The sequence below is a fragment of the Enhydra lutris genome, unplaced genomic scaffold (assembly GCF_002288905.1).
Source record: "Enhydra lutris kenyoni isolate GAN:26980312 unplaced genomic scaffold, ASM228890v2 scaffoldscaffold37, whole genome shotgun sequence".
NCBI lineage: Eukaryota > Metazoa > Chordata > Mammalia > Carnivora > Mustelidae > Enhydra > Enhydra lutris.
Window position 1 is genome coordinate 25,832,395 of NW_019154121.1, and position 52,907 is coordinate 25,885,301.

The 52,907-nt window shown below is 43.3% G+C and overlaps 2 protein-coding genes across 3 annotated transcripts; both read right to left on the minus strand.

Annotated features, from left to right (window-relative positions):
• Window positions 1–7,190: 7,190 nt before the first annotated feature.
• On the minus strand, window positions 7,191–34,775 carry LOC111154342 (zinc finger protein 786). 2 transcript variants are annotated; one of them, XM_022513892.1, is made up of 4 exons: window positions 34,723–34,775; window positions 15,829–15,955; window positions 11,995–12,147; window positions 7,191–9,654 (listed from the first exon to the last, which is right to left on the minus strand). In XM_022513892.1, the coding sequence occupies exons 1-4, from the start codon at window positions 34,765–34,767 to the stop codon at window positions 7,658–7,660; spliced, it is 2,322 nt and encodes a 773-aa protein (XP_022369600.1). In that variant the 5' UTR covers window positions 34,768–34,775; the 3' UTR covers window positions 7,191–7,657. The 2 variants fall into 2 exon arrangements, with proteins under 2 accessions (XP_022369600.1, XP_022369601.1); XM_022513893.1 differs by lacking the exon at window positions 34,723–34,775 and adding an exon at window positions 22,367–22,409.
• Window positions 27,133–37,610, minus strand: LOC111154343 (zinc finger protein 425). Its single transcript, XM_022513894.1, has 4 exons — window positions 37,530–37,610; window positions 36,417–36,543; window positions 34,723–34,878; window positions 27,133–32,495 (listed from the first exon to the last, which is right to left on the minus strand). Exons 1-4 carry the CDS (start codon window positions 37,545–37,547, stop codon window positions 30,541–30,543), a joined length of 2,256 nt encoding a protein of 751 aa, XP_022369602.1. The 5' UTR covers window positions 37,548–37,610; the 3' UTR covers window positions 27,133–30,540.
• Window positions 37,611–52,907: the final 15,297 nt, after the last annotated feature.

A 52,907-nucleotide genomic window follows, 5' to 3' on the forward strand; every position in this document is an offset into this window, starting at 1 on the left:
CAGTCCCCATCAGAAATGTTTAGAAACCTTCTACCACTGTTCCTATCAGATAAGGGGTTCTGATACGGATCTTGAGAAGCCAGACTTTTCAATATGTAAGACAGGTGAGGCTTTGATGCCATAATTCCAGGAAGAACTTATGACTCTCCTGGTCTTCCTTCTACAAGTTAACAGACACTTCACACAAACAAGACATTCACCCAGGCAGAGGTGGAATGCTGAATATGTAGGTTCTCATTTCATAAGAAGAATGTGTGTGTCTTGGGGGGACTCATAAGGGAGTTAGGCAGTGGAACGGCCAGACACTCGTTTCTAACTGGAGGAACACAACCTGAAATGGATAGTTTGATTCAATTAAATAAACATTTGGGTACATACCATAGGACACCACCACATCCTATAGGATGTAGTCATATCAACGAGGTATATAGTATTGAGGGATAAAGGATGCATAGAATTGTCTTCAACACTTTCCAGGAGATATCTTTAAAACACCTGTGTTTACGAAAAAGAAATACGGAAAGTTATGTCTGCAGAGACTTCTACCTTTGTACTGTTTCATTCCACTAAAAATGAAATTTAAATTGAAAACTGTCCCAAGAACACATTACAATTGTCAGAAAGAAATGACAGAATGTCAATTATCTTTGGCTCCAGAAAATCAAAATATCACTTTCCCTAGAAGATGACGAAGAGGAATAAGGAGAATTTCCTGTAGCTTCCCGATAACTTGAAAAATAGGGAACAGGAGCTTGATAAAACATGCGCAACCCAAGAGAAGCAATATTATGAATGTTAATAATAATTGTGAAAGGAAAAGAGTCCCAACAGATATTTGTTGGAGAGGAAGGAAAGCATAGAACTGGAATTCAAGGAACCGAAGTTGTATTATGAGACACTTGGAGCAAGTCACTTCAACCTCTCCATAAGTCACTTTCCTCACCCATAAAAGGAGGGCGTTAGATTGTGATTATGGTCACCAAGGATTCTATTTTTAATATTTTGTGTGTGTGTTAGTGAAAAAAAGCAGTAAGAAAGCGTCATGTTTTTGGAAACGTTTCAAATTAGGCTAAGTATCAGGAAAGTGAATTACTGTCACCCTGGGGGTGGGGGTGGGGGTTTTTTGAAAAACTTCAAACTAAAGAGTTGCGACCATCATTAGCATTTTCTAAAGAATTGTTGGTAAAAGTGACAGGGCCTAAGACTGCAATTTAGAATTGTACTATCGTATGTCCCCCTATGGGACTGCTTTCCTTTTCTCAGCCCTAATCTCCTCTGCTACCCTCCTTCTCCCGCTCTGCACCTCACCAAATGCAAGCTGAGCTTCAGGGAAACTGCAACACTCAGGGGCCCCAGGGCTGACTATGTGCAGGACTCTCTCATTCATTAACTCATTGATTGATTCAAGCGGCCGGACAGCGCCCACTGAGCCCCTACACTCGATGGGTAACGAGAAAAAAAATCAGTCTCTGGGGGCGCCTGGGTGGCTCAGTGGGTTGGGCCGCTGCCTTCCGCTCGGGTCGTGATCTCAGGGTCCTCGGATCGAGTCCCGCATCGGGCTCTCTGCTCAGCGGGAAGCCTGCTTCCCTCTCTCTCTCTCTCTGCCTGCCTCTCCGTCTACTTGTGATCTCTCTCTGTCAAATAAATAAATAAAATCTTAAAAAAAAAAAAAAATCAGTCTCTGCTTCATGGAACTTGGTCTGGGCTAAGCGCACGGATGTGCCTGCACCGCCCTCTCCCGACCCCACGGCGCGAGCTCGGGGACTGCTGGACCGTTACTGCAGACGTCACCGTCCGAGCGACCCGGACGGCGCCTCCTACCGGCCGGGACCCCCGGTCCCCCGCCCTCCTGAGACCGCGGGCCGCCGCCTCTGCCCCGCCGAGAAGTCACCGCTCACACCCGACGGCTCCTGCAGCGCCTGCGTGGTCCGAGACCCCGGGCTGAGCCGCCGGTCCCATCCCCGGGATGGTCTCCAGCCGGAGTCCCGGCTTCAGTCGGGCGCCGGTGGCTGGGTCCCCGGGCCCAACCGTCGCCGCTGTCCCCGCCCCGCGGGGTGTGGCCGGGGAGGTCCGGGGGGGAGGGGCCGCTCCGGGGGCGGGGCCTGCGCCCGTCAGCTCCGCCCCGCGGCGGCCGTCGCCCTGGAGATACGCAGGGGGCCCTGGGAACGTTACCTTCCCTGCGCGGGAACTGGGATCCCACAGCGCCGCCTGCGGGTAGGAGGAGTAGATTGCTCCGGCGACCTGGGGCAGCTCCGTGCATCCTTTAACAGCATCTGGATATCCCTGCTCTCTGGACTGGGAGAACTGGAATTGCACCATTTTCTCCACAGTTATGACCTTTCCTCCTTTGAGGGCTACACAAGGTCACATCTGAAATCGATCACATATAAGTCAGGGAATTGGATCCTGTACAACGTTCCGTTTTCTGCTTCCATTGTTGCCGCCCCAGATTGCCGCTCAAAATCAGCTTGTGCCTCCGTGTGTAGCCATTCACTACTCTATCCACCTCTCCGCCGCTCACCTGTCCGCCACGGTGGTTTTCACCGTTCCGTCGTTTCGGGAGGGGTGTGGGCTGCCTTGGGCTCAGGCAATCCCTCCAGCTTCTATGAGGACCCAGGAAGGGTGGGAGTGGGGGGTGATAAAGGGAGGCAAACTGGGGAAGGTACACTAACTGTGGCCAAAGGTGTGGGGGTGGATCCCAGGACCCTGAGATCTTGGCTTGAGAGGAAGGTAGATGCTTACCCGACTGAGTCAACCAGACGCCCCAGGAAACGATTACTTTAAAAAAAAATTGAAATATCCTAGCTCTCTATTGGTTACAGTAAAGGAATCTTGTGATAAAGGCGGGGGGGGGTGCGGGGAGAGCAGGAGAGACTTAAACCATATACTACCCAGCTTATAGAAAACAGACCAAAAAGAGTTTTCTGGGAAATGCTAAGGCAACAGGAAGCAACAGGAAGGGCTCATTCAAGGAATACCTTACATAACTTGTCACGGACTTTGGAGGTTAGGGATAGTCTAGTTTCCCTTAGAAATCTTCTACTGTGACCTTCACCAATTCAGCCAAATAAATTTCCATCTCTATTTTTTTGCTTATGCCTCTAAAATAAAATCTTTTGTAGAAAGTGCTTCCTCTTGTCCTAAAATTCTCACTGAACGTTTCCAATGTCCCCTTTCTCTCATAAATTTTGGGGATTTGCTGTGCAAATTCCTCCTCAAATTTCTACACCAGTCAGAAATTTCGATTCCTTGAGATACTCAGCACGGTTTACTGAGTTTGCTCTATGTAAGACATCCTACCAGGTGCTACTGGTGATAATTTACTCCCAACAGATCAGTTTTGCAAGGATTCAGGTGACTCATATTTTCATGTTTCTCCTCTAATTTCCCCTATTCTCTCTTAGCTAATGAAAAAGCCATCAGATGTGAACCCCCAACTCTAAACCAAATTCCATTTGTAGTAGCAACTTCTCTTCCTCTCCTCCAGTTATTACGGGAAAGTGTCCCTCTCCCACTGAAGGCCAATTCCTCCACCTGCTGGTCTGTCTCTGCTCTCCTACATCTTCACTCTCCTCCTTTTTCAGAATCCTTCCCCATTAGCAGGCAGATTTGCTCTAGTATCAGTAACTTTTCCAGCTACTGTCAATTTCTCTGCTCCCCTTTAAACTGAACTTCTGGAAAGAGTTCTCTACACAGCCTGTCTCCAATTCCTTATTCACACCATGCACCAGTCAGCCAAGGTCTGCCTTTCTGCTCCAACACAAAGGAAAGTGTTCTTGTCTAGGTCATTAGCTACCTTGATGTTGAAAAATCGTCTGCCCATTTCTTTACTCTCACTGCACCGAACTTCTTAGCAGCACTCATCTTTGTTGGCCTGCTTCTTGGAATATTCTCCTTGCTTGGTTGATGAGGCACCACTCCCTCCTAGGATCCTCCCATCTCACAGGTCCCTCCTTTTTGCTCTCTTTCCCTACTTCTCCAAATCTGTTGGCTCTCAAATTATTAGGGTTACTGAGGACCTGGTCCTCCGTTCTCATTTATCTGCCCTCGAGCTCTAGGTGATCTCAGTGCCAGGGAATTTAAATATTTAATGCTGATGACCAAGTTTCTCTCTCTAGTCCAGACATCTGCTCTGAGCTCCAGACTCAGAAATCTGTTAAGCAACTCTTCTTGCATCTTTCCCTTTGCCTTCCTGGTGCTACTGCTGGTGGTAGTGGATGGAGGGCCTGACTAGTCACTGATAGACTTCCAGTTAATTGCACTGGTCTTGGGCCTCCATCCTGCCTGGCTCCTGGGCTGAGCATCTGCTCAACCAATCACACTCCTCCAAGATTCAGTCCCCTTTCTGCCTCTTCCTGCTTGTGGCAACTCCTCTTTCCTTTACTAGATACCATTCTGCCAATAACTTTCTGGAATCTGTTGAGCTTTCTCGTCCACTGATGGTTTCCTCTGAGTTCTCTTCATGGTTGTGGATTTATAAAAAAAAAAAAAAAAAAAAAAAAATTCCTGGGAGCTTGGGTGGTTCAGTGGGTTAAAGCCTCTGCCTTCAGCTCAGGTCATGATCCCTGGGTCCTGGGATGGAGCCCCACATCGGGCTCTCTGCTCAGCAGGGAGCTTGTTTCCTCCTCTCTCTCTGCCTGCCTCTCTGCCTACTTGTGATCTGTCTCTCAAATAAATAAATAGAATCTTTTTAAAAAATTCCTTTGCTGTAATATTACTGGGATATCCAGAGGCAGAAGACAAATATGAGTGTGTTTGGTTCCCATCTTGAGTCAAGATATTGACTGGGCTTTTGTGAATAGGATCTTTTTCTCAGTTGTAATGGTTATTTAGGTGATTTTCTCTGATGACCCACGTATACGATGATAAAACATGCTTTGTAATGTTAAGTAATAGCTCAGCAGAGACCATTGCCCTCTTGATCTTAATGGGATTAAAAAAAAACCATTCTGTCCCTTTTGATATGGGTCAGTCGGATTTATGATTCATTTGGAGGTGATAGGATTATTTTTTTTGGATACTTGTAGGCATCTTTCCTTATTCTTAAAATTCAGGGATTTCTGCAGGATATCTCAGCATGGGTTTTTCTTTTTAGGTATTTTGGGCAGGATAGAAAAGGATGAATGTGAACCTGTGCTTATGATACCTTCTTTTCCAGAATCTCTCTCCTCTTTAAGTCCCACTATGGGACCTGTTTTCCATGTTGAGCGTGAGCAGCCTAGTTCTTGGGTTTAGTTGTATCTTACCCTTTTTCTTGACATCTTCCAAAACACCTTCAGTTTTTAGAAATACTTTAAACATTGGATCTTTTACCATCTCTGAGATCCTGCAGTTGAGGCTCTGGTCTTCAGTCTCCCTTGAACCCCCTGCTGGGTTCATGATCAGGTCCTGCTCTCCGGGTCCTCTCTATGGGCATTCACCTGCAGCATGATTTCCATCCCTTCTTTGCTTATTTTGAGTCTAACTCCACGATTTTAGGTGACTGTCCCATGAACACAACAGATATTGCCGGGTTCTGAGTGATTGTAAACCTGCCTAAATGACACAATCTCTAATGTTAATCAGTCACTTTGTTAGTGTCCCACCATTCAGTGGAGGAAAGACAGTTTTCTAAAGCCAAGTAAGGATTTATTGGGACTTACCGGTCTGTTTTCTTTTGCCCCTAAAACTGAAGACCTCATTTCCTTGGATTCCCATTCTTCTTAATGGGCAAAGGGCTGCTTTGCTGGAGCCAAGCGTGCTTGCCCTTCAGTAATGTTTTCCAAAATGAATCCTGCAGAATTCGATGTCCACAAGATCATAGTAAATGTTTTTGGAAAAAAACGAAAGAATTTGGGAGAAATTCCCATCTTTGGAAATGCTCATATCTTTGGAAGAAAGAATCCCAAGATCAAACATATTCAAATATAAGAAAATAATACACATTAGGTCTTCCGCTGGGAGAGCCATAGACTGTGTGTGTGTCGGGGGGGTGATGGGGGAGAACTCTTTTACTTCAATTGGTCATGAGTTCTTTCCTTTTTAAATTTTTTTTTTTTTTTTTTTTTTTTTTGAGAGGGAGAGTTCAAGTTGGGGCAGAGGGGCAGAGGGAGAGGAAAAATAAAGCACCCAGCACGGAGCCTGACATGGGTCTTGATCTTACAACCCTGAGAACATGACCTGAGCCAAAATCAAGTCAGATTAACTGAGCTACCCAGACTCCCCTCTTTCCTTTTTTGAAAAAAAAAAAAAAAAAAAAAAAAGAATCTTTGGAGCTAGTGTTCCAGAGAACACCATGTGTGAAACATTGTTTTCTAGTAACATCTGTTATAATTTAGTAATAATCTCATTTTCTGTCATCCCTCAGAATTTCAGGCCTTTTTTTTTTTTTAACGATTTATTTGAGAGAGGGGGGCAAGGGATAAGCAGACTCCCTGCTGAGCAGACAGCCTGACGTGGGGCCCAATCCCAGGACTCCAAGATCATGACCCAAGTGAAAGGCAGATTCTTCACCGACTGAGCCACCCAGATGCCCCAGAATTTCAGGTGTTCTACACAAAACATGAACCCTCTGAAAGTCAGGATTTCTTTGGAGTGCAGGTGTTTCCCTGAAGTACAAACATTCTGTGCTCACACAACCTTCACCTCACGTAGCAATGGGATAGTTTCCTAGACTTCTACTTGTATTATGTTTATTTGTAACATTTGGTTGAAAATTCTCTGCGCAGAACTGTTGTTGCCTGTAGTGCTCCATGACAGAGCTGTTTGGTTTGCTACTTTTTTCCCCCAAATTTTATTTTTAAGTAATCTCTACACCCAGCATGGGACTTGAACTCACAACCCCCAAGATCAAGAGTTGCACACTCCACCAACTGAGCCAGCCAGGCGCCCCTTGGCTGTAATTTTGTCTTTACTCAGATTTAGTCACCGCTTAGTCACTCTTGGGAATCTCATTCACTGTCTTGGCTTCAAACACCATCTCTGTTCTGCAGCTCCCAAACCCATACCTCCTGTCCCAATCCATCTCGTATCTATATTCTAGCCCCATGTATCTTAGCACCCCTGCTTTTAGGTTTCTTCAACTCAGATGAGCCAAACTTTGCTGAAATTATCAGCTTTTCCTTAAGGGAAGCCACGCACAATCACTGTGGAAGCTGCCATGAGACCTCAACACTCACAGAAACAGACAGGGATTCAGAAAACTTGTTTTATTGCTGTCGGTTTCAAAATAAATGACTCAAAAACAAATCCAACATCATATCAGGCTTGCAAACAAAATCCACTGGATTTAAACCCCCCAGTTTAGGATCACACCGTGCAGAAGACTCAAGTGGACATTTTAGAGCCACCCCACGTCCTCAGCTTGCAGAACAGTACTGGAGGGGCTGTCCTAGTTCCAGCGGGGATTTCAGAGCTAGCTTAGCATTTGCGGGGAAGTTACCACTTACGATGGCAGGGAAAACAGGTATCTCTTTTATCAATAGATAGGAAATATGACAGGTGGTGCGCTAAATAAGAAAATCCTGGGTGGTTTCTCAACTTCCTAACCGGAGTTACATTCTTGCTCAAAACGGGGGCCCTCTTCCTAAAATCTGTCTTCCAGTGGGTTTGGCTCTGGCTGCTGTGAATTTCCAGGCCATATCAACTCCCCCAAGGCTCTGGATACCCTCCACGGGCCTCAACTCCAGTCGGCCTCGATCATCGCAAACAGCTGGCTGAGCCTCTTCTTAATGTCCGGCTCATTTGGAGCACTGTAGGATTTCGTGTGCACCCTGATGTGTTCCGCTAGTTTCGACTTATAAATGAAGCCCTTCCCGCAGTCGCCACAGGCAAAGGGCCTCTCAGGCCTATGTATGCGCTGGTGCCGAAGCATGTGTCCCTTTTCCCGGAAGTTCTTGTCACACTCGGGACAGCGGAAAGGTCTCTCCCCTGTGTGCAGGCCTTGGTGGCTGAGCAGCTGAGCCTTCAAGCGGAAACTCTTGTCACATTTGGGACACTGGAAAGGCTTCTCCCCCGTGTGGGTCCTGATGTGCTCGATGAGTTTGGACTGCTTGGCAAAGCCCTTGCCACATTCGCAGGAGAAGGGCATCTCGCCGCCGTGCAGCAGCTGGTGGGCCTTCATGTCGGCCTTCACGCGGTAGCTCTTGCCGCAGTCGGGGCACTGGAAGGGTCTCTCCCCGGTGTGCAGACGCTGGTGACTCAGCAGCTGCCCCTTGAGGCGGAAACTCCGGTCGCAGGTGGGGCACTGGAAGGGCCTCTCCCCGCTGTGCACGCGGAAATGTTCAGTGAGCTTGGACTGCCGGGTGAAGCCCTTGCCGCACTCCCCGCACGAGAAGGGCCTCTCCTTGCTGTGCGTGCGCTGATGCGCCTTCAGGATGCCCTTGAGGCGGAAGCTCTTGGCACACTCGGGGCACTGGAAGGGCCTCTCCCCGCTGTGCACTCTCAAGTGCTCGCGGAGCTTGCACTGGTGCGTGAAGGCCCGGCCGCACTCGCCGCAGGAGAAGGGCCGCTCTCCGCCGTGGCGGAGCCGGTGTGCCCGAAGCATGCTCTGCAGGCGGAAGCTCAGCGGGCACTCGGGGCACTGGAAGGGCCTCTCGTCGCTGTGCAGCCGCTCGTGCCTCAGCAGCTGTCCCCGCTGGCGGAAGCTCCTGCCGCACTGGGCGCACCAGAAGGGCTTCTCCCCGCTGTGGACGCGGCCGTGCTCCGTGAGCTTACACCGCTTGGCGAAGGCCTTGCCGCACTTCCGGCAGGGAAAGGGCCGCTCGCCGCGGTGCACGCGCTGGTGGCCCCTGAGCAGGCCGCGCAGGCGGAAGCTCTTGCCACACTCCGGGCACCGGAAGGGCTTCTCTCCCGTGTGCACACGGAGGTGGCCGGCGAGCTTGGACCTGGCAGCGAAGTGCTTACCGCACTCGGCGCAGGAGAACGGCCTCTCCCCGGCTCCCGTGCGGGCGCAGCGCTCCTCACACGGGCTCGGCCTCCCTCCCGAGGGCACAGCGGCCGGCTCAGCCCTGCTCGGGAAGGTGCCATCGCCTTCTCTCCAGGAGTCTAGCCTCTCCCGGCCGGGCAGGCCCTGGCAAGCCTGCATGCCGCTGCTGGACCACAAGCTCCCGTCACATCTGGGGCACCGGGATGGCCTCTTCCCCTCATGCGGGAGGCGGTGGCCCAGAAGAGGCTGCTTGGGCGGGAAGCACGTCCGACACTCGGGGTCCCGCAGGGCGCTCTCGCCCGCATGCACAGCCAGATGCGCGAGCAAAGGCCGCTTCCGCCGGAAGCTCCTCCCACAGTCCGGACACCGGAAGCGCCTGGGAGCCTGAGGGCGGCTCCGCTGCGGCTGCTGATCAGCTTGGCGGCTGCGTTTCTTCCAGGACCTCCACGGCTGGTTCTTCAAGTGGCTTTTCTGGTGCTTCTCCAAGTGGTCCTTCGTCCAAAAGCTCTCCCCGCAGACAGCGCAAGGGTGCTGGGTGCCCCCCCAGGAGGAGGCCTCCCGCGTTGTGGGGGCTGCTGGACGTAGAGCCCGAGCGTCACGGCCGGGTGGGGTCGGGAGGGCGATGCTTTGGTCAAGCCTGAAGGAAACATCATCTCCTCCTCCTCGGGAGGGTTCGGAGGGGCACTGGCCCGCTCCACGATCTACTTGGAAACGACACTCAGCTTCTCCTGAATGCACAGCTTGTGGGCCTGAAATAGAAACAAACAGTCAGTATTCCTGCCTATGGCATGACCAAAGGCTTATGTCACCAGGAAAGAGACCTTAGGGAACGGTGCCATCTGGTGGCCTGGGAACCCAGCTCCCACGGGTCTCCACCATCAGGGACACTTCACTGTGGTTCTGTCATGGCTGAGAGACTGTCTGGTGAGAGTCTGCCGAAAACTAAACTGAGAAACATATCTTAAAAGAGGAAAATACAGGGGTGCCTGGCTGGCTCAGTCGGTCAAAAGAGCATGTGGCTTTTTCACGGGGTCGTGAGTTCAAGCCTCACTTTGGGTGTAGAGAATACTTAAGTTACACTTAAGAAAAAAAAAAAAGAGAGGAAAGTATAGGTCTCAAACACCAGGCCTAAGCTTTGGAATTTGGGTTCAAATCCTATCTCTCCACTGTGTAGCCTTTGTCAAGCTAATCTCTCTTTCTTGGCTTCATTCAGTTCCTTCTGTAGACACAGGGAAGCGACAGGACATTACATTGTCATGAACTTTAGGTGAGTTCCTGCATGTAAGGTGCTGAGCATGTGACTGGCATACTGAACACACCTGTAAATGCTCACCACCATCAACCACACGACTATCACATTTTGCCATTCTGATGTGCAGACATTCCTGAAATCACCAAGTGATGACGGCACTGTCACTCACAGACCCTAACACCACAGTTGTGACCCAGGGGATGTCCCTAAGGCTAGGCAGCAGGGCCTGGGCTCTTCTCCCCCCTCCTCACCCCTACCCCACAAACCTTTTAAAAAGGTTTTTGGAAGGGACGCCTGGGTGGCTCAGTTGGTTAAGCAGCTGCCTTCGGCTCAGGTCATGATCCCAGTGTCCTGGGATCGAGTCCCACATCGGGCTCCTTGCTCATCAGGGAGCCTGCTTCTCCCTCTGCCTCTGCCTGCCATTCTGTCTGCCTGTGCTTGCTCTCTCTCCCTCTCTCTCTCTCTGACAAATAAATAAATAAAATCTTTAAAAAAAAAAAAAAAAGGTTTTTGGAAGAATGGATAACAGGTGGCAAAAAGTGAAATAATTTGTGGAGCAAAACTCCTTTCTTTACTGTCCAGAAAGGGGCAGCCAAAAACTCAAGAAAACTATTGACAAGATTTCTTGGGATGATGCTCCCATTGGTTTTCTCATTCCATACTTTAATGTTGACTTTTAAGAATCCAAAAATCTCAGGGGCACCTGAGTGGCTCAGTCGGTTGAGCATCCAACTCTTGATTTTGGCTCAGGTCATGATCTTGGGGTCATGAGATTGAGTTCCAAGTTGGGCTCCACACTCAGCAGGCAATCTGCTTGAAATTCTCTCCCTCTGCCCTGACGTCCACTCATTCTCATTCTAATAAATACATAAATATTAAAAAAAAAAAAAAATTCCAAGAGGGTGCCTGTGTGGCTCAGTGGGTTAAAGCCTCTGCCTTTGGCTCAGGTCATGATCCCAGGGTCCTGGGATCCTGGGGGGGGCTCCCTGCAGAGAGGGGAGCCTGCTTTCTCCTCTGTCTCTCTGCCTGCCTGTCTGCCTATTTGTGATCGCTGTCAAATAAATAAATAAAATTTAAAAAAATTTTTCTAAGAATCTCAGACTCTTCCATCATAATAAGAAACAACACAGGAGAGCTGAGTTTTAGGTAATCAAGGAGAGTCAACAGTCTCCACACAGGAAGGAAGCAATTTGGGTTACTAGTATGTGGATAACCAGTCTCTGAGTCCTTCCATCATCCCCCTCGCCTTCCCTACCACTAACAACAGCTCACATTTACTGAGCTCTTAGTGTGTGCCAGGTATCACTTTAACACTTCACATATGTTAACCTATATAGTCCTATCTAGGTACTTTAGTTGTCTTCATTTTCTAGATCAGGAAATTGAAATACTAAGAGGCTGAACAACTTGCCCAAGGTGTCACCAGAAAAGACAAGATCCAGACTCAGACTCTTGAACCCACACTCCCAACCACTGTACTTTACTGTGCTTCTCTAGAATATACCAGTTGTCCAGCTTCAGCCCAGCCAAACAGGAAGACCAGATCAGAAAACTGGAACAAACTGAGTGTACTGTCTTGAGGACATGGCCCTGGTTTCTTTTTTTTTTTTTTTTTTTTTTAAGATTTTATTTATTTATTTGACAGAGAGAGATCACAAGTAGAGAGGCAGGCAGAGAGAGAGAGAGAGAGAGAGAGAGGGAAGCAGGTTCCCTGCTAAGCAGAGAGCCCGACGCGGGACTCGATCCCAGGACCCCGAGACCACGACCCGAGCCGAAGGCAGCGGCCCAACCCACTGAGCCACCCAGGCGCCCATGGCCCTGGTTTCTTAATACTCACCCCAAAACTGATGGCCCTCGATAAATGGATCAAATTGCAAACGAGCAGAAGAGCAAATTATGGTTCCCGATTTCTGTGTTTCTTGCCAGTTCTGGAAGAACTCTCTCTCCTGTTCAATCCAGGATATTAGTTCTGGTTTGGGGAGTCCATTATCTGTGCAAAAATGTCAGACAGGGTAGTTTGGTTTCTTTGAGCACTAAATTTAAGCACACCGAGATGCCTTAAAATTTTCAAAATGTACTCCTGGGAAAACGCATGAGACAAGAAGTAAAAAAAAATAGATTATAGGTTTACGCAAGGAGGAGCAAAACTGCCCACATTTCCTAACAGTACTTCCTAATCTATCTGGACCTGTTAAAGCAGTTTAGTGTTTAAAACCTGTCTTTTGGGGGCGGGGGCTGGGTGGCTCAGTTGTTGAGCAGAGTCTGCCCTCAGCTCAGGTCGTGATCCCAGGGTCCTGGGATTGAGCCCCGCATCAGGGTCCCTGCTCGATGGGAAGCCTGCTTCTCCCTCTCTCACTCCCCCTGCTATGTTCCCTCTCTGGCTGTGTCTCTCTCTGTCAAATAAATAAATAAAACCTTTAAAAAATAAAATAAAATAAATAAAATAAAATCCTGCCTCAGTCCCCATATATCTAGGAATGTGCATTTTGTCATGGGTTTCATAAAACTCACTAGTAGTGTGCTTTGAGAATGGTGGAACAGCCCCACAGACAACTGGAGATACCATGGGAAGAGGGGGGTATGCAAGGTAAGAACTGGAATGCCGATCCTAGGAAATTTCAAAGTAGGTAAATATTCTCAGAAGTCCGCTGGTGACAGTGCTAATCACAACCCAAAACATGGCCGAGTTCTGCTAGATAAAAAGGGTTGCAAGCAATGAAATAAGCAAATGAAAATAGTTACAAGACTGTCTAATATATAACCCCATTCCCCTAATAAAATGTTCATGAATTTTCAAGTAAAACTTTCTTTCAATAATATCTCTTTTACAGAACCTAAATTATGCTTCATAGATTGCTAAAGGGAGATCAGTGTATAGTTCAGATCAGAGAAAGAGAGTAAGCCAGGTAATGCCTCAGGGATAAAATGTCAGAGTGGCGTAGTACGTGTGGACTGGTCACTGTGCTCCAGATCCCTCCTTGCCCCCTGAAATCTGACTTCAATCCCAAAAGAATTCTAAGTCTGCTCTTAGAAGAAAGGGAATCACTATCTTTTATTAAAATCCATACACCTATTCTCAATCTTCATCTGTTGAAGCCCCAGCATCTTTTAATTTAAAAAAAAAAAAAATTTAAAAGATTTTTTAAAATTTTAAATAAATTTAAAATAAAATAAATTTTAAATAAAATTTTTAAAAAAATTTATTTATTTATTTATTTGACAGAGAGAGAGAGAGAGAGAGAGAGAGAGAGAGATCACAAGTAGGCAGAGAGGTGGGCAGAGGGGGAGGGGCGGAGCAGGCTCCCCACTGAGCAGAGAGCCTGATGCGGGGCTCCATCCCAGGACCCTGAGATCATGACCCGAGGTGAAGGCAGAGGCTTAAATCGCTGAGCCACCCAGGTGCCTCCCAGCATCTTCTAAAAGTATTTTTCCAAAAATAAAACCAAGAAAACGATTCAATTTACAATAACACCAAAAAGAATACCACACTTAGGAATAAACTTAATAAAAGAAATGCAAGAATGGGGCACCTGGGTAGCTCAGTGGGTTAAGCCTCTGCCTTCGGCTCGGGTCATGGTCTTAGGGTCCTGGGATCGAGCCCCGCATCACACTCTCTGCTCAGCGGGGAGCCTGCTTCCCCCGCCCCCCTCTGCCTGCCTCTCTGCCTTCTTGTGATCTCTGTCTGTCAAATACATAAATAAAATCTTAAAAAAAAAAAAAGAAATGCAAGACTTACATAATAGAAACTATAAAATATTGCCGAAAGAGATTTTAAAAGTCATAAATAAACGGAAAGATATCTCATGTTCATGAATAGGAAGTCCTAATATTGTTAAGATGACAATATTCCCAAGGGGAGAGGCATGGGAGGATGGGGTAACTGGGTGATGGACATTAAGGAGGGCATGTGATGTAACAAGCACTGGGTATTATATAACACTCACGAATCACTGACCTCTACCTCTGAAACTAGTAATACACTATATGTTAATTAACTGAATTTAAATTTTTTAAAATGAGTAAGAAGACTGAAAAAAAAAAAGAAACCCTTGCTGCTTTTCTGATATAAACATTTAAACCTATACACTTCCCTCTAAGTGCTTTGGTGTATCTCACAAATTTTGCCGCTTTATATTTTCATTATCATCCAACTTTAAATATTTTCTAACTTCTCTTGTGATTTCTTCTTTGGTTTATAATTTACTTAGAATCATCTCGTTTGAAAACAAATGAGTAAAGAAACACAAAGCAAAATCAGACATATAAATAGAATGAACTGATGACTGCAAGAGTGAAAGGGGAAGGAGAAGGGCAAAATGAGTGACAGGGAGGGGGAGACACAGGCCTCAGTTATGGCATGAATGAGTCACAGGAATGAAAGGCATTCAATGATGCTGTCAATGGTACTGTACTAGCGTTCTATGGTGACAGATGGTAGCTACGCTTGTGGTGAACATAGCACACAGAGATGGTGAATCACTACGATATATACCTGAAACTAATTAATATTATATATCTATTACAATTTTTTTAAAAAATTAAAGAACATATAGCTATAATTAAACAATGTGAATGTAAAAAATAAAAATAAAATAAATTTTAAAAAAAAGATGACAATATACCCCAAATCTAATCTGTTTTTGTTGTTATGGTTTTTTGGTGGTTCTTTTTTTTGTTTTTTTGTTTTTTTGTTTTTTTTTTTGCAAAAATTGACAAACTGATCCTAAAAGTAATGGCAATCAAAACAGCATGGTGTAGGCATGAAGATAAACATATAGATCAATGAAACGGAATTGAGAATCCAGAAATAAACTTCTACATTTATGGACAATTGATTCTCCAAAAGAGTGCAATGGGGGAAAGAATACTCTTATCAAAAAATAGTGTTGGGATAACTGGATATCCATATGCAAAAGAAGTTGGATCCCTACCCCACACCATATAAAAACCTTAACCCAAAATGGACCAAAGACCTAAATGTAAGTACTGAGGGATGCCTGGGTGGCATAATGAGTTAATGCTGCCTACACTCGATAAATCAAGTAATAGAGATCAAAGCATGGATAGTTAGATTGGTGGAAAGTCCAGTAAAAACTAAAACAGAAAAGGTTAACAGTGGTTGCCTTGGAGAATTATCTGAGTACAAGAGTGAGGATATCATTAATTTGATAAATTAAAAAAATTTTTAAAAGACCAAGTAAGCAAAAAGACTAAAAAGAACATCCATTACCATAACCATGAAGAGACTGCTGCTGTTAACCGTCTCAGGGTATAGCCTTACAAAATCTCACTGGAGGGAAATATTTTAGCTTTTCTAAGTTATGCAAACCCCACAGTAAAAACCGACAGGTAGAGACATCCTAGGGTAAAGATATACATTATGGACATGAGCTGGGAGTGCTCCCATATGGAAATCACAGCAATCTGTGAGCGTGTAGTGACTATAAACCCTAAGTCACCGCTGACCACCACATATCAAAGTCTTAAATATTTTCCTTTCTCAGGGTCTACCCTTGAGTAAGGATTAGCCCTGCTTAAGGAAGTATTAACGAAGAAGACTCTGGGCTAAAAAATACCGTTCTGAGTTAATTTCTGAGAAATCTGACCTAACAAACAGGACCTCTTCTAGACCCAGTTCCATGACTTCCCCACAAAATTGAGTACTTCTTACCTAGAGAAACAAGAATCTCGTAATTGGTTCTCATAACATGCTTGTAAAGCTCCTTCTGCCATGCCTCTAGGTTCTGCCATTCTTGCTCAGAGAAATAAATGGCCACATCCTCAAAAGTCAGAGGCAACTGAAATGACAGACATAATACATACACAGGCATTAGTGCTTCAAAAGGATTTCAGCTCCTTCTCATCAATTCTTTTTTTTAAAGTAAACTTTATCCCCAAGGTGGGGCTCAAACTCACAACCCTAAGATCCAGAGTCGCATGCTCTCCCCACTGGGCCAGCCAGGTGCCCCTCCTTGTCATCAGGTTAAAAAAATTTTGTAGTGGACACTGCTTTTGTCTATTCAGCAGCTTCCTCCTTGGGAAATACTCCTTCCCCTACTCCAGTCACGTGGTTCTGCTGTTACCCACTACACCGTCCATAGTTCTTTATGCTTGTTCAAACTCCATATGCATACGGATAGTAAGGAATTTTTTTTCTTTTGAAACAGTGGAAATAGGGCACCTGGGTGGCTAAGTGGGTTGAGCCTCTGCCTTTGGCTCAGGTCATGATCTCAGAGTCCTGGATTGAGGCCCATGTCCAGCTCTCTGCTCAGCGGGGAGCCTACTCCCCAGCCCCCTCTGCCTGCCTCTGCCTAATTATGACCTCTCTCTCTTTCTCTGTCAAATAAATAAATAAAATCTTTAAAAAAAAATAAAACAGTGGAAATAAATCACTGGGTAACTTCATTCACTTAATATATTAAAGATACCTCTCCAGGTCAATGTGTAGAGGCAAAACCAGGTTTTTGTAAATTGTAGTATATTTCATGCCATGTAGTATATTTCATGCCATGGGTACATATGGCATGAAATATACGTCCCACTGATGGGACATACATTGTCTCCATTTCCTTTATAAACAATGCTCTGATATGCTTCCCAATATATTCGCACTTTTACCTCTGTAAGATAAAGCCTAAAAAGGAAAACTACTAAATCAAAAGTTATAAACATGTTCAGTTTAACAAATACCATTACATTGCCTTCCAAAAAGAATCACCCTTTGCTAATAAGACTTCTTTCTCATTTTTAAAAAAAGATTTTATTTATTTGACAGAGAGAGAGAAATCACTAGTAGGCAGAGCAACAGGCAGAGAGAGAAAGGGAAGCAGGCTCCCCGCTGAGCAGAGCCCGATTTGGGGCCTGGGATCATGACCTGACCAGAAGGCAGAGGCTTAACCCACTGAGCCACCCAGACGCCCCTTACTTCTGTACACCTTTGCCAGCACAGGTTGGTCCTTAAACCTTTTTATTTTTTATTCTGCCACTGTAATGGGTTAAAAAAAAATTGTATTTCATTGTTTTAATTTGCATTAATTTGTGAAGCTTATCATCCTTTTCATACTTTTCTGGGGAGGGGAACATTCCACTTAACTTTGTGCAGGTCTGTTCACATCCTTTGCTCAACATTCTTGTGGGCTCTATTAATTTCTCATATTAGGGTTAATAATCCTTTGATTGACTAGCAAATGCTTTTTTAAAAAGATTTTATTTATTTCAGAGAGAAAAAGTGAGTGCAAGCATGAGCAAGGAGATGCAGAGGGAGAAGCAGGCTCCCCACTGAGAAGAGAGCCCAATGTGGGACAATGTGGGATGTGGGACTTGATCCCAGGACCTCGGGATGATGACCTGAGCTGAAGACAGACACTTAACCCACTGAGCCACCCAGGCGCCCCTCTTTTTTTTTTTATATTATTATACTTTGCAGAAGAACGTCTTTTGTGGCTTCAGGGTTTAGTATGTTGATTTGGAAGACTTCCTAAGATTATAAAATACTCTCCTAAATTCTTCATAACATTCTTATAACTTTTATCCGAATTAGACGTTCTTCATCTGGAACTTATTTCTGCATATCATAACCAAAAGGAATATAATTCCTTTTTTAAGTGGATATTCACTCATCACAAAGTTTCTTGAACAGTCCATTCTTTTACCATTGATTTGGGATCATTTTTCATTAACTAGGTTTCCATTTATACTTGGGTATATTTTTGTTTCATTGGTGAATGTGTCTTTTTTGCTACAGTACTGCACTGCTTAATTCTTAGTTTTTTTTATACTTTTTAATTTTTTTATTAACATATAATGTATATATCACCAGGTTTACACACTTCACAGCACTCACCATAGCACATACCTTCCTGAATGTCCATAACCCCATCACCCTCTCCCTTCGGATCACTACATTTGTAGCTTTAGGGTAAATACCCAGTAGTGCGATTGCTGGGTCGTAGGGTAGCTCTATTTTCAACTTTTGGAGGAAACTCCATGCTGTTTTCCAGAGTGGTTTCACCAGCTTGCATTCCCACCAACAGTGTAGGAGGGTTCCCCTTTCTCCGCATCCTCGCCAGCATCTGTCATTTCCTGACTTGTTAATTTTAGCCATTCTGACTGGTGCGAGGTGGTATCTCATTGTGGTTTTGATTTGTATTTCCCTGATGCCGAGTGATGTGGAGCATTTTTTCATGTGTCTGTTGGCCATCTGGATGTCTTCTTTGCAGAAATGTCTGTTCATGTCCTCTGCCCATTTCTTGACTGGATTATTTGTTCTTTGGGTTAATTCTTAGCTTTATCAGATATTTTGCTATTTAAGAGGACGTGGTCATCCACCACCACCTCCATTATTTTCCACAGGAAATTATCTTGATTTTTCTTATCTGTTTTCTCATCTACATACATAGGAAAGATACTTCGCTAAATTTACACAAATTCTATTGGGATTCTGATAGGAATATACTAATTTTGAGAGAACTGGATCTCTAAAACACGGGATCTTTCCTTCCAGAAACATCTCTCATTTATCTAGACATTTCTATGTGTTTTAGTACAATTTAGTTTCCTTCATATAGACCTTATATAATTCTTGATAGGTTCATTCCTACAAACTGTAGAGTTTTTATTGCTACCATGTTTGAGGGGTTTGGCCCATTAAATTTTCTTCTTTTATAAAAAAAAATATTTTATTTATTTATTTGACATGGAACGAGAGTTAGAGAGAGATAGAGGGCACACAAGCTCCAGGAACAGCAGGCGAAGGGAGTAGCAGACTCCCCGCCGAGCAGGGAGCCCAATGTGGGGCTTGATCCCACGATTCCAGGATCATGACCTAACAGAAGGCAGCCGCCCAACAGACTGAGCCATTCAGGCACCCCTCCCATTAAATTTTCTAATTATGAAAGCTTGGGAAGATCATTTTTATGTTTATTTTGGAAACAAATTTCCTCGTTGACTAACACTGTCAGTTGATGGCCTTGGAGTGTCTACACAGAGAATGAGATCTGCAAATTAACATTTCTTTTATTTATTTATTTTTTAAAGATTTTATTTATTTATTTGACAGACCGAGATCACAAGTAGGCAGAGAGGCAGGCAGAGAGAGAGGAGGAAGCAGGCTCCTGCAGAGCAGAGAGCCCGATGTGGGAATCGATCCCAGGACCCTGGGATCATGACCTGAGCCGAAGGCAGAGGCTTTAACCCACTGAGCCACCCAGGCGCCCCTTAACATTTCTTTTAATGATTTAAGCCTGTAATTTCTTTTTTTTTTTTTTTAAGAATTTATTTACTTGAGAGAGAGAAAGAATGAGAGGGAGTATGATAGGAGGGAGAGAGTCAGAGGGAGAAGCAGGCTCCCCGTTGAGCAGGGAGCCCAATGCGGGGCTCAATCCCAGGCCCCTGGGATCATGACCTAAGCCAAAGGCAGCCACTCAACCAAGCCACCCAGGCGCCCCTCTTTTTTTTTTTTTTTTTTTTTTAAGCAAAAGATAAGTTGTTTATTTTAAACTCATAGGTTTTCCACAGAACTCTATAAATTACAGGTCTATAGTCTCCTGCATACAAGACTAAGCCTATCATTTCTTATTTTCATCTTACTGTACTGGCTGGAGCGATGTTGAGTAATAGTGATGATAGCATGCAACTGTTTTATTCTTTAAAGGAAATGTTTCTAATGCTTCTCACGTAATATTTGTTGTTTCCTTTAAGTTATTAACTAAGATGCCACCTGTTCCTAGAATACTAAGAGTTTATCCAGAACTGGTTTTCAATTTCACTTCTATTTAAAACAATGCATAAGAAAAAATAACACAAGCAAATGTGTTTAAAACATTTTTTTTTTAAAGATTTTATTTATTTGACAGAGATCACAAGTAGATGGAGAGGCAGGCAGAGAGAGAGAGAGAGAGAGAGAGAGGGAAGCAGGCTTCCTGCTGAGCAGAGAGCTCGATGCGGGACTCGATCCCAGGACCCTGAGATCATGACCTGAGCCGAAAGCAGCGGCTTAACCCACTGAGCCACCCAGGCGCCCTAAAACATTTTTTTTATTGTGATCGCTTTGAATAAATCAAACTTTCTAAGATGTATAACTAGAAGCATGTAAGTTATATATTTGTTAAAGTACTCTAATTTCATTAAGTATACATTCTTTTAGGGGCGCCTGGGTGGCCTGGTCAGTTAAGCATCCACCTTTGGCTCAGGTCATTATCTTGGGGTCCTGGGATCCAGTCCCACATCAGGCCCCCTGCTTAGTGGGAAGCCTGCCCCTCTCCCACTCCCCCTGCTTGTGTTCCCTCTCTTGCTGTCTCTCTCACTGTCAAATAAATAAACTCTTAAAACAACAACAAAAAACTTTATCTTCGTGTATGTCTTATCTTTTAATTTTATTTAAGCTTATATTGTACATATATTTTCAGTTTCAATGCAAATGTATCAGTCTTAGGTCATTTTGCTTTCTCTGTTTTAAAAAAAAATTTCTATATGTAGGTTGGAAAGATATACTAAATTTTCTTCCAAACGGCTTAAGTTTTACTTTTCATACTTAGATTTTAAATTTATCTAGAACGCATTTTTTAAAAATTTATTTTATATATTATATACAGTGGTGATTTACCTCAATGTATATTTTATATACTATATACAGTCGTGATTTACCTCAATGTTATTTTCCAAATGGAAAAGGCAATTGTCCCAATACTGCTTTTGAAGGTCTCTGTATTACTTTCCTAAAACTGCTGTAACGAAGTACCCTGAGTGGTTTAAAACAATAAAAATGTATTCTCTTATAGTTCCAGTGGCTAGAAGTCTGGTATCAAGTGTCAGCAGGGCCATGCTATCTCTGAAGCCTCCAGGGGAGAATCCTTTCCATGCCTTTCCCTTAGCTTCTGGCAGTGGCCGGCGATCCCTGGTACTTATCAAGGGTGCATTAACTTCAATCTCTGTCTCCACTGTAACAGGGTGTTCTCCCTTTCTGCGTCTGGGTCTCTGTACCTCTTCTTATAAAGATACCAGTCATGGTGGATTAAGAACCTACCCTATTGCCTTATGATCTCATTTTAACCAATTAAATCTGCATCAACTTACTTCCAAGTAAGGTCACACAATCTTGAGGTTCCAGAAAGGACATGAATTTGGGGGAGACACTATTCAACACAGTACAGTCTGCATCTGGGTTCTCTTTCCATTTCCACTGTTCTGTCTGTCCCTACACAAAACAGCACGGTAGTAATTCGATGGGCTTATAATAAGTTTTGTCTGCTAGTGCAATTCCCCTTTCGTTGTTCTTTTTTCAGAATGATATTTTGACCTTTATTTTTTCATATGAAATTTAGAATCTGTTTGTCTAAATTCACAAAAATCTTACTACCATTTTAATACAACTGCAATAAATGTATATATGAGTTTGGAAGAAAAGTATCATTTTTACTGTATTTAGTCTTCCTTTTATAGGCCTGGTTATCTCCCATTTATTTATAGTTTCTCCATAAAGGTGTTGCCTATCTTAAATATTTAATCCTAGAAATTACATTTTCTTAGCGGAGACTGTTAACGTTATTTGGAAATCAATAACCTCATGAATTCGTTTAGTCATCAGGAAAAATGGTCAGAATGAAAATTTATATGCTATTTTGAAAAAACATAATGGCCATTCCCTCTAAACTTCGATTACAACAAAACATTAAATAATTAAATAATGTATATTCTGTCTAAGTTTTTATATCTTATTCTATTCCTTCCAACTTGTCTTCCTTCCTTCCTTACACTCAACACAACCTCTAACGCCCTAGCGGCTAAATTACCTTATTCAAGCCGCTGCCAGACAATCGCTTCAACCCTCAAAATCTTAAGTCTTTTAAAACTCTTGTTCTGAACTCAGTAACTGACGTAAAACCGGCTGAGCTCGAACACGCACCGCCAGCTCCAGACCCATTTCTCTGCTTTCCCTTGCCTGCCTCCGCCACTCCCGGGCATGCCGGCCCAGGCTGGGCCCGCTGCTGAGGAGGCCTGGTCCACGCTCGGTCTGTTCGCGAGGGCGGCCACGGACGAGTCCCAGAAGTGGCGGTCACCGGCCACTCCGAGCCTCCAGCGACCCCCGGACTCCGCTCCACCCGTCCTCTGCAGCCGCCCCGAATGAAACCCGGATGGGTACCCGCCAAGCCGCAGCCCGGAGCCCGCCCCGAGCCCCGCCCCCGTACGTCCGCGGGGAGAGCCTTTCTTACCGGAGCCGGTTCGGCCATGGCCCTCGCGCTCCCGCCCGTCGGCGGTCCGGTAGACGCCGAGTTCTTGCGGGCCCCGCGGAACCTACCTCGGCTCAAGGCTTCCCGCCCCGCCCAGCCCTGCAGGCCCAGCCCCCGCGCGGTGCACGCTGGGACTCGAGCCCGATTTCCCCCCCCCGCCCCCCGCATCCTCCCCACAGCGCCCCCTGCGGCCCGGAGGAGACAGCGTCGGCCGCAGGAGCCACCCTCCCAGAACTGGGCACACTGGCCGCCGCGCTATCGGTGGCGGGTCATCTCGCTCTGCCGGGGGTCTCCAAACGACGAGGACCGAGACCCAGACGCGCTGAAAGGCGCTGGAGAGGGCGAGACAGGTGGTGGGAATTCATTATCGGGGAGTCAGGCAAACATATAGCATCGCTGACCCCATGGACTTAAATTAGGAACATGACTTACAGTCTACAAAATAAAAAAAACTGTCTTATAACCTAATATGAAATGGACCTTAAATTTAAGAGTCTTTCACTCTTAACCACCCAGCGTGGTTGAAGTGTTGAGATACATGTAATTGCTATCCCCACCTTAAAGGTTTTCTTAAAAAAAAAAAAAATTAAAAATATATGAAATTTAACAATAAACTTAATAAGTAAAAGTTGTTTATAATTCTGATGGTCTCATGTAAATGCTCTATTTCTTCATATAAATTTCCAGTCTCTGTCCACAGACATGTACTTTTTTATGGTTCTGAGACACGTATCTTTTTTTTGTTACCACATCGAAGTTTTCCCATGTTCCTCATAATCTTATTAATTATACTCTTAAATGGATGTAATTTAAGGCAATATATTAATTTGCTAGCGTTGCCATAACAAAGTACCACAGACTGGACAGTTTAACGAAATTAACTGTTCTCACAGTTCGGGAAGCCAGAAGTCTGAGATCAAGGTGTCAGCAGGGTTGCTTTCCCCTCAACACTCCTTGGTTTGCAGATGGGCATGTCCCTGCTGTGTCCTGCCAAGGTTGTTCCTCAGTGGGTGTCCTAATCTCTTCATATTGGACTAGGGCCCACCCACAATGACCTCATTCTACCTTAATTGCCTCTTTAAAGGCCCTGTGTCCAAATACAGATCTGTTCTGATGTACTGGGGATTAGAACTTCAACACAGGGATTTTTGGAGAATACAGTTCAGCCCACAGAAGGTAGGGTAGTATTAAATATTCAGGGGCAGTTAAAAAAAATGTGGCCATAAATAATGCTGCTTGAGTATTTTCATATACACAGTCTTCAAATATAGAAAGTACAAAGTGCAAAGGATAGACCAATACATTAAATTAGATTAAGATTTAAAACTTTTTTTTTACATCAAAAAGCATAATAGCACAGCCAAAATTAGGTCAGACTGGGAAAAGATATTTACAAGGAAAAGCATCCAGAGAATAGAAATAACTTCTAAAAATCAAGACTGCCCGGGAGGAAAATGTGCAAAATTATGAACAGTGAATTCACAGAAAGGCGGAAAAAATGAAATGGCAATAAAAACACAAAAATGTTCCATCTTGTTAGGGAAATGCAGTATCTGCTTATGAATATGTGCATATCCTATCGCCCAGCAAGTCTTACCTTGGTGCTATTTTTGGCCATTTACATAGGAGCTATATTTAAGCTATATCTAGCAGCATTGTTTTAAGAGCAAAAACAGGTAAGCAATTTAAATATCTAGCAACAAAAACTAATGAACTATAGCTAAAAACAGAATACATGCATAGCATTAACATAATGAGTGAAAAGGCATGCTACAAATTACATACAATATGGTACTTACAGAAACTTTAGAACATATAAAATAGCACTATATATGATTTAGGTGTAATACACATGTAGGAAAAGCGTACAGACATGTACATGAATACTCGATGGGATAGTAGCTACCTCTGGGAGCTGGGATGAGAAAGGGGTGGCGAGGAGAGGACCAAAACCAAGGTTACACAGGTGCTCCATCAGTACAGATGGTCCCCTGATTTGTGATGGTACCACTTAAAATTTCTCAGCTTTGCAATGGTGTGAAAGCAATATGAATTCAATAGAAACTATATTTTGAATTTTGATCTTTTCCTGGCTAGTGAATGCTGGAGGATCCTCTCTCGTGATGGTGGGCAGCTGCGGCTCCCAATCAGCCATGCGATCACAAGGGGCAAAATCCAACAAGCTTACAACCATCGGTACCTACACAGCCGTTGTCTGTCACTTCCAATACACTATTCAGTACATTACATGAGATAGTTGACACTATTATAAAATAGACTTTGTGTCCAGTGGTTTACACTGTAGGTTAATGTGCTTTGAGCACATTCAAGGTAGGCTGGGTTAAGCTATGATGCTCAGTAGGTTCAGGTGTTTTAAACAGTATTTTCAACTTATGACGGGTTTACTGCGACATAACCCCATTGTAAGTCACAGATCTGTACTGTTAAGGACTTATTACTCAAGCTGAGCCAATGGCTCACAGGTGAACATTCTTTATACCATCTGAATCATCTGAATATCTTTTTTAAAAAAAATATTTTATTTATTTGAGAGAGAGAGAGAGAGAGAGAGAGGGAGGGAGCACAAGCAGAAGGAGGAGACAGAGGGAGAAGAAGCTCGCTGCTGAGCAGGGATCCCAACAGTGGGCTTCGATCCCAGGATCAGGACCTGAGCTGAAGGCAGACACTTAACCGACTGAGCCACCCAGATGCCCTACACCTTCAAAATATCTTTAACATTGCAAGGTACATGTAAATAAATTAATCAAGTCATCACTGAGTTTTGCCATCTCATCTCAGGCTTGTGAAAAAACAATGTCAAAACAATATTCAGTAATACTATTAACAGAGGGAAGTATGAAGCGCTATGGGAACATTAAAGAAGGGATTAGCTATCTCCAGAGGAAGAGTTCATTGAAAACTCCCTTTGTCCTGCTTTTTGACTATGAAACTATTTTCACAAAATTTTACAATACATATGTGTACAAATCACGATTTATCTGTCATTCTAACTTCAGTTCACAAATACGGTAATATAAAAACTTCTAACGTTTATTCTAAAGTTGCATTGTGATTTCCTCTTTAACCTATTAGTTCCTTAGGAGGGGTATTTTTAAAGTTTCTAAGCCTAGCAAGTTTTGTTTTTAAAGTTTTTGTTCTTATTCCTAAATTAACACTTCATGGTAGGAGAAATTTGACCACCATGAAATGGTCTTTTTTTTTTATATTTTATTTATTTGACAGAAAGAAATCACAACTAGGCAGAGAGGCAGGCAGAGAGAGAGGAGGAAGCAGGCTCCCTGCTGAGCAGAGACCCTGATACGGGGCTCGATCCCAGGACCCTGGGATCATGACCTGAGCCGAAGGCAGAGGCCCTAACCCACTGAGCCACCCAGGCGCCCCTCCATGAAATGGTCTTTTAAAAATATGTTGACACTTCACTGTAACCTACTACATAGTTAATTTTCATAAGTCCTCTGTATGTGTTTAAAACCGATGTTATTTCCTATACAGGGCTTTCAGTTGGGCAAAACTGGTAAATTTTTTGCTGTTCATATCAGATTATTAATACTTCTTAAGTTTATTGTCTGATGCACACATTTATGAAAGCTATGCTAACTATCCAACTAAAATTATAGTATGTTTATTTTGGTCATTTTGTTAACTTTTGCTTTTTTTTTTTTAAGATGTTAAGTATTTGGGAGTGAGTGAAAGTGAAAGCTCACAGAGGAAGAGAAAGAAGCAGATTCAGCTCTGAGTGGAGAGCACTGAGTGGAGAGCAGACACCTAACTAAGCCATCCGGGCACCCCATAACTTTTGCTTTTCATATTACAAATCCACATTGTTAAGTGTTTACAGTTCATGATTCTTTTTTTTTTTTTTTTTTTTTTCCAAACAAGTTCGTGATTCTTAGATCTTCTTAGTGGATTTTTACGGATTTTGCCGTGAATTCTAACTTGTTCTCATACAGTTTCACTGGACTTCATTCAGTATTTTTTTCTATCATTTTATTTTCATTTTTTATTGTCTGTAGTCATCACTCTGGTAAACTTTGTATAGTATGAAGTTTTAAAATATATGACAGTCTTCTGTGTACTTAACTCATTACTTTATTATTCTCATCACGCTGGAAATTATTTTCTTCTTTTCCTGCCTTCAGGTGGACTGAAACTTTTCTGTATTCCCTTTTTCTTCAGCTGTTTCAGAAGCTATATATATATATATATTTTTTTTAAAGATTTTATTTATTTACTTGACAGACATAGATCATAAGTAGGCAGAGGCAGGCAGAGGGAGAGAGGAGGAAGCAGGCTCCCTGCTGAGCAGAGACCCTGATGCGGGGCTCGATCCCAGGACCCTGAGATCATGACCTGAGCTGAAGGCAGAGGTTTTAACCCACTGAGCCACCCAGGCGCCCCTCAGAAACTATATATTAACATATTAGTGATCGATCTTGATTTTTTTAACAGCTTCATTGAGGTACAATCGATATACCATGTACTGTATATATTTAAAACTTGTAATTTGCTAAGTTTTGCCATATATGTAAGTTCACGAAACATCCTCAGAATCACGATAATAAACATACCTATAATCCCCCCAATTCTCCATGCCCTTCATGTTTTTCTTTATTCTTTTCAAAGATTTATTTGAGAGAGATCAAGAGAGCAAGCATGAACAGGGTGGAAGGAGCAGACTCCCTGCTGAGCAGGGAGCCTGACTTGGGGCTTGATCCCAGGATCCTGAGATCATGACCTCAGCTGAAGACAGATGCCTAACTCACTGAGGCACCCAAATGCCCCGATTTTTCTCCTTATTCCTGAAGCTAGTTTCACCATCACTATGGGTATGGATTAATTTTTACCATCCTCCTATGAAATGGAAGTGCACTTCTCAGTTGATAACTTTGGAAACCTCTCCGCCATTTTCAGGTATTGCTACTCAGCCTCTCCCCTTTATTATTATTATTTTTTTCCTTCTGGAACTGTTAGTTATATATCGGAAGCTCTCAATTCTCTGTGTATCTTCACTGCTTTCATACTTTTTCATATTTCTCTCTCTACTTCATTCTGGGTAGATTCCTAAAGCTTGCTCTATTCAGGGTCTCAGGTGAGTCAGTAACTTTACCTTCTCATTTCCAAGGCTCTTTTTCATATCCACTTGTTTGTATATCACTTCTTCACTTTTTATTTACTAGTATTTTTAAATGTTAGAATCCATTTATATTTTGGTGAATGAAATGTACTGATTTTAAGGTATCTTCCAGAATTCTCTATTACTTAAATTTATATGGAGTGAATTCATCTTCTGATTTTGTCTTGTTGGGCCACTTAAACTTAGATCTCTTTATGGGTTCTGAAATTAGTCTACAAGATCATTCAGAAGGGGGTTGGTAGAGTTTCTGTGTATATGTGAGAACATGCGCACATCCAACTATTCCTGCTAGCTGCTTTGTAGTTGTGTCTACCTGATTCCCTAGAACCCTCAAGTCCATAATCAAGTCCTACGTGGTTTGGTGCTCCTTCACCCCACCCCGCCTGTGTTAGTGGGTGTAGTATAGATCTAAGTATTACGCCACAAAACGGCTTGATCTGGATGGAGAAAATGCAAAAGCGAGATCAAATTCCAGCCCTGGCAGGAGTTCAGTGTACAAGGGAGTACGAGGGAGTACGAGGGAAGCAGGCAGGTTACAGGTGGATGCGAAGAGTGCTATTAGAAAAAGGAGTTTAGAGGATGTGCTGACACTGTGCACATATCCCAAATGTTCCTGGTGTTGAGACTGAATGCTGGAGCAAGGAGTTAGGAAGATGAGGGAGCAGTTATGAGGACAGGATGCACTTGGGAGAGAGAGCAGTCGTTGGGTAAGAGTGAAGTTCACATGATGAAGAGGTAACGAGCTTCAGCTGAAAAGGCAGGTCTGGGTCAGCTTGGAGGTTTTTTCCTAATGTCATGTTAGTTTGCATTTATAATAAAATCACAAACTTCTAAAAATATTATTTGGAGAATAACATTTGAGTTGCATTTTAGGAAAACCAATCTGTTACTAGGGGGATGAATGCACTACCCGAAAAAACTGTTAATATAAACACTAAACAATTTTTTTTCTTAACACTAAACGATTTTTTTAAAAGTTGGCTTCAGTTAGGGGTGATGGTAGAGATAAAGGAGGGCGTTTGGGAGGAATTTAGGAGACAGGTTGGGTGTAGGAAAACCTAGATCATTATCAGATCTGGGAACTAGTTAGTGTGACTTTGGAGGTGGGAAACACAAGAGAGTATACAAGGAGGTGCAGAGGGCTGATACGGACGAGGAGTCCTATCCTGGGCATTTGTGTGCGAGATGCCTATGGAAGTCAGAAATACCCAGGAGGAAGGTCAACTATGGATATGGACCTGTAGACTTGAAAGTCATCAGCACCTAAGAAAGAACACATGACATCACTACCCAAGCTGTGGCTCAGAAGAGAGACGGGCAGACACACAGAGCTAGCTGTTAGTTTGAGGGTTTTTTGGGGGGAGGGGGTGCTTCTTCACCATTCTTGGTATTTTTTCCCATTTAGGAAAGCACCGCACTCCTAATCTGTGCCTCCTCATTCACTTTGTTCAGGTCTAGTGCACATCCTTAGGTTCTCCAATATCAATTAGTTAAGGCTAAGAGGCCCTAATCCAATAGGATTGGTGTCCTCCTAATAAGAGGAAGGAACACCTGAGATTTGCCCGTACCCAAAGAAAAAGCCATATGAGGACCTGGGAAGCCAGTTCTCATCAGAACCCTGCTGGCACTTTGATCTTGGACTTCTAGCCTTCAGAACTGTAAGAAAATAAGTCTCTGTGGTTTAAGCCCCCCAGTCTGTAGCATTTTGTTATAGCCTGAGCTAATACATCCATAAGGTAAGAAACTTTCATTATGAGCAGCTTTAATACAAAACAGAGGAGAGAAAAGGCTTAAAGGAAAAGGCCTAACCTTAACTTCACAGGATGACTAAAATGCTTTCAAACAGAGCCTTCCCTCTTCCAGTTTCGCCACTCACTACATCACATATTCTGAAACTTTTTAAACAACTTCACTTGAAAAGACTGTCACTCAGTACATCTGGGGAGGGTCCACAGGGCCTGTATTTTCAACATGTCTCCCAGGCAGGCACAGAGTTGTCCTGAGGTACGCTGGTGAAGAGGCCAGCCAAGGTTGACATCCAGCCCACACACGCCCTGGCATGGGTTAGGGAAAGTGTCTTTTTCTTTGCACAAAGGCACCACTGATTCACGAGATGCTTGCACCTACAGGGATGGACCAACTGGAGGTGGCATCTCTCCTTTTTGTATAAACGCTGATTTGTGGGGTGCCCTTGGTTCCGGCTGATTCAGGTAATCCACGACCACCACGTACTACAAAAATGGAAAATTTACATAGGCCCCAAGGATTCCCTAAGGAAGCTAATCTATACATTTTTGTAGGAATGATATTAAAAGACAGTCCAAAAGACAGACAAAGGTTTGCTAGAACAGGATGGAAAATCACCTTATGATGATAGATTAAGCCACAGAACAAAAAAAATGGAGAGATGTCCTGGACTGGCAGTATTTTTCCCTTTGGTATTTACCTAAGAGACTCCAATATTAAGGCAAGTCTGTTTCTTGGCGAATTGACACACACTATTGAAAATGCAGAGGGGTTAGATACAAGACTCTGTGGCTTGCAATTGTGGACTTTTAGGTGATTTAAATTAATCCAGAGGGGAAATGACAGGTATGTGCACCACTGTTAACAAAGGAGATGGGAGATGACATTTATTTTTGGCAATAGAGAGAAATCCTGCCGAAACACAGATGCTCTCTCACCACGCGGGAGAGAATGAAAATTCACTATGAGAACACTGAAAATCTCAACACAAATTTAAGTAAGGAGGCCTGGGAACAGGAAGCGGAAAGAAAATGCTCCTTCCCTGACTGGCAGGCCTTGCCCATGGGGATTACAGAGCGGAGATGTCTGGACTATCGGGAGTCTCTGTCAAGCAGCCATCACCCCCTGCCTGCTGCGCAGCCGGCCAGCGTATCTGAGGCCCACATGTTGTGAATTCCTCATCCAGCGCATGCTGTGGACCCACGAGCTGCTAGTTCCACCTGAAAGCTGTCGCCTCCTTTCTGCACCGCCTGACCTAGACACTGAAGGGCTCCTCCTTGGCATGTACTGCAACATGGGTGTTCAGTGCCCCCATGTACGTAAAGCTCCTTCCACATTCATCACAAGAAAAAGGCCTCTCCCCTCTGTGATGGTGCAGATGGGTCTTCAGACTTCTCTTCTGGAGGAACCCCTTGCCACATTCCGAGCACCTGAAGGGCTTCTCTCCACTATGCGTATGCAAATGGACCTTCAAGCTTCCCCTTATGCAGTAGCTCTTGTCACACTCGGGACACTGGAAGGGCTTCTCCCCACTATGGACTCGAATGTGTTCGGTAAGCCTGTACTGCTGAGTGAAACTTTTGCCACATTTAACGCAGGAGAATGGCTTTTTGTCACTGTGCTGGAGCAGATGGCTTTTCAAATTTCCTTTGAGACGGAAACTTTTGTGGCACTCAGGACACTGGAAGGGTTTCTCTCCACTGTGGATTCTCTTGTGTTCCGTGAGCTGAGACTGCTGAGTGTAGGTCTTACCGCACTCACCACAAGCAAAGGGCTTCTCGCCCCTGTGTATCCGCTGGTGGAATTTCATGGAGGCCTTCCAGAAGAAGCTCTTGTCACACTCGGGACACTGGAAAGGGTCCTCCCCACTGTGAAGTCTCATGTGCTCAGCGAGGTGCGAGTGTCGGCTAAAGCTCCGGGGGCACTCAGGACAGGAGAAGGGCTTTTCTCTGGTGTGGACTTTGAGGTGCTCCGTGAGCCTCGACTGCCGAGGAAAGGTCTTTTTGCACTCACCACAGGAGAATTCCTTTTGCCTGCTGTGGACTCTGCCGTGGCGAGTGAGCTTAGAGGGCCGGGTGAACCTCTTGCCACACTCGCCACAGGAGAATGGCTTCTCCTCACTATGTAAACGCTGATGGGCCTTCATGGCATTCTTCCAAGAGAAGCTCCGGTCACACTCGGGACACTGGAAGGGCTTCTTCCCACTGTGCTGAAACAGATGGGCTTTTAGGCTTCTCTTCAGGCGAAAACTTTTCTTACACTCGGGACACTGGAAGGGCTTCTCTCCGGTGTGGACTCTGATATGTTCAGTGAGTTTCATCTTGTGTGTGAACTTCCTACCACAATCGTCACAAGAGAACGGCTTCTCTCCACTGTGCGTTCTCTGGTGGGCCTTCATGGCAGCCTTCCGGGAGAAGCTTCTGCCACATTCAGGACAAAGGAAGGGCTTCTTCTCGTTGTGTTGGCAAAGATGGGCCTTCAAACTCCTCTGCAGGCGGAAGCTTCTGTGGCACTCTGGACACTGGAAAGGCTTCTCCCCGGTGTGCACCCTGCGGTGCTCCTTGAGCTTGCATTGCTGGATGAAACCCTTGCCACACTGCTCACAGGAAAATGGCTTCTCCCTTTTGTGCAAACGCAGATGCTTCTTCAAAGTGGCTTCACACTGGAAGGTCTTGTCACACTCGGGGCATGGATAGCGCTGCAGCCCCGAGTGAACGACCCGGTGGTGAGTGACCAGGCTGCATCTGAGACAGTAGCTCTTCTCGCACTTGCCACACTGGAAACGCCGCTTCTTACGTGGGATCATCCGGTGCCACCTGAGCTCGGGGTTCCCTCTGGATTTGTTTTTGTACTTTGAGTATTTACAGGGCTGGCTCTTAGAGTGGCTTCTTTTGTGCTTTACCAAGTCCCTCTTTAGCTGAAAGACCTTTCCACAGACAAAGCAGGAATAAAATCTTGGTCCTGGTGGAACTTCCAGGTGGTCTGGAGTACCTGTCAGCTTATGCCCTGGATTGTTCTTATCCTGACCAGATGCTCCAAGGTCGAGGTTTTTTTGTACAATCCCTATTTCTTGGAGACTTGGATGCTGTAACGCAGCTCTTTGATCTGATAAGATCTTTCTTTGCTGCCCTGCTAAGGTAGCACATGAACCCTGCTTTAGACCATTTAAATGGCCTTCCTCCTCTTTTGCCCCGAGAGTTCCTTGGTCACCTGGAGAGAAAAAAAGAAGACCTGCCCTTACCAGTAATGTCCCTGGGTTAACTGGTGGCCTCAAGAATTGTCTTCACACCTCTCACAGCACGGGAAAAGGAATCTCATTGATTGATGACTGTGCATCTGCCTTCACAAGTAAATTACATTTAAGGTTAACTGTGATATGCAAATCCTTCCATTATGTGTTAAGAAATGGCTTCATGTGGGGGGAAAAAAAACCAGGGAACTATATCTTGTGAACTTATGGATGACCCTCAGAGGGTAAGCAGAAGTTGAGAGAAAATAAAGAGAAGAGTCTGAGAACAGGACCATTCTATTTCCTGAAATTTGTGAAATAAGGCTTTGGGTCATATTCTTGCCCCTTCTACCACAGATTTCAGGAAAAGCTTTCTGGAAGAAATGTTCACAGAAAGCATCTTTTTTAGGAATGTCAAATGGCAAGTGATTAAATTTACAAAGAACACTATAGAAATAATTTCCTTTTTCAAGGAACACCTCGTTATCAGAAAGGTATTAATATGAGCACAGTCAGTGCTGTTCCCAAGGGAAAAGCCATGATGACAAGAATCAGGGAGCTAACGAGTTGGCACCTTATTTTCATCCACAAAAACCGGAGAGAACAACTGCAGCCTGTATATATTTCAGAACTGCTTTTTCTCCCACCTGTTGAACTGAGTCCTGGGGCTCTTCTTTTTTAAGTCTCTCAACACAGGAGGAAAATTCACCTGTCAGGAAGGGTGGGCCTGCCCCCTGAAAAAGACTCTGATTATGCTCTGTGGTCATCTTAACAACAACATAGGTAATGCTTCCAACTGGGTGATGTCATTTAGCAAGCACTCCACAGCTGACATCTAGATCATTCTTCCCTACTTCCTTGACTCCTCTATTTCTTACCACTTTACTACTTATTCCAGGCAGAGGAGCAGTTCTGATTATTGGACGAGTGCCACTTGGCAAGAAGGGAACATTAGTTTTTAGGGACAGCCACTAAAGTTGTTCATTCTTTGGTACTCAGAAAACTTTCTAGGTCCTACCTTTCTATAGAATGAAGTCAAACTTCTGCCTCGGCTTTTTAGCCTCAGATAATCTGACATTACTTTATGTTTCCCCGTCTCCATGTCCCATACCATCCCAAGAATAACATTCGGCTATACGTTTTCTAAATACAATGCACTTGTTCCCACCTCTGAGTCTCAGCTCATGTATCATCCTTGCTGATCTTCTCTGTCTGACCAAATCTATACATTCTTTGTTTTTTAAATCCTAATTCCTTAGAAGTCCTCTTGGGAAACTGCTATTTCTACTCCACTCATTCTCCCCTAAATCCCTATAACTCTACTACCACTGCCACTTATTTTATTAACTTGTATACAGTCCTATTTCATAGAGGACTAGTCCAACAGTTCAATAGAATAGACTAATTTAACTGCCACTTAACGTCAAGTCAGGAAGACAGTAAACTCCTACAGGATATACATACAGATACGTATATCTCTCTGTCCCACCCCAGCCTAAGTAATAACTGACAGTCCTATGAACATGGTAGGGACTATATACTCGTTAGATGAATGAAATAAGAGACGGTGGCAATGAAATAACGTCCTTGGGCATTCTTTTATTCTTTTGATGGACCTCATCATACATTTCCTGGGTTCAAATCCCCTTCTCTTCAAGAGAATCCCTTGACTACCAGGGACTTAGAAGGTCTCCATTTAATAAAACATTAGCATAGTCTAAAAAATGACATATTCCCTTAAGTATTTAAAGTGTTATAAAGTATTTCCAATGTTTTTCTTACAAGGAATTCAAAAAGGAATCCTTCAAAAGGAACTTAAAAAAAAAAAACCCAAGTTCTAAAATTGTGCATAATAAAAAATAATACATTATACCAAATTGGACAGTTTTCCATTTCTGTATATTCAAATGGACACAACGGTGTGATGGAGAAGGTGGTTGTTCCTCAGGGCTTGGCAAGTGTGTCCTTTACTTGCTCTTTTACGGGTACTTCTTTCCAGGGTCGTAATTTTTTTCTTTTATTTGAATGAAACATACACAACGTCCCTCTCTATAAAAAGTAATACATTCTTGTGTTTGTTTCCCACTTAAGTAAAAAAACCTGATATTCTCCACCAAAACAATGTTTCTTAGTCACTATGTCCAGCTGCCTACCCAGAAAGATTCAGGAAAACGAAATGAGTCATGACCCTAAATCCATCATACTCACCAAAATACAGCAACTTTCCAGTCTTCTGCAAGTCCTGCTGCTCATCAGTAGAAGGGCTAAGTGTCATGTTTTTCTCCAAGGGTCCCCGGTCTCTGATTAACAGCATTCTCCCTTGTTCTATCCAGGTGATCAAATTCGGCTTGGAGAAAATGCCACCTGCAGGGAGAGTCCACGCAGACTCAGTCTGGGTCTACCTGAGTCCTTTACTAAAAGTGATTTTCACAGTTAAGTTTGATTCCAGTAATACATCATCAAAGTTAGGTTAAAAAGATCAAAACCCTTGAAATTACGTGAATGACAATAAATTTTAGCCTAAGCAAAACTGTTTAGCTTAGATGTCCTCTGCAATATTTCACAAAATTAAAGGAAAGAGAAGTGAAGGGCGATGATTTTTAAAAGGCCAACAGATCAAGGCAGAAACCATTAACAAATAAATGATCATTATAAGAACAATAAAAAGCAAAATCACAGGTGGTCAGGGAGGGAGACCGATCACTAAACACTTTTTTTTTTTTTTAAGATTTTATTTATTTAGCTGACAGACAAAGATCACAAGTAGGCAGAGAGGCAGGCAGAGAGAGAGGAAGAAGTAGGCTCCCTGCTGAGCAGAGAGCCCGAGCGGGGCTCAATCCCAGGACCCTTGTATTATGACCTGAGCCGAAGGCACAGGCTTTAACCCACTGAGCCACCCAGGCGCCCATGGTGTCTTTCTTTTCATTGCTGTGCACTGCCTTTCATTCTCCACATAGCAACTCAAGTAATTAACTCGAGTTAATTACTCAAATTACTCAACATTTAAACAAATGTTGACATATTACTGCTGTGTAAATCCTCTCATCATCTTATCTTCCCTTTGTCTAGAATAAAATCCTAGAGGCCCCTTCCTCATTTGGTATACCACTGTCCCCTTCTCCTAGCCTTCTACACATGTGCTCCAGGAGCCTCCCTGTGGCTCCCACCACACACTGACCACATATATTCCAACCCTCAAATTTCTGCACTAGTCCTTCCTCTGCTTAAATTCTCTTCCCCCTGATTTCACACAATTGACTCATCTTATCCTTTGTGTCTCAGATGGAAGAGGTTATAAACCCCAAAGGAGGGAGAGAATGCTACAGGTTATACTGAGATCACCTATTAAAGTGAAAACAGTAGAAATGGTTTTAATGATACATGAATGAATTAGAGCAAGCTGGATAAAGAGCAAGGTATAAATCTCCACAAATTTCTCTTCAAATCTGCCCCCTCAGTATTTCTCTAGGGATACCTATATGTCCCATCCCACTGCTCTTTCTCCCTCTACCAGAGAGCTATTTTCCCAGTTCTTATGAGGATAGAAAATTCATCATATCTAGGCAACATAAGTAGGCATCAAAGTATCAGTTAAAAAAAATAAAAGAGTACACTTAAAAAGAGAGACAGATGGTTATATTATTTAGTAATTCTAACTGTGGGAGAAACAAGGGAGTGTTTGGGTGAAAGAAACTGCAGAATTAATAAGACTGAGGAGTGCAGATGCCACTAGATAAAAAGGGACAAGTTAAATATTCCCAGGCCGTAACAGAAGCTAATGACATATTCCGAGTGTAAAATAGGCAAAGAATCATGTTCATCCAGCAACAGCTCATACAGAACAGAAAGCCTATTGAGAGCAGGCAGCTTCCCCAAAAATGATTCCTTTGAAGCCATCTTACCCAGGGAATCAAGAGTCTCATAATTGGTCTTCATCACTTGCTGATACATTTCCTTCTGCCACTTCTCCAGGATCTCCCACTCTTGCTCCGAAAAGTATAAGGCCACATCATCAAATGTCATTGTTACCTGGAATCACAAACAATACATGCATACGTTTTCATGTTCAAGCTACTGTCTTTCGATGTCGGTGTCTTTAACAGACAAGAGGAAACTACGCTAAAGTCTCCTTCTCTCTGGTTGGTGCCATGAACGATGTAATAGAGGGGTCACAGAAGTCCACGGGACCCACAGAGTGAATGAATGACTAGCAGACCTTTGAGGACGTGTACCCTCTAGAGGGGAATCCTTTACTTAGCAACAAGCAATTACTGCTATGCAAGACTTTTAAAAAACTTTTTATTTTGAAATAATTACAGACTCATAGGAAGTTGCAAAGATACTAGTCCAGAAAGGTTCCCTGTATCCCACACCTGTTGCGGGAAGGGGTGAGAAGCAGAAGGGAAGAAAATGCATTACATTAGTAAGATTATTAGATAAGAAATTTCAGGAAGGGTAGAAGGAAAACTTGCATAGGTAGGCAGACTATACTTAATTGAACTAAACAGTTTCATAGATTAAGCTCAGGATATGCGTTTTAAACTCTAAAACCAGTGTTCACATTTTCCATTAACAGCCCCACCGGTTTCACATTTACTCGCCTCTCCTAGAGCCACCAGTCTGCAGGTCCTCTCATGCCCACTCTTCCTTCCCGCAACTTTTTTCATCCGTTTATACAGACGTAGCCGCAGAGGCTACCTCCACCAGCAGAGCACGGAACAAGAGCCCGAGAGAAACCCCGACGTGCAAAGAGCCCCGACACACGGCGGGAAAAGACGGGTGACCTGAGGGAACGACCGGTAAGACCCTGGATTTCTCCACTCCGCCCCTCTCTTCCGGCCCCAATGCAGAGCAACTCCGGCACCTCCACCGCGCCTTCGCCGGCCGCGAGCTAGGAGCTCAGTCCTGGGTCACGGACAGTCCCCCGCTACCTCACTCCCCGGCTCGGGACCCCCCTCCAGACCGCGAACGGGACGAATTTCGATACGGCCCGCACCCTCCACGACCCCGCTTACCGGACCCGGCTGTGCCATGGCCCTTGGAGACCCCGCCAAGTCCACCGCCCGACAGACGCCGAGACCCTAGGCGGCCCCGCAGCACCCACTTCCGCGCGCGGCCTCCTGCCCCGCCCAGCCCCGCAGGCCCAGCCCCCGCGCGGTGCACGCTGGGACTCGAGCCTGATCCCCGCCCACAGCGCCCCCTGCGGGCCGGAGGAGACAGCGTCGTCCGCGGGAGCCTCATGGGCAGGGCTGGCCGCAGCGGCTGTGGCACCGTGGGTGGCAGGTCATCTCGCTCTGCCAGGGGTCTCCAAACGACGAGGACCGAGACCCAGACGCGCTAAAAGGCGCTGGAGAGAGGGAGACGGAGAGGTGGACGTGCAGAGTGAGCTGCAAGTAGGGAGGAGACTCGCTCTTCACTGAGCCCTGGACGGAAAGGGGGTGCGGGGATTGGTTCCTCCCGGAAGCCGACCCCAGGCGAGGGCAGGATCACTGTGAGGGACCTAAGCCAGCCAACGGGGTCAGGGAGTCGGTCCCCGCCGTAGGCAAATGCGGAGTCTGTGGTGCCGGGCACTCTGAGAGTGTGCGGATCTGCCCAATCCTCCCGCCAGGGGCCAGGGCCCGGGAGGCTGGGAATCTATCCACCCAACCCGGCCCTGCTTCAGCGAGGGCACTTCTGGTCTACCTTGGACACAGGCCGAGCTGATATTTAACTGTAGGTTTTTGTAGATACGTCTTCGCAGGTTGAGGACGTTCTCTTCTATTCCTAGTTTGCTGGGTTTGTGTATTATGAGTGGGATCTTTCTTTGCCCAATGCTTTTAATGCATAAATTTCTATTATTGTGTAGTTTTTCTCCCTTAAGCGATTAATATGGTAGATTAGAAGGATTGATTTCTGAGCATTGAACCAGCCTTGCATTCCTGCCGTAAACCTCACAGTAAAAAACTGTGGAGCGTCTGAAATGCCACCCCTCGAACAAGCTAACAGATCCACCTGCCATAGTTTCATTCATTTTGGCAAAACACAAGGCTCGTGGGTCATAAGTAGCATGAGCTTTAAGTTCACGTCATTTCCCAAGTCCCATGGGAATGATATGGGGTGACCAGGTGCGCACTACACCTGTGATGGGTTTGTGTCACAGATGAGGAGCCCAAAGCTTAGAATTCCCACTCTTATACAATAGAGCTGCTAGCAATCTGCTCAACTACTCTGATAGTCTCTTTTATTTTATATGTAGGTCATTTACAAAAAGTGTAGTTATTGGTAGATCTGGATTTACATCTATCATTTTATTATTAATCATCTGCTTTTCCTCTCTGTTTTTCATTTCTCTGTTCCCTTTTCTGGGTTATTTGAACGTGTTTTAGTATTACATTTTAATTCACTTATCATAATTTTCACTATATCTTTTTATATTTTATTTTGTGGTTGCTTTAGGAACTACAAAATACATACTTCATTTTCTTTTACTTTTTAAAGAAAGCAGCTTTATTGGGATGTAATTAATATACCAAACAATTCCCCGATTTAAAGCATACAGTTTAATAACTTTTCGTGTATTTCGCCTTCTTTTTTTTTCTTTTTTCTTTTCCTTTTTTTAAAGATTTTATTTATTTATTTGTCAGAGAGGGAGAGAGCACGAGCAGAGAGAGTGGAATGCCAAGGAAGAGAAGCAGGCTCCCCGCGGAGCAGGACTCTATTCCAGGACCCCGGGATCATGACCTGAGCTGAAGGTAGATACTCAAACAACTGAGCCACCCAGGCATCCCTCTTTCTTTTTTAATTAATAGGCTTATTTTGATCAGTTTTAAATTTACAGAAAAATGTGTGTTAAGTTTGGAGAGTTCTCATTACTCCTTTATCTTCCCTTTCTTACCCATATTAAAAGAAGCATGCAGGATTTTCAAAATTTAAAAATCCAAGGAAAAAGAACTACACAATGACCTGTATAAAATTCTAACTGTAGAAAATGCTAAACTCTGATTGTTTCAGAACTGATTGAACTGACTTGCAATGTTATTAACAATGTAAGAGGGTAACATGTCTCCCATCTTTTTTGAAACATTTAAAAATTATATTTGAGGGACGCCTGGGTGGCTCAGTGAGTTAAGCCTCTGCCTTCGGCTCAGGTCATGATCTCCAGTACTGGGATCGAGCCCCGAATCCGGCTCTCCGCTCAGCGGGGAGCCTGCTTCCCCCCCCCACCCCCCGCCTGGCTCTTTGCCTACTTGTGATCTCTGTCTGCCAAATGAATAAATAAATAATCTTTAAATAAATAAATATATATATATATAATTTTTTTTTTTTTTTAGATTTTTAAAAATTCACTTGAGAGAGATACAGAGACAGAGAGAGCACAAGCAGGGGGAGAAGCAGACTCCCAGCTGACCTGGGAGCCCAACATGGGACTCAATCCAGGAGCTGGGGATCATGACCTGAGCCAAAGGCAGACGCTTACCCATCTGAGCCACCCAGGTGCCCGCAAAATATTTTTTAAATTTAAATTTTTTTTTTAAGATTTTAGTTATTTATTTGACAGACAGAGATCACAAGTAGGCAGAGAGGCAGGCAGAGAGAGAGGAAGGGAAGCAGGCTCCCTGCTGAGCAGAGAGCCCGATGCAGGACTCGATCCCAGGACCCCGAGATCATGACCCGAGCCGAAGGCAGCGGCTCAACCCACTGAGCCACCCAGGCGCCCAAAATATTTTATTTTTAATTAATCTCTACACCCAACATGGGGCTTGAACTCACAACCCCAAGATCAGGAGCCAGCCAGGAGGACCTACCAACATTTTTCATTTGCTCTAGCATCCATGTTATATAACCAGAACTTAATTTTGTTTTGATTTGCATTCACTTAATTACTATTGAGGCTGTAGACTTTTCTAAATAGAAAATTTTATTCATATAATTGAAGATTCAACTGGAATTATAAGAAATAATACAGAGAGAGCCCATGTTTTACTGGTACTTGTGTGTGTGTGTGTGTGTGTGTGTGTGTGTGTAGTTTTATGAAGTTATAGATTTTCTATACATTATTCCTTTTTCCTTCATCATAAACTCTTTATTTATTTCCTATTTGATAATTCACGGATGGATCCTAGAAAATGGACTTACATATTTATATAAATTTCATATCACATTTATTTTCTTTGAGTAAAGCCACTGGCTATGTAAAATTATCGCAGTATATGGTGTTAGTTGTGAATGCAAAGTAGTTCTTAGCTATTCTAATATCTAGTTTTACTGCATGGACAGCCTTTGTTCTATTACAGTGAAATTTACTTTACACCCTTAGCTAGTAGTGTTCATGAGCCTACAAAGCCAATGGAGCCCCTTCTTTTTGATGAGTGTCTGCGGCACTCCCTGACTTCTTTAGTGGTTCTTTTTTTTTTTTTAAGATTTTATTTATTTATTTGATAGAGATTACAAGTAGGCAGAGAGGCAGGCAGAGAGAGAGAGGAGGAAGCAGGCTCCCCGCTGAGCAGAGAGCCCGATGCGGGGCTCGATCCCAGGACCCTGAGACCATGACCTGACCAAAGGCAGAGGCTTCAACCCACTGAGCCACCCAGGCACCCCTTCTTTTTTGGTTCTTATATTTCTCTAGTGTTCTGCCTTCTCCTGCTGCCAACGAGCATGGCAGGGTTAGCTACACATCTCCACTGTTGTCCTTGTAGCCTATGGCTATTTCTTCTAAAGCTGCTAGCAGGTCCTCAAAGTTGGGGGGCATGATTTTTTGTAGAGTGATTACAGTTTTCAGCCTAATTAAGGTCTGGCTTCTGGGTTTACAATGTCTTTTACTGGGACTCTAAAATTATATTTCCAGGGGACCAGAGAAGTTAGCACCTGAAGGACACCACCACGTGTTACACACTTGCTGTGTACATGAGAGCCCACTGTCTTGATGCCTCTTCTATGTTTTCAGAAGGAAAGAAATCATGAATAGGCAAGGGTGCAGCTATTTTTGTAAAATTCTGTTCAGTTTCCTAAACTATCCATACCACGTGAGCCTGTCTGTTCTCCATGAGGAATGAAGATTATTTCCCTACACGGCCTTACAGGAATCTTGCCCCAAGCTTTAGGTCATCCCAACCCAACATATCTCCATTCCCGAGAGTTCTTTCTGACTGACTTCAGGGGTCCTAACCTATAAGGAAGCCAGCAATGGTAGGAAGACCTTGAACATTAGAGTGAGAAAGACCTGGGTTTGGATGTTGGCTCTACCATCTGCCATCTTTGTGGCACCAGGCAAGTCATTTGAACACCCATCACTTTAGTTTCCATATTCAAAGGGTTACTATAATAATTGAGACAGCATAGATAAAGCACTTTCACCACAGTATCTGGCATTCATTCCTCCTGGCCTTGCTTCCTTCCCACCTCCCTCGACCTCAGATTGTCCATTATCCTGATAGGCACTCACTCACCTTACCTAGAAGTCTCTTCCTTCTCTTCTCTTAACTCTTCTTTTCTCTCTAGCCTGAATCTCTTGGTCCTGTGTCATTTCCCTGCAGATGATTCAGCCTAAAGCCAACATATTAGGCAAAAATCATTTATACTCAAAATCAGCTTGAACATCTCTTAAATTGCTCCTAACATATAAACTACAGTAAAAATGGTTTGATGCAACTCTGTACAGCAATTCTTACATGCATTTATGTTTTAGAACTACTTGCTTAGATCAAAGGAAGAAGAAAGTGGAAGTCCATTGATAGATGTCTATGCATTCAAACCATTCTGCCTCTAAGATAGTCATTAGGTCTTTGGAGGTAGTGAAGCAACAGATGGAGAAATTGAAAGTGCTGCTGCAGGCCTATTGGATGTCCTCCATTCCACATTAATATTAAATCTTTATAACCTTAACATAGTAAATAGACTTTTTTAGTGAAAGGGTTACTCCACTAAACACACAGGATGTGACTTCAGAAGTATCTATCACATGGGGCGACTATGAGGACTAAAAGCTACATTGTTGGAGTGCCTGGGTGTCTCAGTGGGTTGAAGCCTCTGCCTTCGGCTCAGGTCATGATCCCAGGGTCTTGGGATCGAGCCCCGCATCAGGCTGTCTGCTCAGCTGGGAGCCTGCTTCCTCTCTCTCTGCCTGCCTCTCTGCCTACTTGTGATCTCTGTCTGTCAAATAAATAAATAAAATATTAAAAAAAAAATCCCAGAACCAGATGGAAAACTGCCTTTCTCATCTCCCTAAGAAGCATCATATACACTTAAATGAAAATATATGACTAGGGGCACCTGGGTGGCTCAGTCGGTTGAGCCTCTGCCTTCGGCTCAGGTCATGATCTCGGGGTCCTGGGATCGAGTCCCACATCGGGCTCTCTGCTCTGCAGGGAGCCTGCTTCCTCCTCTCTCTCTCTGCTTGCCTCTCTGCCCACTTGTGATCTCTGTCAAATAAATAAAATCTTAAAAAAAATAAAAATAAAAATAAAAAAAAGAAAATATATGACTAGTCCTTTTTAAATACGTGGTTAAGAGAAACCTGAGATTCTGAAAAATCATACCTACACTCATACAAGGAGGAAGAATCTCACCCAAAATTACCTATAGTACTCTATAATATTTTATTTCTACTTTTTCTCTCTGGGGACTTACTAAGCCAGGATCTGTTTAAGTTACTAGGATTCCCTGTTCACTGTAGGTGCTAGAAATGAGGGGGTAGGTGTACATTAACCCCCAAAGAGAAAACACACTGTAACCTGCGGCTAAGACTGTCATGGTTATATTTGTCAAGTTTGAAGTCTGATTTGAATCACTATTTATAGGCAAACATTGATATTTTCTCCTTAATAAGCAAGAAGCAAAATCTTGTTTTCCAAACAGGAATGAATGGGGGAGTCTGTATTGAATGCAGAAATTTGGTAAGAATGTAGCTGTCTGGTCCCCAGTTGCACAGTATCAGAACCCTATCATAGCGTTTTCTTTGGAAACCATGTTAGCCACAGCTACGTGCCATAACAGGCAAAAGTGCATCACCTGGTAGTCAAATTACCCTTTCCTTTCTGAAGATCTGGTACTCTTATTCTTAGTCGAGGAAGCTTTTCCAGTTATAGTGAACATAAGAAAAAAAATACATTAATTCAAAGCTCTCTGCCTGTAACTGTTGGAGAAACTGTAACAATAATACAGATAGGGAGTTCCTGAAATAACTCCTCCAGGGTCATATATGAATTTATAAAATGTGGTTTTGGAGAAACTGGTCATTGGAAGCCTTGGCACCCTGTTGTTGCCTCATCATCTCATCGAATTAAGTGATGTTTGTTGTTCTGGCTATATTTTTGCTTTCATGGTATGAACATTTCTATTTCTCGCATAGTGAAACTTGGAAAAATCCAGTGTCAAAGTCTCATTTTGGAAGTAACAGAGAGGGCTTCCTTGGGACTTCAACACCCCAGACATGGTCAAGAGTTTCCTCTGATAAATCTCAAAACAGCCTCTGCTGTGCCAATGCTGAGACATCCAAGTGTGCCGATTTATTAATAAGTACCTTGTGCTGTCAAAATGCCAGTGAACCAAAAGTATCTTAGAGAGATACAAAATGCTTCCAAAGCCAGGCTGAAGTTTTGAGTCATTGCTTCATTCAAGAAGACTTCTTCAAAAACTGAGAAGGATTAAAAAAACCAAAAAACTGAGAGAGGGGAAGGCCTTTCTAAGCAAGGTGCCAAAACCAAAAGTCATAAAACACTGAAAATGTTCACATAAAAATTTTAAATTTCTACTTGGCAAGATGCCAAATGGCAGATGTCTTTACTAGGTAAAGTATATATGACATGAAAAACAAGTGTTTAATTTATGTACTGTATTAAGAGTTCATGCAACTCGAAAATATCAATGCATAGTGGAGGGGAAGATGGTGGTGGAGTGGGGGGACCCTAGGCTCATCTTGTCCCACCAATGCAACTAGATAAGTATCAAATCATCCCAGATACCCCAGGAATTGATCTGAAGACTGTCAGAACAAACTCCACAACGGAAGGTAGACCAGAGGCCACATGGAAGAAGGTAGGAAATACAGGGACTGACTTGGGAAAGAAATGGATCCTGGTTGCTGCAGTGAAGAGGGAGCTGCAGTCTTCGAGAAAGAAGCCCAAGAGATGGGCTAGCGCACAGGGGAGCCTGTGGGGAAAATGAATCCCCGAAGCAATTGGCTTGGAAAGCGAGAGGGCCTTAGAACCTGGAGTTTTAAAGGTCAGCCTGCTCGACTGTGGGAGAACTTGGAGGACATTGGGGCTACTTTTAGAGAGAAGGCAGGGCAAACAGCCCACAGACCTACAGTATGGAAACAGCAATCTGAAGATTGCATGGGGCACACAGTGGGGAGGTTAGTTGCTCTTCTCAAAGCATGCCCCAAAGAGGCAGCCTTCATGAGAAACCCCTCCAGGAACAAAGAAACTGTCAGGAGCCATTTCCCTCCCCAGCCCTCATTATAAACACAAGGCACAGAGCCAACACTCACTACTTAACTTGCTTATACCAACCCCCGCCTCCGCCCATGCTCTGGTGAAACCACTCTTCCCAGGCCCATTACAGTGGCCACTTTCCTCAGAGGACCAGCCCAAACCCCCTGCCAACACTGTGTCTCCCACCCAGGGAGTTTTGCAGTGCCTTGGTTCTGGTGGCGGTGGCAATAAGTCTCATTTCACAAGCACACCTAGTGCAAAACATGGAACGTTTCGGCCAAGGACAAAACACTGCCCACCACAGGCAAAGAGAGCCTCTGCAGATGACTGGCCTGAAAGATAAAGCAGCCAGGACACAATAGCAGAGCCCACACAGCACACTTTGGAGATGCTCCCAGACATGCCAGGCCCTAGGGAACAGAGGACACTACCTAGCAGGACACTACAGGACCTCTTCTTCATAAAGTAATTACCCTTAAGAACAGGAGACATAGCTGACTTTCCTAACACAGAGAACCCGGCACGAAGACTTAGACAAAATGAGAAGACTGAGGAATTTGTCCCAGATGAAAGAATAAAACAAGACCACGGCAGGAGATCTAACCAAAACAGATATAAATAACATGCTTGATCACTGGACTTGAGAAAAGAGTGGAGGACATCAGTGAGACCGTTAACAGAGAGATAAGGAATAACATAGTGGAGATAAGGGGCTCAATAAACAAAATGAGATACACACTTGATGGAATGAACGGCAGTCTGGAAGAAAGAGAGGAATGAATTAATGACCTGGAAGACAGTGTAATGGAAAGTAATCAAGCTGAACAAAAGACAGAAAAAAGAATTATGTAAAATGGGAATAGACTTAGGGAATTTAGTGATTCCATCAAATGTAAAAACATTCATATTATAGGAGACCCAGAAGAAGAAGAGAAAAAGGAGCACAGAATTTATCTGAAGAAATAATAGCTGAAAATTTCCCTAATCTAGGGCAGGAAACAGATATCCATATTCAGGAGGCATAGAGAATCCCCAACAAAATCGACAAAAGCAGATCCATGCCAAAACACATTGTAATTAAAATGGCAAAATATAGTGATAAAGAAAAAAATCGTAAAAGCAACAAGACAAAAGACAGTTACATGAAGGAAAACCATGTAAGAATATCAGCAGATTTTTCAGTGGAAACTTTCCAAGCCAGAAAGGAGTGGCATGGTATACTCGAAGTGCTGAATAAGAAAAATCTGCAGCCAGCAATACTCTATTTAACAAGGTTATCATTCAGAATAAATGGACAGATAAAGGGTTTCCCATACAAACAAACACTAAAGGAGTTCATGAATTATACCAACCCTGCCAGAAATATTAAAGGGGACTCTGAGTGGAGAGGAAAGACCAAAAAATGATAGGAAGGAAGGTAGAAACACAAAAGTGGTAAATACTAATTTCTGTAAAAAATCATTCAGGGAACTCACAATATAAAAGGATATAATATATGACACCATACACCTAAGATGTGGGGAGAAGAGGAGTAAAGAATGGGTTTAAACTTAAGTGACCATCAATTTAGTGTAGATTGTTATATGCAGAAGATGTTATATACAAACCTAATGGTAACCACAAGTCAAAAACCACTAATAAATATGCAAAGAATAAAGAGAAAGAAATCAAATTTATCACTAAGGAAAACCAGCAAACCATGAAAGAGAGACAAGAAGGGATCAGAGAAAATCTTCAAAAGCAACCACAAAACCAGTAATAAAAAGGTAATAAATACTTATCTATCAATCATTACTTTGAGTATAAATGGACTAAATACTTGGATCAAGAAACATGGGATGACAGAATGGAAAAGAAAAAAAAAAGATCCATCTATATGCTGCCTGCAAGAGATCATTTTAGACCTAACGATACCTGCAGATTGAAAGTGAGGGGATGGAGAAATATTTTTCATGCAAGTGGATGTCAAAAGAAAGCTGGAGTAGCAATATTTTTATTGGATGAAATAGACTTTAAAACGAAGACTAAAGGGGTGCCTTTGTGGCTCAGTCAGTTAAGTGTCCCAACTCTTGATATCAGCTCAGGTCTTGATCTCACAGTTGTGAGTTCAAGCCCTCTGTGGCTCCACATGGGGCATGGAGCCTACTTTAAAAATAAAAATAGGGGCGCCTGGGTGGCCCAGTTGTTAAGTATCTGCCTTTGGCTTGGGTCAAGATCCCAGTGTCCTGGGATTGAACCTCACACTGGGCTCCCCACTTGGTGGAAACTTGTTTCTCCCTTCCCCACTCTCCCTGTTTGTGTTCTCTCTCTCTCTCTCTCTCTCTCTCTCACTGTGTCTCTCTCTGTCAAATAAATAAATAAAATCTTTAAAAATAATAATAATAAATAAATAAATAAAACAAAAACTACGATAAGAGACAAGGACACTATACAATAATGAAGGGAAAACTCCAATAAGAAGATATAACAATTATAAATATTTATGCACCCAACTTGGAAGCACCAAAATACAATAAAAGTTAACAAACATAAGGAACTAATCAAAAATAATTCAGTAGTAGGGGACTTTACCACCCATCTTACAGCAATGGACAGATTATCCAAACAGAAAATCAACATGGGAACAATGGCTTTGAATGACACACTGGAACAGATGTTTTAAACAGATGTATTCAGAAAATTCCATCCTTAAACAGAATACATATTATTTTCAGGTGCACATGGAACGTTCTCCTGAATAGATCAGATCACATATTAGGCCACAAACCATGCCTCAACAAATTAAATAAAGATCAAAGTCATACCATGTATCTTTTCTGACCACAATGCTATGAAACTAGAAATCAACCACAAGAAAAAATCTGGAAAGACCACAAATACATGAGATTAAATAACACGCTGTTAAACAATGAATGGATCAAGCAGGAAATAAAAGAAGAAATAAAAAAGTACACGGAAACAAATGAAAATGAAAACAATGGTTTGAAACCTCTGGGATGCACCAGAAGCAGTTCTAAGAGGAAAATTTATAGCAATACAATGCAATTTTTAACTTTCTGAGGAACCTCCATACTGTTTTCCAGAGTGGCTGCACCAGCTTGCATTTCCAACAACAGACCAAGAGGGTTCCTTTTTCTCCATGTATTTGCCAACACCTGTTGTTTCTTGTGTTGTTGTTGTTGTTTTTTCTCTCCACTCACATGGGATTTAAGAAACAAAACAAACAAGTGAAGTAGGGAAAAAAGAGAGAGAGAGATACAAACCAAGAAACAGAGTCCTAACTATAGAAAACAAACTGATGGTTACCAGATGGGAGTTATTGGCGCGTTGGGTGGGTGGTGGGGGAACGGCGGGAAGATGGGTAAAATAGGTGATGGGGATTAAGAAAGGTACTTGTCATGATGAGCACTGGGTGATTAAAATAAAAACTTAGGGGCGCCTGGGTGGCTCAGTTGGTTAAGCAGCTGCCTTCGGCTTAGGTTATGATCCCAGAGTCCCAGGATCAAGTCCTGCATCGGGCTCCCAGCTCCACGGGGAGTCTGCTTCTCCCTCTGACCCTCTCCTCTCTCATGCTCTCTCTCACTGTCTCTCTCTCAAATAAATAAATAAAATCTTAAAAATAAAATAAAAACTTAAAAGAATATATCAACAACTCATCAGAAAAATGCTTAAAATGTGAACAGTTCACAGAAAAGGAAATTCACAAGACTTTTAAGCTTAAGATGTTCAGCTTGACTCATAATAAGAGAAATACAAAGTAATACTAAATGAATTCCCACTTTTTACTTATTAAGTTGCCAAAGATCAAACAACTTCAGAATATAGTCCCCTCAAGTGGGGAATGAAACAGATACTCTAAGGCATTGTTGGTGAGGGTTTACGGGTATAACCTCTATGAAGAACTATTTGTTGATATGTTTCAACATTTTAAGTGTACATACCTTTTGACCCAGCATTTCCACTTCCAGGAAATTTTCCGATAGATGTTTTTGTACCTTTGTACAGAGAAGTTTGTTCCAGGATACTTATAACAATATTGCTTATAATAGTAATATTATCTAATTAGATTAGAAATAATCTCAGTGTTCCTCTGGGGTTAGTTTCAAGTAAGGAACTATGGGCTCTGAAGTTTTACTCTACTTAAAAAGTCACTAGTTAGGGGCGCCTGGATGGCTCAGTGGGTTAAAGCCTCTGCCTTCAGCTCAGGTCATGATCCCAGGGTCCTGGGATCAAGCCCCGAATTGGGCTCTCTGCTCGGCAGGGAGCCTGCTTCCTCCTCTCTCTCTGCCTGCCTCTCTGCCTACTTGTGATCTCTGTCAAATGAATAACTAAATAAATAAAATCTTAAAAAAAAAATTCACTAGTTAGCCTGCCATAGTTTCTAGAGATGCTGGAGAAGGCAGGAGACTCCTGGGTCAGAGACAAAGGACTTTATTACTCCCAGACCAGCAGGCAGCATGAACTTCATGTTCCCATCAATCCGCTCATAAGCTCAATGTAATATGGCCCAGGTGTCTGTTTCACACACAATGGATCTGTGTTACAATAAAGGGACAGCAAGCTTAGGAAACTCCCGATATGGAGTTGCCAGATTTAGCAAGTAGAAATACTGATGTTAAATTTGAGTTTAGCTCAAATTTAAAAATTAAATACTGAGTTAAATTTGAATTTAAAATAGACAAGAAATAATTTTTAGTGTTAAGTATTGTATAGGGAAGGGGCGCCTGGGTGGCTTAGTCAGTTAAGCGGCTGCTTTCAGCTCAGGTCATGATTTGGGGGTCCTGGGATCAAGTCCTGCCTCTGGGTCCCTGCTAAGCGGAGAGCATGCTTTTCCCTCTCTCTCTGTCCCTCTGCTGCTCCCCCTGCTTTTGCTCACTCATTTTCTCTCTCAAATAAATAAATAAATAAATACTTTTTTTTTTTTTTTTAAAGAACACAAGTAGGCAGAGTAGCAGGCAGAGGGAGAGGGAGAAGCAGGCCCCCTGCTCAGCGGAGAGCCTGATGCAGGGCTCGATTCCAGGATCCTGGGATCATGACCTGAGCCAAAGGCAGCTGCTCAACCGACTGAGCCACCCAGGTGCCCCAGTAAATAAAATTTTATATAAGTATTGTATAGGGCATATCTGTTTATCTGAAATTCAAATTTAACTAGGTATCCAATATTTAATCTGGCAGTCCTGTCCCGATCTTATTAGGGTGATGATAGCATACATGTGCAACCTCTCACCTGGAGGAAGACGGTATCTTTATTATCCTGGTGAAGAAACAATCTGCCTTCTCCCCCAGAGGGAGACACTACCTCTGTTTTCTCAGGCTGTTTGCCAAACAAATATCCTTGAAAAGCTTGTCCAAGATAAAAGCTGTCACAACACATGTAGAAACACCATGGAGAATTGCCCAGCAAAATTTCACATTAACTAAAGTGTAAAAAAAAAAAAAAAAAACAAAACACAAAAAACTGGTACATCCACCTGATGTAGCTGATGTAGGGATTCAATTAGATGATAGTATGAAGTGCTCGATAAATGTTAATCACCAGTTCAATGTTAGTCTACTAACTGACTGGTACTTGTTGTTTTTAATTCTTTCAAAACCCCTTTTGTCTAGCTTCTATGAATTCATTTAGCTTGCGAACCTCTCTAATCCTGTGCACCTGTGCTCTCCGCCCCACGTTTCCACATTTTAATATCGCACTGCCGTTGCAAAGTGGAATAGCTGGATGCTCGCTCAGTGTCGTTGCTGGTGTTCTTAATCCTGTCCAAGAGTGATGGCTGTGCGGTTGGGTAGATTTCTATTGCGTCCCATCAGTGCATCAATCTTCAACAACATAAACATAGCATGTCATTCATAGTTCTTATCTGAATATCTACTTAGTTAAATCTACTTAGAATATCTACATAGTTAATATCTGAATATCTACTTTCAAGTGTAGGTATTCTAAATTTCAGATAACTTGGTAACTTGAAATGTTAAATTTGATGTGCTTTCTCTGTTGAACTGCTAACAGTCGGTTGAAGTATATATGATTGTATGTTTAATATCACAAAAGTAAGGGGTGCCTGGGTGTCTCAGTTGGTTAAGCGACTGCCTTCAACTCAGGTCATGATCCTGGGAGCCCTACATTAGGCTCCCAGCTCCATGAGGAGTCTGCTTCTCCCTCTGACCTCCCCTCTCATGCTCTCTCACTCTGTCTGTCTGTCTGTCTCTCTCTCTCTCAAATAAATAAATAAAATCTTTAAAAAAAAATATTGCAAAAGTAAAATGCTGGGGACACCTGGGTGGCTGAGTTGGTTAAGCCACTGCCTTCAGCTCAGGTCATGATCCCGGAATCTCCACGGGGAATCTGCTTTTTCCTCTGACCTTCTGCCCTCTCATGCTCTCTCTCATCTCTCTCTCTCAAATGGATAAATAAAATCTTTAAAGAAAAAAAAAAGTAAAATGCTGCAATAATTTTTGAAGATTATGAAAGATGGTGGTTCTATGTAATAAACAAGACTTTCAAATTATTAAATAAATATGTTAATGCAGTTAATGTGAATATTGAAAGAATACTATCCAAATAACTTCATTTTTTTAAAATTATTTATTTATTTATTTGAGACAGAGAATGAGCAAGAGAGAGTATAAGCCAGAGAGAGGGGTGAGGGAGTGGGAGGGGCAGACTCCCTCTCAGCAGGGAAGTCAACAGCAGAGGCTTAACAAACTGGGCCACTCAGATGCCCCAGATAACTTCAGAAAGAATTTTTTTTTTTTTTAAGATTTTATTTATTTATTTGACAGAGAGATCACAAGCAGGCAGAGAGGCAGGCAGAGAGAGAGGAGGAAGCAGGCTCCCCTAGAGAGCAGAGAGCCCGATGCGGGGCTTGATCCCAGGACTCTGAGATCATGACCTGAGCCGAAGGCAGCAGCTTAACCCACTGAGCCACCCAGGCGCCCAGAAAGAATATTTTTTGAGCCTTCAGATATTTATAAACATATAAAAACATATAAACACATGTAAATAAAAACATTTAAAAACATATAAAAACATATAAACATATAAATACTAAATACTATATTTATAAACATATAAATACTGGGGCAAAATAATAAAGATTAGATTATATCATAACTCTAATTACCATAGAATTCTCTGATACAATCGCATTCATAACACTAAATAAACTCTGTACGGGGCGCTGGGCTGGCTGGGTAGGTAGAGCATGTGACTCTTGATCTCAGAGTCATGAGGTCGAGCCCACGTTGGCATACAGCTTATTTAAACATTAGTTTCTATGTATTTTGTATAAAATATTTTTTATCTTATTTTTTAGTTACTTAATTCCATTTAGTCTGTGAATCTTAAAAAGCCCTATTTCATAATTTTTCACATATTAGGAGGATAAATTAACAGCAAAATGTCAACTTGGCTACCCCAAAATTTCACAAAGATAAAAACACTCATGTACAACACATATGTGATAAATCATCTTTGAGTCATGATTAAAAGTATAGAGACAGTATTTAAAAAGAAGCACACGTAGATAAAATCAGACACCCAAAATACATTTGTTCTCTCGAAACAATGTACTTTTTTTTTAATATTTTATTTATTTGACAGAGAGAAATCACAAGTAGGCAGAGAGGCAGGCAGAGAGAGAGGACGAAGCAGGCTCCCTGCAGAGCAGAGAGCCCCCGATTCGGGGCTTGATCCCAGGACCCTGGGACTGTGACCTGAGCCGAAGGCAGAGGCTTTAACCCACTGAGCCACCCAGGTGCCCCGAAACAATGTACTTTTTAAGAATGCCTTTTTTTTTTTTTTTTAAGATTTTATTATTTATTTGTCAGAGAGGGAGAGAGAGCGAGCACAGGCAGACAGAAGGCAGGCAGAGGCAGAGGGAGAAGCAGGCTCCCTGCCGAGCAAGGAGCCCGATGTGGGACTCGATTCCAGGACGCTAGGATCATGACCTGAGCCGAAGGCAGCTGCTTAACCAACTGAGCCAC

Bases quoted from the DNA above. Each gene is read 5' to 3' on its own strand.
- LOC111154342 (XM_022513892.1), bottom strand. From the start codon at position 34,767: ATGAGCAGCAGGACTTGCAGAAGACTGGAAAGTTGCTGTATTTTG. The intron at 15,956-34,722 runs GTGAGTATGATG...CTGTCATTTCAG, and splicing joins TGGAAAGTTGCTGTATTTTG to TTGCCTCTGACTTTTGAGGA. The intron at 12,148-15,828 runs GTAAGAAGTACT...ATTTTTGCACAG, and splicing joins CGAGATTCTTGTTTCTCTAG to ATAATGGACTCCCCAAACCA.
- LOC111154343 (XM_022513894.1), bottom strand. The intron at 34,879-36,416 runs GTAAGATGGCTT...CTCTCCCTGCAG, and splicing joins TGAGACTCTTGATTCCCTGG to GTGGCATTTTCTCCAAGCCG. The intron at 32,496-34,722 runs GTGAGTATGATG...TTTTCTCTCCAG, and splicing joins TGGAAAGTTGCTGTATTTTG to GTGACCAAGGAACTCTCGGG.